At 59.2% G+C, this 60,948-nt stretch overlaps 3 protein-coding genes across 3 annotated transcripts; 2 read left to right on the top strand and 1 right to left on the bottom strand.

Annotated features, from left to right (window-relative positions):
• Positions 1-847: 847 nt before the first annotated feature.
• BRI3BP (BRI3 binding protein) lies at positions 848-12,053 on the bottom strand. Its single transcript, XM_079763158.1, has 3 exons — positions 11,760-12,053; positions 6,251-6,353; positions 848-1,640 (listed from the first exon to the last, which is right to left on the bottom strand). The coding sequence occupies exons 1-3, from the start codon at positions 11,964-11,966 to the stop codon at positions 1,207-1,209; spliced, it is 744 nt and encodes a 247-aa protein (XP_079619284.1). The 5' UTR covers positions 11,967-12,053; the 3' UTR covers positions 848-1,206.
• A 3,162-nt stretch (positions 12,054-15,215) lies between these two features.
• Positions 15,216-30,458, top strand: DHX37 (DEAH-box helicase 37). Its single transcript, XM_079762633.1, has 26 exons — positions 15,216-15,410; positions 17,380-17,546; positions 18,855-18,967; positions 19,053-19,386; positions 19,961-20,109; positions 20,366-20,458; positions 21,245-21,341; positions 21,434-21,547; positions 21,892-21,993; positions 22,158-22,272; positions 22,866-22,961; positions 23,069-23,151; positions 23,725-23,869; positions 24,286-24,362; positions 24,582-24,814; positions 25,057-25,305; positions 25,393-25,581; positions 26,549-26,673; positions 26,759-26,875; positions 27,468-27,640; positions 28,265-28,379; positions 28,686-28,823; positions 28,965-29,059; positions 29,129-29,202; positions 29,552-29,649; positions 29,791-30,458. The coding sequence occupies exons 1-26, from the start codon at positions 15,305-15,307 to the stop codon at positions 29,874-29,876; spliced, it is 3,483 nt and encodes a 1,160-aa protein (XP_079618759.1). The 5' UTR covers positions 15,216-15,304; the 3' UTR covers positions 29,877-30,458.
• A 14,735-nt stretch (positions 30,459-45,193) lies between these two features.
• Positions 45,194-48,475, top strand: UBC (ubiquitin C). The gene is made up of 2 exons (XM_079762752.1): positions 45,194-45,319; positions 46,346-48,475. Exon 2 carries the CDS (start codon positions 46,349-46,351, stop codon positions 48,404-48,406), a length of 2,058 nt encoding a protein of 685 aa, XP_079618878.1. The 5' UTR covers positions 45,194-45,319; positions 46,346-46,348; the 3' UTR covers positions 48,407-48,475.
• Positions 48,476-60,948: the final 12,473 nt, after the last annotated feature.

Below are 60,948 nucleotides of genomic sequence, written 5' to 3'. Positions count from 1 at the left end.
GGTATGAGATACGGTACAAAAATACATTTTCCCACGTACAAAAGAGAGGACAAAGGAAGAGATGGGGGTGGGGTGGCGGGAGGCAGCGGAGGGGGGGGGGGGGGCGGGAAGGACAAATACCCTACAAGCGTCCATGGAATGCAGACAGAAAGAAAAAACTCCCACGCTCCCTGGGGTTAAGAAGAGGCCCAAACAGAAGCCAGGTCTCTGCCCGGGCCCTGGTCGGGGCGCGTGCAGGAGGCAACCCATCGGTGTGTTTCTCTCACATGGATGCTTCTCTCTGTCTCTCCCTCTCCTCTCTCTTCCACCCTCTCTCAAAATCAACGGAAAAACACCCTCGGATTAACAAAGCAACCCACAAACCGAAAACCCCCAGAGTGTATTTTTCCTACGAAGGCCCGGCTGGCCCGGGGCGAGGCCGGGGCCGCCAGGAGTTCCGGCGGCGTGAGCCCGGCCGCCTGCCCAGGGCCCTCCTGGCATCCGGCCCCAAAACGTTTCTCTGCCCGGTCCTGGGTGTTTTGTATTTTTTTTTCCTTTACAAAATGTGGAGCCTAAGATACATCCAAGGACAGAAGGGGGGGGGGAATACACTCCTCACGTAGAGCTTGGCTGGGGGCGTGGCTGGGCCCCTCAGGGCCCAGGAGACGTGTCCTCCGCCTCGAGCCCCACCGTCCACATGGGGAGGCGACGACGTGGACCGATTCGGCCAGCATCCACCCAAAACAACGTCAGCCGGAGCTCGGCTCCCGGGACCGCGGAACCCGCGCCCAGGGCACGCCCGCCATCCGTCCCGTCTCTGACACGTCGAATGAGCGTCTTCTTCCCCCTCCACGTGAGGTGTGAAGACCCGGGACCCGGATCGGCCTTTATTTTAAAAAAAACAACCTTACAAAAGATGTTCTCTAAGTGCTTGGGGGGGGGGGGCGGGGGGGAAACAGCCACGGGGCGCTTTACCGGATACACGTCGGTGACTGTGCCGCCGGCAGGGTCTCTCGTCGGAAAAAGGCCCCTCTCCCCCGCGGACCACCCCCGGCGGGCGCCCCGAGAGTCTGCCGCGGCCGAAACACCCTCACCGAGCACCCCCTGGCTCAGGCACCTTTATTGAGACAGTCTGGGGTTGGCCCGCCGCCTCCTCCTCCTCTGCTGCCTGCGGAGCGAGGGCGCAGGGGGTGCGGGCGCGGCGGGCCCCGGCCGGGCGGCTGGTTGTCACTTGCTGGCGGCGCCGTCCAGGCTCTCGAGCACGCGGTTGAGGCGGATGTTGAGCAGCCGCACCTGGGCGTCCAGCTGCTCCAGCTTCTCCTCCACGCCGCCGGGGCCGCCGCCGCCAACGGGGGGGCCGCGCCAGCAGGCGCCCATGGGCCCCGTCATGAAGTAGACGGCCACCACGAAGCAGAGGGGCAGTGCGGCGCCCTCGGGCTCGCCCTCGTGCTTGTGCAGGATGTACACGCAGGACAGCGAGAACAGCACCACGCGCACCGCCCAGAAGAAGCGGCCGAACAGCAGGTGCAGGACGCTGAAGGTGAAGCCCAGCGTCAGCGACAGGAACCAGTAGGCCAGCATCAGGAGGCCGACCAGGACCAGGGCGCGGGCGGGGCTGCTGGCCACCGCGGCGGGGCTCAGGTACTGCGACATGTTGGACACTGCGGGACAGAGCGAGAGGGCGACAGCGGCCGGTTACAGGCGGTCGGGGGCGGGCGTTTCGGGCACGGGCCGGGCGAGGGCAGCTCAGCGCACCCGCCGGGCCGTGGCCGCCGCCCGAGGAGGCGTGAAGCTGCCTCGGGAACCTTCCCGCTGAGCCCTGGGGGGCGTCTGCTGGCCTCCCCTCGGTTCCTCCCTCCTCGTCTCTTTTCTGTTGTTGCTGCTCATCCTCACTGGAGGACATGTTCCCACGGATTTTTAGGGAGAGTGGGAGGGAGAGGGAGAGACAGAGAGAGACATCGACGGGAGAGAGACACATCGATGGGTTGCCTCCTGCACGAGCCCCGACCAGGGCCTGAGCCGGGGAGGAGCCTGCAACCGAGGATACCTGCCCTTGACCGGAATCGAACCCGGGACCCTTGGGTCCGCAGGCCGACGCTCTATCCTCGGAGCCACACCGGCCAGGGCCCTTAGCATCTCTTGCAGCAACCAATGCCCGGTTGCAGGCTGGACACACGGCTGCCTGGGACCAAGGCATTTCCCAGTCTCCCTCTTAAAGCTACGCAACCAAAGCGTTGGCCAGGGAAGCAGAAATGCTCTGTGGTGGCTTTAAGGGTGTGTGTGTGTGTGTGTGTGTTCTCCTAAAAGTACCTGCAAGGCGCCCTTTACCTCCTGTTCCTCTGCCTGCCGGGACTTGGATGCGATAGTAGGACTGGGAGCAGCTGTCTCGGGCCATGAGGGGAGGAAAGAAGTCACCGACTGGGGAGCAAAAAGATGGCAGGGGCCTGGGTCCCGCGGACCTGGCACTGCCGTCACCTACCTGCCTGCCCACCTACCTGCGACCTTCCCCGTAAGAGAAATACGCTCCCGCCTCGATGAGGCTGCTGCTAGGCGGGGGCTCCTGACTCCCAGCCAACCCTACGCGTGGCCGGCACCCCCACACGAAGGGCCCTCGTGAGCGTGGAGGACACGCGGCCGCTGCGTCTTCTGCGTGCCGGCTCGGGGAGACGTTCAGACAGAAAAGGGGAGACGGCGGTGAGGTGGACGCGTCTGCCGGCACCCGCTCACGCTCGCTCGCTCCCCCTCGGCCGTGTTTGGCTTCATCGCTCCGGCCACACGCCTGTTTTTACCGAACCCTTGGGAACACGCACACGTCCTACTCCAGCATGCTTCTCCCCGCCGCTAGTTGAGATAGAAATGGCACCCACACCCTATAAGCTTAAGGCGTACATCATCATGACACACGTATGCGGGGACGTGAGCGCCACAATAAGCTTAGTTCACATCCGTCATGTCAGACGGATACAAAAAAGGAAAAAATTTTTTTTACTTGTCCTAAGAACTCTTAGGATCTAGATATCTCTCTCTCTCTCTCTCTCTTTTAAAATATATTTTGTTGATTTTTTTTACAGAGAGGAAGGGAGAGGGATAGAGAGTTAGAAACATCGATCAGCTGCCTCCTGCACACCCCCCACTGGGGATGTGCCCGCAACCAAGGTACATGCCCTTGACCAGAATCGAACCCGGGACCCTTCAGTCCCCAGGTCAACGCTCTATCCACTGAGCCACACCGGACAGGGCTCTCTCTCTCTTTTTTTTAAATATATATATATATATATTATGATTTCAGAGAGGACTGGAGAAGGAGAAAGGGATAGAAACATCCATGATGAGAGAGAATCGTTGATGGGCTGCCTCCTGCACCATGTGCCCTGATCAGGAATCCAACCGTGACCTCCTGGTTCCTAAGTCGTCGCTCAACCCCTGAGCCCCGCCGGCGGGACCCAGCACTCTCTTCCCAACCCCCCTACACATCCTCCAGCAGCGTTAGCGACAGCCATCCTGTCGACCTTCACATCCCTCGGACGTGTGTATCGAGAGCTGGAAGTGGCACCTCTGACCACCTCCATCCCACCCCCTTTCTCCCACCTGCCTCTGGTCACCACCAATCCGATCTCTTTCCCCGTGGGTTGGGGTTGCTGGTAGAGTCCACGCATAAGGGAGATCATAGAGGACTTGTCTTCCTCTGTCGGGCTCATCTCAGCTCCATCCCCTCGAGGTCCATCCGTATTTGCCGACAATGGCAGAATGTCCTTCCTTTCCGTGGCCGGATAACGCTCCGTCGCCTGCGTGCTCACCTGCCTCATCCACGCACCAACGACGAACACTGAGGCTGTCTCCGTGACTGGGCTACGGAAGATCATGCTGCTAGGGACGTGGGGAGCAGGTGTCTCTTATCCGCCGTGTTTTCATTTCCATTAGCTATAGTCCCAGAAGTGGGGTCGCCGCTGGGTCGGATGGCAGTTCTATTTTTAAGTTTTTCAAATACTGATGTATTGAATTTTTTTTTTTAAGAGACAGAGGAAGGGGGAGAGAGAAGGGAAAGAGAGAAACATCCATGATGAGGGAGAACCATGGATCGGCTGCCTCCTGCACCCCCACACTGGGGATCAAGCCCGCAAGCCGGGCCTGTGCCCTGACCGGGAATCGAACCCTGACCTCCTGGTTCATGGGTCAATCAATGCTCAACCACGGAGCCACACCAGCCAGGCAACTTTTTTTCCAATCTACAATTACACCTCATCACTCATTTTCCTTGTTGATAACACGCTGAGCGGACGATATTTTGGGTCTATCAGGGAACATGAAATGCTGGCTTTTCCTTCCTTCCTTCCTTCCTTCCTTCCTTCCTTCCTTCCTTCCTTCCTTCCTTCCTTCCTTCCTCCCTCTTTCTTCCTTTCTTCCTGGTTTTGTTTAATCCTCACCCGAGGATATATTTCCCATGGATTCTTAGTGAGAGTGAAAGGGAGGGGGGAGAGACAGAGAGAGAAACATCGATGTGAGAGCGATACACCGATTGGTTGCCTCCTGCAGGTGCCCCAGCCAGGGCCTGGGTTCGAGCCTGCAGCTGAGATATGTGCCCCTGACCGGAACCCAAACCGGGACCCCTCAGTCCGTCGGCCAGCGCTCTCTCCCCTGAGCCTGCCCGGCCAGGGCTGGCTTTCCGTGTCCGCGGGACGGCTCTGGCTAAGACGGGTCCGTGTGCAGCCACCCGGGGACATGCGGCGGGAGGCGATCGGAGGACGGTGCTCACGGCAAGACTCTGTCCCAGAGCATCCGCCGTGTCGGCCTTTGACACACGCGTGCTTCGGAGCGAGGGATGCGGACTGCGGGGGCCTCCGGGGCTCTGACGCCTGTGCACTGAGCCAAAGGGGGAACCGTGAGCATCGACCGCCTCGCGGTGGCACTGCGGCCCGCTCCGATCCCGGTCCCGGTCCCGTCCGTACGCCGAGGGCTGTCTCCACTCGGGATCGCTCCCCCGGCTGCGGGCCACTTCCTGCCATCAGGGGTGCCCGCCGGGGCTCGCGGGCCAGGCCTGGAAACAGCCCGGGCAGGTGGAGAACACGGGTCCCGAGCGGACTGCGCGCCGTTGCTGTATCCGGGTCACGCGTGGGCTCCGTGGGCGGCCTCGGGGGCTGCGAGCTGCCCAGCATCCGCTTGAGGGCCCACGGCCGCCTCCGATTCGTTGCCTGGACAGCGAGGTGCCCGCGGCGGCCTGAGGCCCCCTCAGAGGGTTCCAGCTTGGATACGGTCCCGAGCGGCCCCCACCAACACCTGGGTGCTTGTCTCCAAGGAGTGTCCCGGGCAGACGCCACACGCACACGTGTTATCCCAGCTCCGTGCTGGGGAACTGAGCGTGTCCCGTGTGCCTGCCCCGGAGAAGGCGCTGGAAGCTGGAAGCTGGAGCCCGGTCTCCTCGGGACTTCATCTCCCGCCCCCGTCCCCTTGGCGGATCTGGCTTCACGTCCTTTCGCCCGGATACGCCGCAGCCTTGACCGCGACGCCGAACTGGGTCCTGGGAGTCTTCCTCAAGCGTCCCAGAGCCTGGGTGGTCCCGGGACCCCGACACGGAGGCGGCGGCCCGGCCCCGGGCGGGGTCCTGCTGTCCCGTCCCGGCGGCGGCCTCCCCGTTCGCAGGGCAGGACAGGAGGGCCGTGTGCGGGGTCACGGTCCCTTCCCGGGTGACTCCGTGAGCCCCCCACTCTCTGAATTAAGCCCCTTTCTGATGCGGTGACCGGAGCAGTTTTTGTTTTCTTTTTGCTTTGTTTCCATCCTCACCCGAGGACACTTTCCGGTGATTTTTAGGGAGAGTGGAAGAGAGAGGGAGCGACAGAGGGAAGCATCGACGGAGGGCCCGGGCCGGGGAGGAGCCTGCAGCCGAGCTACGTGCCCCTGACCGGCAGGCCCTTGGGTCCGCAGGCCGGCACTCTATCCACTGAGCCACACTGGCCAGGGCGGGAGCCGTCTGACACGGATCCCAGGGAACGCACGCCTGCTCCGCTCAGCGGGCCCGGGGCAGACACGCGGGCACGGCCCCTCCCCGGCACCGAACCCTACACGGCACCGGAACCTCGGCTCTGAGGGACCATTCGTGGAAGCTACTCTCACAACCGGTGCTCATCCCCATCCTTGCTGCCCTCTCCCCCCTCCCCCGCCCCCGAACCCCGCAAGGGGCGCCCCATCCCGCCCACGGGGGGGGGACCCGTTACTCCGGGAGACCCACCGGGACAGAACAGGCAGGACAGCGCCTCGCGGGCACACCCCCACCTACCGTCCAGTCCGAGGACATCCAGGATCTCGATCCACACCTTCCACAGCGTCTCCAGAAACACGTCCACGCCGTGCACGAACTTCTCCGTCAGCCTGGTCAGCAGCTGCGGAGACAGAGAAGGTCGTGACCGCCCCGGCCGGGCCCAGCGAGCTCACCGTGTACCGTCAGCGGGAACAGAGCCATCGGTCACCACGGTCACCAGCGGCCCAGGGGACTGGCGAGCGGGGACCCACTGTCGTGGGCCACGAACTGAACGAAATGGAGCGTCACCTCCCTTCTGCACAGCCCGCGGAGCCCCACCCGCACCGCAGGGCCGCCTGCCCTGTCCGACCGACGGCCCGGAGCCCTCTGTGCTCGCCCTTGGCCAAGGGTCTGCTATCCTCGGCCTGATGTCTATCTCTTTTTTTTTTTTTTCTTAAATATATTTTTATTGATTTTTTACAGAGAGGAAGGGAGAGGGATAGAGAGTTAGAAACATCGATGAGAGAGAAACATCGATCAGCTGCCTCCTGCACACCCCCCACTGGGGATGTGCCCGCAACCAAGGTACATGCCCTTGACCAGAATCGAACCCGGGACCCTTCAGTCCGCAGGCCGACGCTCTATCCACTGAGCCAAATCAGCTTCGGCCTGATGTCTCTTTCTTATGAGTTTGTTGTTGTTAGTCTTCACCTGAGGACATTTTCCATTGACTTTTACAGAGAGTGGGAGGGAGGGAAGGGGAGAGAGAGAGAGAGAGAGAGAGAGAGAGAGAGAGAGAGAGAGAGACATCAACATGAGAGAGACACAGCCACAGGCTGCCTCCTGCAGGCACACCAGCCAGGGCCAGGAGGGAACCTGCAACCCACGCCCGTGCCCCCGACAGGAATCGAACCCGGGACCCTTTGGCGTGAGGGCTAGTGGGAGAGAGACAGAAACATCCATGGGAGATGGATGGGCTGCCTCCCGCATTGGGGATCGAGCCTGCAACCTGAGCACCCCGACAGGGAACTGAATCAGTGACCTCCTGGCTCATGGGCGGACGCTCATCCACGGAGCCACGCCGGCCGGGCCGCCTCCTTGTCTTGAGGTCTGTCGTGCACACCCGCGGTCTCGCCAACGCCCTGCCGATGGGCACCGAGGCTGTCCCCGGTCTGTGCTGTTCCGGGCAACGGGACCCTGCACATGTGCCCGTTGGCTCAGGATAAATGCCTCCCAGGAACTGGCTGAGCATTTGAAACTGGCTCTCCTGGCCAAAACCGGTTTGGCTCAGTGGATGGAGCGTCGGCCTGCGGACTGAGGGGTCCTGGGTTCAATTCCGGTCAAGGGCATGTACCTCGGTTGCGGGCACATCCCCAGTGGGGGGGTGTGCAGGAGGCAGCTGATGTTTCCATCTCATCGATGTTTCTGACTTTCTGTCCCTCTCCCTTCCTCTCTGTAAAAAAATCAATAAAATATTTCTTTAAAAAAATAAATAAATAAAATAAATAAAAAAATAAAAAAGAAACTGGCTCTCCTGGCCAGCCGGTGTGGCTCAGCGGTCGAGCATCGACCTATGAACCAAGGGGGGACAGTTGGATTCCCGGTCAAGGTGCGTACGAGAGGCAACCGATCGATGGTTCTCCCTCCCATCCATGTTTCTCTCTCTCTCCCTTTTCCTTCCTCTCTCTCTAAAATCAATAAAAAACCTATTTTTTAAAAATGGGAAGGAGAAATAAAAGGGAGAGAATTGATTAAAAAGAAAACACCCCCAACCAAAGAAACTGCGAACAGAGTACACAGCAGACACCCAGCTTCTGAATGTGCGTCCTCAGAGGTCAGCAGAGTGGTGATCACGTGGGGTGTGCCGGCGGGGGGGGGGGGGTGCGGGGGGGGGCGCAATTCACATGCTTACCCTGCAGGAAAGGGCACCGGTTATAATTCAAGTACAAATTTAAAAATGCACAGACCAGACCCTTTGACTCAGCAATTCTATTTCTAACAATGGACAGGTGAATTTGTCTAAGTGCCTACACACACACCAAAAAGAAAAAGAAAACCCCACCTTTGAAGGCCTTTCCTGTGGCCTTGCTTAAGTGGCAAAGACAGGAAACCGATAACGCAGCCACCATTAGGGGTGGGCGAAATGATGGGATACCCTTAACGTAATTTGCTCTAGGTACTGAGAAGGTCCGATCTCCAAATTTTAATGGGAAAAGAAGGTGCAGAACCGCGTACGTACACAGTGCAAAACACACCGAAAACCATCGAGGGGGATCTCTATGGCTATAAGGGAATGCAGGCTCTTTAAAAATAAAAACAGCCCTGGCCAGTGTGGCTCAGTGGATAGAGCGTCGGCCTGCGGACTGAAGGATCCCAGGTTCGATTCCGGTCAAGGGCATGTACCTTGGTTTGCGGGCACATCCCCAGTGGGGGGTGTGCAGGAGGCAGCTGATCGATGTTTCTCTCTCATTGATGTTTCTAACTCTCTATCCCTCTCTCTTCCTCTCTGTAAAAAAATCAATAAACTACATTTTAAAATAAATAAATAAATAAAAATAAAAGCAGCCCTGGCCAGTGTGGCTCAGTGGATGGAGCGTCGGCCTGCAGACCCAAGGGCCCCGGGTTCGATTCTGGTCAAGGGCACAAACCTTGGTTGCGGGCTCCTCCCCGGCCCAGGCCCTGGTCGGGGCTCGGGCAGGAGGCAACCAGTCAATGTGTCTCTCTCACATCGATGTTTCTCTCTGCCTCTCCCTCTCTCTCCCACTCTCCCTAAAAATCAAAGGAAAAATATCCTCAGGTGAGGAGAGAGAGAGAGAGAGAGAGAGAGAGAGAGAGAGAGCAGAACAGCATACACAAGACCAGCAGAACACCAATGAGGGTGATCTCTACACCTATAAGTGCATGCAGGCCTTTTAAAAATAAAACAGGAATAAACTGAAAAGACCACCACCAGCTCTCAGCCTCGCTGCTCCCACCACAGTCAGATGTTCCCGCCACTCGGGTGCAGCTGGATTCCCCCCCCCCGCCGCCCCGTGCTCCCCAAGACCCAGACCTCTGCGGCGCCGCCTGGGAACCATGCCGCCAACCCTGTCCCGGAACTTCCCTTCCCCGCCACCCCACCTGCACAGACCCAACACGTGCCCCCTCCTCCAGGCAGGGACACCACACTTTCCCCTATCCCCTGGGCACGAAGGAGACCCGGACAGGCCCCGGGGCGCAGAGCTGTGCGCAGCAGGGCTGGGGGTCCAGGCCACGTTCTGGGGGGTCGGCAGGGCCCCTGAACCAAACCAGGCTGTGGGTTTATTTTAGACGAGTCCTCGGTTAGGAAACCGGGGTGTCTCTCTAAACACCCGCAAACGTCGCCAACCACCGCGCGGCTCTGGCTCTAAGTCGTAAGCCCAGGCGCCCGGAAACCTTCAGCGGCGGCAGCCAAACGCAACCCGTCTTCCCTTCGTGGCGGCTAACACGCCCGTCTCCCCCCAGCCCAAGCCTGGCGCGTCCGCGCTCCACTCCGCAGGAAACCAACGAAAGTCAGGTCCGCCACATTCTAGAAACGTCCCAGATTGGAGGAAGCGGGAACGCTCATGGGGCAGGAGAGTGGCCTCCAGGCCCACGCGGCCAGGGTTCAAGTCCCGGTGCAGCCCCTCGGCCTCACCTAAAGCCAGTCGCTTCAGCACCCTGTCCTCAGTTTCCCCACCTGGCCATCTGTAAAATGGGAGCAGAACCCGCCTCATAGGACTGCCCTAAGGCGGGGGCAGGGGGGGTGATGGGGAGAGCCTTCTTTCTGCCAAGGGCCATGTGGATATTTGGAACATCGTCCTCGGGCCACACTAAAGCACCCACTGAAACGTTAACCTGGCCCGGCCGGTGTGGCTCGGTGGTTGAGCATCGACCTATGAACCGGGAGGTCAGGGTTCCGTTCCCAGACAGGGCACAGGCCCAGGTTGCACCTCGATCCATGATTCTCTCTCACCCCTGATGTTTCTGTCTCTCCCTCTCCCTTCCTCCCTGAAATCCATAAAAAGATATTTTGTAAAAAATTAGCCTGCTGCCCTGGCCGGTGTGGCTCAGTGGATAGAGCGTCGGCCTGCGGACTCAAGGGTCCCAGGTCTGATTCCGGCCGAGGGCATGTACCTTGGATGCGGGCACATCCCCAGTGGGGGATGTGCAGGAGGCAGCTGATCGATGTTTCTCTCTCATCGATGTTTCTGACTCTATCCCTCTCCCTTCCTCTCTGTAAAAAAAATCAATACAATATATTTTTTTAAAACTTAGCCTGCTGTATTGGGGTTTTAATATTCTTCTCCCCCTCCCCCTCCATCTCAAGCACCAGAAAACTTGCTTTAACCCTGCAGGTCCTTCCAGCCCAGCTCAGCAACGCTGACCGGTGCCCTGGCCGCCGGGTGCCCTGGCTGATGGGTGCCCTGGCCGCCGGGTGCCCTGGCCGCCGGGTGCCCTGGCCGCCGGGTGCCTTGGCCGGCGGGTGCCCTGGCTGATGGGTGCCCTGGCCGCCGGGTGCCCTGGCCGGGAGAGGACTAACAGTGGCCGATAGGAAGGCAGCCGTGACTCTGGGCGGGGAAGCACCGGCCCCTCACCGTCACCAGCTCACACGGCGGCACTGTCCCCATTTGACAGGATGAAGGGACTGAGCCCCAGGCCCGCCAGTCTGGGGGCGGTGGAGCCCCAAAACTCCGCCGGGTTCCCAAAGCCCAGAACCAGCGCAGCCAGAGGGATGCGAGGCCGTGCTCAGGGAGCCCCATCACCACGTGCCACTTCCTCCTTCTGGGGAGTCGCGGGTGAACTTTTGCCCCAATGGCGGCCCGTCCCACCCAGCCCCGAGGGCCCAGCAGGGAGCGGGGCGCCTCTCCGAGCTCCCCCCGGGCGCTCCACACCCTCCCCGGGGCTGCAGGCCCCTGGACCCCTCCAAAGGGATGAACCCAACGCCCCACGCGCGAGGCCCGCCGCGGGTCACAGTTGCCGGAGCAACAGGACAGCCGCATCGCTCCCTTTCTCTTCTAGTAAAGTAAAAGTTTTGTTTTTTAAATAAATGTCTTCACATCAGACAGAGGAGGGCCCCGGGGGAAGTGGGTGCGAGGCTAGAGGAAGTGTGGGGTGGCCGGGGCGAGGACCCGGGGGCAGGGCGCCCCGGGGCAGCCCGCACGGTGCCTGGGTCACAGTGGGCGCTCATTCAAACGCGGAGAATGAATGAATGGGTGAGCGCGGCCGCGTCAGCGCTGCCCGGAGGCCTGGCCGCGGCGCCCCGGGGGGCAAGGTCCAAGGAGAAGCGGGGCGCGGAGGAGAAGGCGCCCCGAGGCCCTGCGCTCACACGCGCCGCCGGGCCTGAGGCTGGCCGGGCAGGGTGGGCGTGGGCGAAGCACCCCCCCACCCCGGGCACCCCCGTTCCCGGTGCCCCCCATCCCCGGCACCCCCGTTCCCGGTGCCCCCATCCCCGGCACCCGTCTCCCCTCGCCCCGGAGGCCGCGCACGGCCCCGGCGCCAGGTGCGCGCGGCCGGGCAAGGTGACTGCGGGCAGCGGCCCAGCGCCCACCTTCTGAGCGGCGCGCACGTTGTCCTCGCCGAGCAGGCTGGCCACGCTCTGCCAGAAGGTGTTGGCGGTGCGGCGGTAGCTGTTCTTCTCGGCGCCGCCGCGGCCCCGCGCCCCCTGCGCGCCCGGGGCCAGCAGCGCGAGCAGCAGCGGCAGCAGGAGCAGCAGCCCGGCCCGGGCCCGGGGCCAGCCCGAGGCGCGCGCGCCCATCCCGGGGCCGGAGGGATGCGGGGTCGGGGGGGGAGGGCCGCACCGAGGGACGCGGCGACTCCGGAGGGGACCGCGTAGGCGCGCAGGGGGGGACCGCGCGCCGCCTGTGCCCGCCGCCGCCGCCGCCGCGCTGCGCCACCTGCCCCGCCCCGCGCGCAAAGGCGCCACGGCCCCGCCCACGCCTGGCCCCGCCCCCCGCCCCCTCCAACCTGGCGGGAGCCGGCGGGACAGGTTTGAGGTCCCCTCCCCCACCCCCTGGAAGCCCTCCCTGACCAGCTAGGGTTTCAACCTTCTTTTTAAGAAAATACATTTTTATGGATTTCAGAGAGGAAGGGAGAGGGAGAGATGGAGATAGAAACACCCATGATGAGAGGGAATCATGGACCGGCTGCCTCCTGCACGCCCCCCACTGGGGATCGAGCCCGCAACCCGGGCCTGTGCCCTGGACCGGGAATCGAACCCGGGACTCTTCAGTCCGCAGGTCGTCGCTCTCTCCACTGAGCCAAACCAGTTAGGGCGGATTTTTTATTTTTTAAAATAATTTTAAACTCCTCTGTAAAAAGAGACCCATGCCTGGAAAACTTAAAACAGCCTCAGCAAGGATAAATGACTGCCGCTTCCTGGTTGGAAAACAAGGAATGTACCTATTCTATTCCTCCACCGAGGGCCGCGCTTGCCCGGGCCAGGGCGCCGCTCTTTCGTTCATTCTGAACTATTTCTTTTTAATATTTTTTTTATTGATGTCAGAGAGGAAGGGAGAGATAGAAACATCCATGGTGAGAGAGAATCATGGATCCGCTGCCTTCTGCACGCCCCCTACTGGGGATCGAGCCCAGCACCCAGGCCTGTGCCCTGACCGGAATCGAACCCGGGACCCTTCAGTCCACAGGCCTGTGCTCTATCCACTGAGCCACACCGGCCAGGGCCGTTCTGCACTATTTAAAGAAAGGGGAGCATCTGGCGCCCCTCTAGCTGGGCCTGAGCGAACTGCATCTCAGAGCCCCACATGGAGGAAGAAAAGTGCTTTTTAGGAAAGTCCAGCCAGGACGTGAGGAAGGAGCGAGAGAAAGAGGCCGTCATCGAGCAGCCCTGGGGTGAAAGGACCCAGGCCGCCGTCATCCGGAGAGGAACCCCCAGATGTTGGCGTGGGAACCGGAAAATGAAAGAAAGGCCCCCAAGGCGCCTGGACCGGGACCCGCCGAACTTGGTGGCAGGAAGGACCAGCGCCACCTACCGGTAGGGGTAACGGCGTCTTGCCCAGACACGTGGACACCGGAGAAGAGACCTTCATGGCTGACAACCCAGGGAGGGAAAAGCCGCATCTCATTCCGAGCTTACCTTTTTCTGGGTCCCTGGGGAGGTGTTCCTGTATTCACTGGCCGTAGAGTTGGCCTTTGTTTTTAAATACACGTGTTCATTGAAGCAGACCCACAGGCAACCAGCACGCATCTGGAGCAACGGGACATCGGCCGCTTCCCCGGAGGGCGCCTGTGGTCCTTTGCCATTGGCTGTGACACCCTCCAAAAACGTAGGCAGGGCTCCTCACACTTTTTAAACAGGGGGCCAGTTCACTGTCCCTCGGACCGGTGGAGGGCCGGACTATAGTTTTAAAAAAAAAAACCTATGAACAAATTCCCATGCACACTGCACATACCTTATTTTGAAGTAAAAAAACAAAACGGCAAAAACACCCGCATGTGGCCCGCGGGCCGTAGTTGGAGGACGCCTGACGTAGGGGGTTGCCCTGGTTTGGCTCAGTGGATAGAGCGTCGGCCTGCGGACTGAAGGGTCCCAGGTTCGATTCCGGTCAAGGGCATGTACTTTGGTTGCGGGCACATCCCCAGTAGGGGGTGTGCAGGAGGCAGCTGATCTCTCCATCCCTCTCTCTTCCTCTCTGTAAAAAAATCAATAAAGTATATTTTAAAAATATATATAGGGGGTTCATTTGGCCTGTTGTTGAACTTGATGTAAATGGGGTCCCAGCATAGGCTCTTTCCTGACGGGCCTCCTTGGTTCAGCGTTACGTTTATGAGATTCACCCCTTCTTGCTTTACAGAATGTTCTTGAACTCTCCGGAAGGTAACCTTTGGGTGTACAATATTTTAGGGGAATGTGCTATTGCCTACTTCCTAATTTTTACGTGGACACTTTTTATTTAAGGAAATATACGTATTTAAAGAAACTCCGGACCTGACTGGTTTGGCTCAGTGGATAGAGTGTCAGCCTGCGGACTGAAGGGTCCCAGGTTTGATTCCGGTCAAGGGCATGGGCCTTGGTTGCGGGCTCATCCCCAGTAGGAGGTGTGCAGGAGGCAGCTGATTGATTTTTCTCTCTCATCAATGTTTCTAACTCTCTACCCTCTCCCTCTCTGTAAAAAATCAACAAAATATATATTTTTAAAAAAGAAACTGGGTTGCTACAATCTACACTATGAAAACATAGATTTCATATGCTAGTTATGTTTTTTTCAAAAATCCATTTAAAGTCATATATAACTTCTTAAAATGTTCCTGTGTCCCCAAATCCTCCTGCATCACTTGTGCGTTTGTGGGGGTCTGTTCTGGTCTTGGGGGCGGGGGTGGGAGAAGGGAAGTTGATCCAAATCTAGTCACACTCTTCATTCATTCATTCCTATATTCAACAACTATTCATTCCTACATTCAACAACTATTTATTGCTCACGTACTCTGCATTCTAGAATCTTCAAATGTTCTTCCTGGGACAGTCTTAAAAAATACTATAACTTTATCCTTACCCTCGCTGTCAAGGGCACCTACCTCAGTTGCAGGCTCAATCCTCCATAGGGACCATGCAGGAGGCAGTCCATTGAAGATGTTCCTCTCTCATCAATGTTTCTGTCTCTCTATCCCTCTCCCTCCCTCTTGCTCTAAAAAAAAAATCAATAAAAAATATTCTTAAAAAATAACTATCTTTTTTAAATAACTCCTGGTGTCTTCACCTTTTTTTTAAATTATATAATTTCAATGTTTGCCTTTAATGGGTTAACGCTTTTAACAAAAAAAAGGCGACACGATAGTACCGTTCTGTTTGCAAGATAATTACAGAATTTGGAAAAAGTATTATTTCCGAGTGCGCTGCGCAATGGGTTTAAACTGGACCTCCTCGACATCGGCCCCGCCCAGGCTCCAGCCAGGCCCCGCCCTCCCCCTTTAGCCCCGCCTCCGGCCCCGCCCCTCGGCGGTCCTGTTAGTCCCAGTTCTCGCGAGAACACAGCCCGGAAGTTTTCCGTCGGGAGCGGTAGTGCGGGAACCCACGTGGGCTGGGCTCGGGGCTGCGCTGCCGGCGTCCGCGCCGGGGCTGAGCGGGGTCGGGGCGCCATGGGGAAGCTGCGCCGGCGGTACAACGTCAAGGGGCGCCAGCAGGCGGCCCCCGGCCCCTCGAAGGGCCCTCCGGAGCCGCCGCCGGTGCTGCTGGAACTGGAGGGTAAGGGGTCCGGGGGGCTGGGTTTGGGGGGAAGGGGCCCAGGCCTGGGGGGGTCAGGGCAGGCCAATGGGAGCCCCAGGGCTCTGGACGACGCCCTGCCCTCGCCACCCTGGGGCGGGGGCGGGGTCAGAGAGCTCCCCTCTAAGGTGATCCAAAGAAGGGGGCACAGTGACAGTCTAAGTTTTTATATGTTTTATTGATTTCAGAGAGGATGGGAGGGAGAGAGAGATGGAAACATCAATGATGAGAATCAGGGACCGGCTGCCCCCTGCACGCCCCCTACTGGGAATGGAGCCAGCAACCCGGGCCTGTGCCCTGATGGGGATCGAACTGGTGACCTCCCGGTTCGTTGGTCCACGCTCAACCACTGAGCCACACCGGCTGGGTGACAGGCTGATTTAACTGGATTTGGGACAAATACCTGGGTTTCTCTCCCCTGATATCACAGCGTAGGGGAATTTGGGCAAGAAAGTAAGTTCATTTGTCCTGATGGCTCCGTTTATGTAAGCTCCTTGCCCTCGATTTGTATTTTGAGCCCAGACCCTCCTGCTCAGCTCCAGGCTGCTTGGCACTCCTTTTAATAGGAGCGCCTACCAAGTGCCAGGAACCCCTAGACCAGCGGTTCTCAAGGTTCTGTGGGTCGTGACCCCTTTGGGGGTCGAACGACCCTTTCACAGGGGTCGCCTAAGACCATCGGAAAACACAGATATTTACATGACGATTCATAACAGTGGCAAAATGACAGTTATGAAGTAGCAACGAAAATAATTTTGTGGTTGGGGGTCACCACAACATGAGGAACTGTATTAAAGGGTCGCGGCATTAGGAAGGTTGAGAACCACTGCCCTAGACGCTGGAGAGGAGACAAAAAAAAAAAGAGGCTTAAGAAAAACTAAATATCCCTGCCTTAGTGAGGTTAGCGGCTCCTGGGAGGAGACAGCAAAGACAAACAGGTAAAACATACAGAACGTGGTGTGGACACAAGTACGAAGGAGACAGAGCAGAGAGGTGATGGGTGAGCTGTGATGTTGCAGAGGGTGGATGGGGAAGGCTTACTGAGAGAGAGAGCATTGAGTCAAGACCTGAAGGTGGCCAGTATGGCTGAGTGGAGATGAAATTTAAAAATGGGGACAGGGCCCCGGCTGGAGTGGCTCAGTGGTTGAGCATTGACCTGTGAACCAGGAGGTCATAGTTTGATTCCCAGTTAGGGCAAGTGCCCGGGTTGAGAGGTTGGTCCCTGGTGGGGGCGTGCAGGAGGCAGCCGATCAATGATTCTCGCTCATCATTGATGTTTCTCTTTCCCTCTCTTTCCTCTCAGAAATCAATTAAAAATATATTTAAATAAAAATAAATAAGTAGATATGTCACAAGCTTGGTGCCTCATAATATTATTATAAGAATAGTTTTGAGCCCTAACTGGTTTGGCTCAGTGGATAGAGCGTCAGCCTGCGGACTGAAGGGTCCCAGGTTCGGTTCCGGTCAAGGGCATGTACCTTGGTTGTGGGCACATCCCCAGTAGGGGGCGTGCAGGAGGCAGCTGATCGATGTTTCTCTCTCATCGATGTTTCTAACTCTCTATCCCTCTCCCTTCCTCTCTGTAAAAAAATCAATAAAATAAAAAATAAAATAAAAGAATAGTTTTGATCTCACAGACCCGCTGAGAACAGGCCCCAGTTCCAAGGGACACACTGGTACTCACCCCGTTTCCTCGCCCCCCACTCACACTGGGATGGGGCGCCCTGGCTCACAGCAGAGCCGGACCCATGGCACGTGCTGGGTTGGATGAGTTGAGTGGACGCAGGACCGGCTGGGCCCGCACCCCTGGTCCTGTGTGAGCGTTCAGGGGGCTCACAGGCGGGGTTAGGGAGGGTCCCCAGAGGAAACCAGCATTAATAGGGAACCCTGGGTACTGCCAGCATCTGAACTCCCTGGCTCTGGGGCCGTGGGTCACACAAACGCGTCGTTTCAGATCGGGACACGTTGAAAGGCGTCGATGCCAGCAACGCCCTGGTCCTGCCGGGGAGGAGGAAGCGGAAGACCAAGGCCCCGCCGCTGCCGAAGGCCAAGAGGCCGCTGACCAAGAAGGAGCGGAAAGCGCTGCAGAGAGTCTTGGAACAGAAGGAGAAAAAGAGCGAGGTACGCCCGCTCCGTGGGGTCTGAACCCGGCTCTCCAGCCTGCAGAGAGATGGGGGGTTGGGGGGGGGGGGTCTCAGTCTGAAATGCCGGGTACGGGGAGAGACTGAGAAACCCCGATCTCGAGGCCCTGCCGAGTCACGGTTGACTCTCTGTGAAGGTCACCACAAGGGCACTGTGTCTCCCTCCAGCAGCGGCCACACGGGCCTTCCCTTAGCGGCACTGACACGCATTCCCCAGAGCACGCGTCCCTGTAAAACCCTGCGTGGAACCCCCCCTTCCCCCCGCTGTTCTGTACCTCGTTTTTCTCTCTTATCGATGGTGAAAGGTACGTACAGGCACATAGGAAGTACGTATAATTTCAAGAACGGTAAAGCAAAACCTCACGAGTTGCTCACCGGGAGGAAGGAACCAGTGGTCTGCTTGCTGCCGTGACGGTGGTGCGGAGAGTCTTGTGGGCCCAGCCCCAGACTCCGCGGGGGGGACACGGCACACGCATCTGTTGGCTTAAGAACCTAACAGTGCAGCTGCCATTTGAAAAGGCTGTGGGGGGTGAGGGGTCGGAGGGGAAGAGGTTAATCAAAGAACCCATGGGCACAGACAATAGCGTGCGGAGAGCCAGGTGCGGGCGGAGGGGGGCCAGGAGGGTTAAAAGGGGGACATCCATAATACTTCAACAATAAAGATAAATCTTTAAAAATATGAAAGTCGCCCGGCCGGCGTGGCTCAGGGGTTGAGCATCGACCTATGAACCAGGAGGTCACAGTTCGATTCCTGGTCAGGGCGCCTGGGTTGCTGGCTGCATCCCCAGTGTGGGGCGTGCAGGAGGCAGCCGGTCCATGATTCTCTCATCATTGTTTCTATCTCTCTCTCTCCCCCTCTCCCTCTGGGAAATCAATGACATCATATTTTAAATAAATAAATAAGTAAAAATCGCCCGGCCGGTGTGGCTCAGTGGTTGGGTGTCAACCTGTGAACCAAGAGGTCGCCAGTCGGATTCCCGTCAGGGCACGTGCTGGGATTGTGGGGTGGATCCTCAGTGGGGGGCGTGCCGGAGGCAGCCGATCGATGTTCCATCGCTGTTTCTGTCTCCTTTCCTCTCTTTTTTTTCCCCCTTTCTCTCTCTCTAAAATCAATAAAAAACACGTTAAAAAGTACCTACGTGCATATAAATAAACGGTGCCGGCATGCGGAGCTCCTACGGGGAGGGCCACCTACGGGGAAGAGGCTGATGCTTCCATGGCTGACGCCCCCGTGGCTGACGCCCCCGTGGCTGACGCTCCCGTGGCTGACACGCGTGTCCGCCCGCAGCGCGCCCAGATGCTGCAGAAGCTGAGCGAGGTGCAGGTGTCGGCGGCGGAGCTGCGGCTCTACTTCACCACGTCCCGGCTGGGCACCGGGGACCGCCTGTACCACACCAGGGGGTGAGTCGGCCGGCCCCGCGGCAGCCCGCCCGCCCGCCCAGGTGGTGGGTCCTGCCGGGCGGCTGACTCCCGGCTCTCCTGGCAGGAAGGCCGCCGAGGCCGCAGCCCCGCGTCCGGAGAAGGTCAGCAGCCTGAGCGGGGCCCACCGCAAGCGCCGGCTGCAGGAGGCGGAGTCCGAGTCCGAGTCCTCGGTGGAGTCGGAGTCGGAGCCGGAGCTGGACGAGGCCCCGGACGCCGAGCCGGTGGAGGCGGGTGCCGGGATGGCGGCCCTGCCCCTGCCGCCTGCCCCGCCAGGGGACGCGGGGGAGGGCCCGGAGCCCAGCGCTCCCCCAGCTCCTCCGGCTGCGGCCACCTCCCTGCCCAGGCCCCCCGCGAAGCCTGCCGTCTTCATCCCCGTCCACCGCTCCCCGGAAATGCAGGTTCGTGCCCCGGTGCCTGTGATGAGGCCGCGCGGTGAGGGCTCCAGCGTTCGGACAGGGCGCCCCTGGGACGGGCAGGCCGCCTCACGCCTGTGCCCACTGCCCGCTCCCACCAGTGACAGCTGCGCTCCGTCCCGGGGCTGCCTGCTCCGGCCAGGCTGTCCCCGAGGACACGGATCTCGCCTTCTGCAGGTCCCTGCTCGCCTCTCTGTCCCCTCCCCCCGGCGGTCCAGGCTTCCACTCACCCACAGACATGCATGGTCTCCGAGTCTGAACACCGCCCACTTTTTTTTAAAAAATTGATTAGGGAGAGGAAGAAAGAGAGAGAAACATCAATGATGAGAATCATTGATCGGCTGCCTCCTGCACGCCCCACACTGGGGATGGAGCCCAAAACTTGGGGGCATGTGCCCTGACCGGGAATCGAACCATGGCTTCCTGGTTCCTAGGTCGACGCTCAGCCACTGAGCCACAGCGGCCGGGCCCCCCACCTTTAGAGAGACCACGTTGCCCTACGTAGTCTTTGTCCCCTCTGCCGTCTGCAGGGCTCCCCCGCTGACCTCTCCCTCTGCAGGAGGAGCGCCTGAGGCTCCCGATTCTCTCCGAAGAGCAAGTGATCATGGAGGCGGTGGCCGAGCACCCCATCGTCATCGTGTGCGGGGAGACGGGCAGCGGGAAGACCACGCAGGTGCCCCAGTTCCTCTACGAGGCCGGATACAGCAGGTGGGGCCCGGGGGTGGTAGAGACATCGTCCCCGAAAGTCCCCAGGGGCCTGGTCTCCCAGGGACCGGTCTTGGCCCTGCCAGTCACCGCTGTGTGGCTCTGGGTGGGCTGTCGGCCATCTCTGGGCCTCCGTCTCCCTGGCTGTGAGAGGGGGCTGTCCATGCACCCCGTTCCCACGGTTGTCACATCCGTGAGGTGACTGACTTGGAGTGAAGCGCTGAGATCAGTCCCCGGCTCTGTGTCCTCCCTCCCCCAGCGATGGCTGCATCATCGGCGTCACGGAGCCCCGCCGAGTGGCCGCCGTGGCCATGTCCCAGCGAGTGGCCAAGGAGATGAACCTGTCGCCACGGTGAGGGTCGGGCCTCCGGGGGGCGGGGGGTCCCCTGGCCTTGCCCGGGTCAGCCGTGCAGGAGGCTCTGAGCAGCGTTGCGGGCCTGCGGGCCCTCGTCCATCCTGAGGGCGCTGGGCGGGGGCGTCACTTCTGTGTCTGAGCACAGGGTCTCCTTATGTGGGAGGGAAGGGTTTCTCACGGCGGGTGGTGGGACCCTCCTGGGCAGGCCTGCGGGCTCAGGTACACGCCGTGTCCCGAGGGGCAGATGGAGCCTGTTGAGCCACGGCCGATGTGGCTCAGTTGATAAAGCGTCAGCCCATGGACTGAAGGGTCCCAGGTTCGATGCCAGTCAAGGGCATGTACCTCATCCCTGCCCCGCCCTGGTCGGGCAACCAATTGATGTGTCTCTAAAAGTTAACGGAAAATATCCTCACGTGAGGTTAACAAACAGACAAACAAAATATTGGATTCTTACTGTCTGCTTTGAATAAAACTTAAATAAGTAAAGAAGCTGCCCGCTGGGGAAATTATGGGCCTCACCGGCCTGTGTGGCTCAGGGGTGGAGCATCCGCCCGTGAACCAGGAGGTCACAGTTCGATTCCGTCAGGGCACATGGCCGGGCTGCGGGCTCCATCCCCGTGGGGCGAGCAGGAGGCCGCCGATGGGTGTCTGGATCTTGCTGAGGGCCCTGCCCTCGCCGCCTGCCCTCTGGGGCCAGGCCTCCCCGCCGCCCGCCTTGGCGTGGCCCCGAGGCTGCGCCCCCGCCCGCGGGACCTCGGGGGACACTCCTGCTTGTCCCCGCAGGGTCGTCTCCTATCAGATCCGCTACGAAGGGAACGTGACGGAAGAGACCAAAATCAAGTTCATGACGGACGGCGTGCTGCTCAAGGAAATCCAGAAGGTCGGTCGCTCCTCTGACCTCCCAAAAGGGGCCCGGAGGGGCTGGGGGCAGGGGGCGCGGTTCGGTGCCGCCTCACGCCGGCCTCCCCTCAGGACTTCCTGCTGCGCAAGTACAAGGTGCTGATCATCGACGAGGCCCACGAGCGCAGCGTGTACACGGACATCCTCATCGGCCTCCTGTCCCGCATCGTCTCTCTCCGGGCCAAGGTGGGCGGGAGGGCGTGCGGGAGCCCCCTCGTCCCAGGGACAGGCCCCCCGCGCGGTGGGGCTGGGGCTCCATCTGCACCCCGCTCCTGCGGCCCGGCTGTGACCACACACCCCCACCCCCGCTGGACCATGGGTCTGGGTGTCACAGCCCCTGGGGGCGCCCCCTGAAACCCGGGTCCGGCCTCGGGCAGTTAAGGACCCCCTTTCACGAGCCCCCGCCTGGGAGGGCGGGTCCTGCTGTCGGCTCCCGTCTCCCCCTTTGGCTGGGTCTTCGGCCACCAGAACGGGCCGAGGCCGCGGTGTCCTCGCCCGGTGCCCTGGGTCACCCAGCCTGTCGCTCGCAGAGGCTCCTGCCGCTGAAGCTGCTCATCATGTCGGCCACGCTGCGGGTGGAGGACTTCACGCAGAACCGGCGGCTCTTCCCCGTGCCGCCCCCGGTCGTCAAGGTGCCGCCGGCCGGGGTCTCTGGTGGCGGGGGCGGGCCCGTCCTCGTGGCAGCGAGTGTCCCGGAGGTTCCCTGCCCCGGAGACCTGGCGGGTGGGGGCGCCCAGGAGCGGCGGGCGAGCCGGGCTGAAGCGGGGCCCACGGGCGTCCGTCACGCCCGCCGCAGGTGGAGTCCCGGCAGTTCCCGGTGACGGTGCACTTCAACAAGCGGACGCCGCTCGAGGACTACAGCGGCGAGTGCTTCCGGAAGGTGTGCAAGATCCACCGCATGCTGCCCGCAGGTGAGCCCCCCACAGGAGAGGCCCCCGGTGCAGGCCAGTCCCCCCTCCAGGCCTGAGGGCTCGCCCTCCCCGAGGGGCTCGGGTACTTACTTGCTCCTGTCGTGCCTCAGTTTCCTCACTGGCTCCAGAGTGCTCACAGCCCCTGCCCTGCCCAGTCCCCCAAAAGCATGACGGGGCTCCTGTCCACGTCTGATAAGCAGGGGCCCGGGCAGGTGTCCGTCCGTTGGCACCGGTGCCCCAGACAGGACAGGAGGCGGTGTGTCCCGCTGAGCGTCACCCTGGACCCCAGGTCCCGGGGCGCTGGTTCGGTTCTTCCCCTGATGCGGGTACTTCCTGTGGCCTGCCTGCCCTGGCTCTGGGTTCACCTGTTCTGGGCATCTCACGTGACTTTCGTGGGCGGCGGATGGGACAGTGACTGAGGAATCCCAGTCCCCGTGCCCTCGGCCTGGGGGTGGCTGCCGGGCGCCCGTCGGTGAGTCCCGGTTTGACCAGCTCCCACCTGCGCCCGGCTCGCTCGGAGCAGGGCTGGGCCGCCGGTCGGGGCGACGTCACTGTTGGCCGTGGAGCAGCGGTCACGGGCCTCCTCCCTGCAGGCGGCATCCTGGTGTTCCTGACGGGGCAGGCCGAGGTGCACGCGCTGTGTCGCAGGCTGCGGAGGGCCTTCCCGCACGTCCGGCGCAGGCCGCCAGGTAACCAGCCGGCGGGGTCTCGGAGCCCGCTCCCCGGGCGGGGCTGCTGCTTTCCCGCCTCCCGGCCCGGCCACGGGACGCCCTCCCTCACCTCCCGCCTCTTCCAGAGAACGAAGACCCGGGAGACTCCGTGGAAGAAACGAGGAGGTTTAAGAAGTCGCGGGCGCGGGCGAGGAAGGCCCAGGCGGCGGTAGGTGGAGGCGGCCGTGGCTCTGACGTGCCCGTGGGCCTGGTGCCGCCACGTCCCCCCCACGGCTGTGAGGAGGGAAATTCCGTGGAAGAGGCAGAAGCCTCGCTGCCCATCGCATGAGGCCCGTTCCGGGCTCCGTCGTGCCTGCGGCTGCTGGGCACCCCCGACGGCCCGGAGCCCCGGACACTGCCCAGCGGGGCCTCTCTCGGGAGGGGCGGCTGCAGGCGGCTGGGACTGGAAGGTCAAGGGGCCCCGGGCTGTGTTCCCCGGAGAAGCTTCCAGAAGGCCGGCCCTGAGCGCCTGGGCAGTAGGGTCCTTACTGAGTCACCACTAACCGCCTGCTGCACGTATGACATGCCAGGCAGGGCCCCGTGCTTCCGTGTGTCAGCCCGCGGTCCGGCGAGCCTCTCAGGTTCTAGAGGGGAAATGGGCCCGGGAGGGCGGCCGGCTGGGCCTCGTGCTTGTTTTTCTTGCTCACGACACACGCCTGTACACGCCACACGCCTGCTCACAGCACACGCCTGCACACGGCACCTGCGTGCGGCCGGGGTCCTGAGCTCTCGTTTCCCGCAGGCGTTGCCGCAGATCAGCCTGGACAGCTACTCGGTGCTGCCGGCGGGCGAAGGGGACGAGGACAGGGAGGCGGAGATGGACGAGGAGGAGGCGGCGCTGGGCTCCGACCTGGACCTGGATCTGGGGGACGGTGAGGCAGATGGAGGTACGGCCCCCCCTTCCCTCGGGGGCTCGGGCCGGGACCTTGGGTTTCCACTCCTGACGAACACGGGGCCCCAAGCCCCGAGCTCCTAAAACTGCCCGGCCTCGGTGCCAGCTGGGAGGCGTGTGCAACTCCAGAGCGTGCTTTCTGGACCTCTATGTGCCTGGCGCCCTCCCGCCCAAGCCTCTCCCAGGCTCTCCAGGGGAGCAGGTCCTACAGTGTGCAGGTGGCCCCTGATCTGGGGTGGGCAGGGGCCAGGGGGAGGCCCGGGGCCTCCCTGCTCGCTGTGCTGGTCCCAGGGCTGAGCCCCGCCCAGCGGCGTGGCTGCCACAGGGGCCTCGGGCAGAGCAGGCCAGGGCACCGGGCAGGGAGGCCGGCTCCTGCCTGGGCGCTGGTGCCAGCGGCCTCTGCCTCTGCAGGTGAGCAGCCGGACGCCTCGCTGCCCCTGCACGTGCTCCCGCTCTACTCGCTGCTGTCCCCGGAGAAGCAGGCGCAGGTGAGCAGCGGGGCTGGGTGATGCCTGGGGTGGGGCAGGTGGGGCAGAGCGGGCGGCTCAGCCGATGGGCGCAGGAGCCTCCTGGCGGGGGTGAGGGGCGCCCGTGCACCTCATCTGCCTGAACAGCCGGGGCCTCGCCAGGAGGGAGACATCGCCCGGCCCTGCCCACCCCCAACCCCTTCCTGATTCGGGGTTTGTCTGCCGCCCCTGCCGCCCCAGGTCTTCCAGCCGCCCCCCGAGGGGACCCGGCTGTGTGTGGTGGCCACCAACGTGGCCGAGACGTCCCTCACCATCCCGGGCGTCAAGTACGTGGTGGACTGCGGGAAGGTCAAGAAGCGGCATTACGACCGCGTGACCGGCGTGTCCTCCTTCCGCGTCACCTGGGTCTCCCAGGCCTCCGCCGACCAGCGGGCAGGCCGAGCCGGCCGGACGGAGCCGGGGCACTGCTACAGGTGCGGCCACGCCCGCACCCGCCCGGGGCAGGGGAAGGGCCACGTCCCGTTCCCTCCTTTCCTCTCGCTCTCGCTGTGACCAACCAGCCAGCAAACCTCCCCTCCGGGGAAGCAGCTGTCACCGCTGAGTGAAGGAGGCAGGAGCAGGGCGGACCCTGTGGGGAGGCGGGGTTCCGGGCGGGGTTCCGGCGCCGGGCGTCTCCTCATCGTCTTGCGTCTGAGCGGCGGGGCCTGTCTCCCAGGCTCTACTCCTCCGCGGTGTTCAGCGACTTCGAGCCATTCCCGCCGCCGGAGATCACGCGGCGGCCCGTGGAGGACCTGGTCCTGCAGATGAAGGCGCTCGAGGACCTGGTCCTGCAGATGAAGGCGCTCGGCATCGAGAGGGTCGTCAACTTCCCCTTCCCCACGCCGCCCTCCGTGGAGGCCCTGCTGGCCGCCGAGGAGCTGCTGGTCGCGCTGGGGGCCCTGCAGGCGCCCCCGAAAGCAGAGAGGTAGCGGGGAGCCGGGAGCCCCACCCCGCGCGTGCTCAGCCCTCCCCCCTCCCCCGAGCTGACCCGTGGGGGGCCCTGCGTCCCCAGGATGAAGCAGCTGCAGAGGTCCCGCCTGAGCTGCCCCATCACCGCGCTGGGCCGGACCATGGCCACCTTCCCCGTGGCGCCCCGCTACGCCAAGATGCTGGCGCTGAGCCAGCCCGACGGCTGCCTGCCCTACGCCATCACCATCGTGGCCGCCATGACCGTCCGGGAGCTGTTCGAGGAGCTGGACAGGTGGGCGGGGCCGGGCGGAGGGGGTCTCCTGGGACTGACGGGGCGCCCGGAGCCCGGCCCCAGGGGAACAGCTGGCAGTCGGGTGGCCTCGTCCAGGAGCCTCCCCTCTGGGCCCACCAGCGTGCTGGCCCCGGGGACCCCTGTTAGTGACACCCCTCGGGAGGCCGGGGCAGGGCTCCGGGCACCGTAAGGGTGAGGAGCCCAGACATGGCCCGACCCCCGGGGTCCAGGCGCCCTCGGCCACTTCCAGGCTGTGTGGCCCCGGGGCGGGCGGGGGGGGGTGACTTCGCCTCCCTGTGCCTCATCGTGCCCTCGACCCACGGGGCGCGGTGTGAACAGTGATTGCGTTGTCGTGAGGGGGGTCAGTTACCAGGCGCAAAGGACCTCGCGCCCTGCCTGACCGTCCCGCGTGGGGGCTGCTCCCGGGCGTGGGACCCTGAGAGCAGTCCCTGCGTCCAGGCGCCCGCGGACAGGCCAGAGCCGGCAGGTGTTCCCTCTGCTGATTGTTTCTCTCTTTTCAAAGAGCAGTGTGCTGGTTGTGGTTTTTTTCTTAGAGGGGGAGGGAGAGGGAGAGAGAAACATCCATGTGAGAATGAAACAGACCGGCTGCCTCCTGCAGGCCCGCCACTGGGGATTGAGCCCGCAGCCCGGGCCTGTGCCCTGACCGGGAATCGAACCCGTGACCTTTCAGTGCCCAGGACCAGCCCAGCCCAGCGAGCCCCCGGCCAGGGCGGGGTTGTCTACGCTGACCTCTAGGCGTGCGGCTGCTGGGCTGGGAGCAGGCCTGTTGTTTATCTCGGCTGCCAGGGGTGCATTTGGGGTCCTTTGAGCAGGAGGCCTAAGACTTCATCGTGTCAGCGCCCCCCCCTCCCCGGGCATTGTCCCCCTCTCCCCTCCCCCCCCGGGGCATTGTCCCTGTCCCCACGGCCCTGGGCCAGGGCAGTACCCGGGCTGCGCTGTGTTGCAGGCCGGCCGCCAGCGACGACGAGCTCGCCACACTGAAAGGCAAGCGGGCCCGCGTGGCGCAGATGAAGAGGGCGTGGGCCGGGCACGGGGCTTCCCTGAAGCTCGGAGACCTCATGGTGCTGCTGGGTGAGTGCCCACGTGGGGGGAGGGGAGGGGAGGGGAGGAAGGGGACAGCCAGCGGGGACAGCTAGTGAGCATCCCTCTTCCCCAGGCGCCGTGGGGGCCTGCGAGTACGCGGGCTGCTCGCCCCAGTTCTGCGAGGCCCATGGGCTGCGGTACAAGGCCATGCTGGAGATCCGGCGTCTGCGGGGCCAGCTGACCACCGCAGGTACCACCCCCCCGCCCCCCGGCTCCCGGGTCCCCGTCCACGCTCCGTCCCGGCAGAGAGCGCGCCCCTTTGTTTAAAGTCGTCCTGAGCGACATTATCCACGTACAGTCGCTCCTCGGCGATCCACCGACTCCGCATTTGCACTCACCTGCTCGCCAGCATAGTTCGTGACCCCAGAGCCAGTCCTGGGCGCCCCTGGGGCCTTGAGGACACGGCCCTCTGCCCGCAGGGCCTCATCGCCCTTTCCTGGTGGCATCCCTCTCGGCACCCTTGGTCCCTGCCTCTGGCCTGGACCAGCCACTCCCGTGGCCCATGCTCGGCGCCCCCTTGTGGGCAAGCAGGCAGTTGGCGTGGATCCCACTGCTTTCCAGGCGGAGGAACGTTCCAGAAAGTTCAGTTCAGCGGGGCAGGACCATGTCTGGGCCGCTCTGCCCCCACAGAGGGCGGGGTTTGTCCTGAGGGGACAGCGGTGGGTGGGCGGCCGGTGTGGAGGGGCTGTGGTCGGCAGGTGCAGAGCTGGGAGCTGCCCGGTGAGTTGAGTGCGTGGGGCGACGCCACCCCAGGCCCACGTCCTCACACCCGATCCCCCCAGTCAACTCCGTGTGCCCCGACGCCGGGCTCTTCGTGGACCCCAAGATGCAGCCGCCCTCCGAGAGCCAGGTGACCTGCCTGCGGCAGATCGTGGCGGCCGGCCTGGGCGACCACCTGGCCCGCAGGGTGCAGAGCGAGGACCTGCTGGACGACACGTGGAGGAACGCCTACAAGGTGGGCAGCCGCTGGGGGGGCGGACCCCCAACACCCGGCAGCTGTGGCCAGGCCTCCTCCCTCAGCCCCTCCCTCAGCCCCTCCCACCAGCCTGGCCTGTGGGCGTGGACAGGACACGGGGCGGGCCCGTGGGCTCTGGGTGGGCCTGTCCTCGGTCACGGCCCGACACGGATCAGGGTGGCGTGTCCAGTGGGGTCTCATCTTCCTTTGGGCGTTGGCTTCACCCCGACTTCATTTCCGTGACCCCCTCGTTCAGTGTAACGTGTGCAGTTCGGTCGTTTCCGGAAGATTCTGGGAGCCGTGCAGCCGTCACCACCGTCGTTTTAGGGCCTTGTCGTTGCCCCACAACGAACCCTGCGCCCGCTCAGCCACTCCCTCCTCCTCCTCTTGCACCGGCTCCGCCTCTGTCTGGGTTGTTACTCCTCGTAGCTCCTGCGAGAGGGTCCCACGACACGCCGCCGTTCCTGGGGCCTCTCTGGGCCGCGCGTGTCCGAGGCCGGGCTGCGGCGTGTCCGTGCGCGGCAGCGGCCTCTCACGGCCGAGCCCTGGTCCCTCGGACGGGTGCGCCCGGGTTCCCCCACCGGCGCCGGGTGTCTCCTGGGCTCACCACGCCCCTCTCCGCAGACGCCGCTCCTGGACGACCCCGTCTTCATCCACCCCAGCTCCGTCCTCTTCAGGGAGCTGCCCGACTTCGTGGTCTACCAGGAGGTCGTGGAGACGACCAAGATGTACATGAAAGGTAGCGGCCCAGCGGTGCGCCCAGCGGGCTGCAGGGTCCCGGGTTCGATGCCGGTCAAGGGCACAAGCCTGGGTTGCAGGCTTGGTCCCCAATAGGGGGCGTGCAGGGGGCAGCCAGTCCAGATTCTCTCTCATCATTGATGCTTCTCTCTCTCCGTCCCTTCCTCTCTGAAATGAATAAAATAAATTTTAAAAAAGAAAGAAAGGAGGCAGATCTGTGGCTGGCCCCGGCCTAGCCCCCTGTGGCTCTGATCCGTGCCCCGGCCCTTGGCGGGGAGATCGCTCCAGCCCCTCCCCCCTCCCGCAGGCGTCTCGGCCGTGGAGATCCAGTGGATCCCGGCGCTGCTGCCCTCCTACTGCCAGTTCAACAAGCCGCTGGAGGAGCCGCCGCCCGCCTACTGCCCTGAGAAGGGGCGGGTGCTCTGTCACCGCGACAGCGTGTTCTGTGAGTGACTCCCTGCGGCCTCACCCCCTGTGTCTGGGGGGGGGTCGCCCCAGGCTGCCTGTCCCTCCTAGGGGCGGGGCCCGGGCTGGGGGGGACTAGGGAGGCCGTGGGCTCCACCGGCCCCTCACGCCTGCCCTCCAGATCGCGTGGGCTGGCCACTGCCCGCGGTGCAGGTGGACTTTCCCGAGGGCCTGGACCGCTACAAGCACTTCGCCCGGTTCCTGCTGGAAGGGCAGGTAGGCCGCGCTCCTCCTGTCGTGGGCGGGCGGGGAGCCGGGCCCCCGCTGACCCTGTGGTCTCCCCAGGTCTTCCCCAGGCTGGCCTCCTTCCAGGCCTGCCTGCTGTCCAGCCCCAGCACCATGCTGAAGACGTGGGCCAGGTACGGCCTTGCCGGGGCACCCGGGGCCGGTGGTGGCGGGAACTGGTGCGGCTTAAATCCTCAGAAATCTCTTCTTGTGGTTCTGGAGGCCACAAGTCACAACCTCAGGGCTGGCCCCTCCAAAGGCTCCGGGGGAGGCCTCCTGCCGCGACAGGCACCTGGTGGCCCCAGCATTCCTTGGCTCGCGGCCCCATCACTGCGTCTCTGCCTTCAGTGGCTGCCCTGCTGTCAGAGGCAGCCAGGGCGCAGTGGTGGGCGGTGGGGCGGAGCAGGGATGAGGTGTGGGCCCTCCTGGACAGGGCTTGGCCTGTGGCCGCGTGACGCCCCACACCCCACGTCCCGCCCGCAGGCTGCAGCCCCGGACAGAGAGTCTCCTTAGAGCCCTGGTTGCCGAGAAAGCCGACAACCGAGACGCCCTGCTGGCTGCCTGGAGGAAAAGCCCCAGATGTGAGAGCAGGGCAGGCGCCCGGCCAAGGGGGTGGGAGGGGACGGGACGGGATGGGGTGGCCAGGGGGCCAGGGTTGGAGAGGCTCTGCCTGGAGCCCTCTGACCCCGCCCTCCCCTCTGACCCCATCCCCCGCCCCGCAGACCTGCTGGCTGAGTACTGCGAGTGGCTCCCGCAGGCCGTGCACGCCGACGTGGAGAAGGCCTGGCCCCCGACCTCCGACGGCTGACCCGACGGCTGGCCGCAAGACTGAGGACTGGTCTGGGGACCAGGGGGACGGCAGCCCCCGTCAGACACGGTCCCTCTGGCCTGGACGTGGCCTGTAGCCGCCCGGCAGGCTGTCCCGGGGCGACTGTTACTATTCATTACGGGGCGGGCGATGGGTCATCTCGCGCTGACCTGACCCCCTTGGTAAAGGTGCTCCTGGGCCACATTAGTGCCTGTGGAGCCGCCGGGCTGGAGGGCGGAGCCACTGGGAGTGGGGCGGCTGCAGGTCCTTCCTCCTTGGGGTGTCGATGGTGGGGGGCCCCCCAGGCTCAGGCTCCCACCCTCTCCTGCAGAGGGGGCACCAGGAGGGGCGTCCCCGAAGGCCAGCCCCATCAGGGCCTTCTGTAATAAATCTTGGCGTGGCCCAGCCGGCCTGGCTCCTGGTTGAGCATGGAGCTGTAAACCTGCAGGTCACGGTTCGATTCCCGGTCAAAGCACATGGCACAGGCCCGGGTTGCAGGCTCTATCCCCAGTAGGGGGTGTGCAGGAGGCAGCTGACCGATGGTTCTTTATTATCATTGATGTCTCTCTCCCTCCCCCTTCCTCTCTGAAATCAATAAAAATATATATTTTTAAAAAACGTTGGCGTGGAAGTCCAATAGTCCTAGTGCATCTCTGAATGTGGGTGGTCTGGGGGAGCCCCTCCCCCCACACCTGCTGCTCACCTGCATGTCAGGGAGGTCAGGCGGGGAGGAGGGTGCCAGGCTCCGCCCACCTTTACCCGGTGCTTTTCCTAAGTCAGTTTGTGCGGATGCCGCAGTATAAAGGCCAGCGTTCCGGAGTGTAAGTACATCAAGGAGACCACACAACACGGACATGTTCAATATTCCAAACTTCACTGCCCCGCTGCCTGGCCGCTGTCCCCAGTGCGCCCCCAACTAGGTCTCCCCGGGCCTCCCCCACACACACCCATGCCGTTTGCAAGTCCTGTCCCCGCCCCTCCAGAATCTGTGCGGAGCCCCTCACTCCCCAGGGCCACTCCCGCACCCTCCCCGCCGCCTCCTGCGGGGCCCTGTCTGGTGGGGTCCAGCCTGTGGGCCCATCGCTGGTTCCCCACGTGGTCGCCAGGGGGGGCCCTCAACGCCCAGATTCCATCCTGTTCCCGCGCGTCGCCCTCCCGCGTCTGGGGAGACTGAACCCCCTGCTGCCTTCCTGCCGTGAGCTCCGCGCACAGGGCTCCCTCTGTCCCTGCAGCACCGAGCGCACCCCCTCTCCGCCTCAGGGGTGAGCAGCGGCCGCTTCCTCTGTTTCTGCAGACAGGCAGGCACCCCGAGGGATCTCTAGCAGCCCCCCCACACCACCTTCCTCCGCCAGCCCCGTCCCAGCGTTAGTCTCCCTAAAACGCAGCACCGCCTGCTTATTGTCAGCCTCCGGAACGCCAGCTTCCAGGGCGGGAGGGCTGAGAAGCTGCCTGGTCGTGGGCGATCGGAGGCTCCCCGGACGCGGCCCGGGCACACAGTAGGTGCGCAGTGCGTGCACACTGCCTGGCATCGGGCACTCGAGGGTCACCGAACGGATGGCCAGTTGCAAAACCCTCCCTAGAAACGCCCACTGTTTTCCTAACTGCCTGACACGAATAACCGGGAGTGTCTGTTTCAAAGCGCAGCTTACTCCCTCCTCCCCCGCCCCCCCAACTACTGCAGCCCCCCGCCCGAGCGGAGGGATCCGGGCATCTGTGATTAGGCCCCAGGGAGCTTCCTTATAGGTCTGCCGATGGGGGGAGCCGGGGTCCCCGTCTCTGCTCGCCTTCCCACCCCGTCACTGATTTACACGGTTAAAAAGGCAAAATAAAATAATTTTAAAAAATAAAGTACAGTGGAGATGCCGGGGATTGAACCCGGGGCCTCATACATGCAAAGCATGCGCTCTACCACTGAGCTACATCCCCTGGGCCTGGCGGCTGCAGGGCGATAGGAAGACCCAGAATCCTTCCGCCCGCTCCGCTCCGGCCTGAGTGCTCGGCGGCTCCGGTGCAGGCGGGTCCTCCCCCGCCGCGTGGAAGCCCCCGGACCAGGCACTGCACCGGGGAGGCCGGCCTGGAGCAGGCGGTTGAGAGGAAGAGAACCCACGTCCATATGGGCCTCCGCGGAGGGAGGCCAGCCAGAGCCCGTCCTCGTTAGTATAGTGGTGAGTATCCCCGCCTGTCACGCGGGAGACCGGGGTTCGATTCCCCGACGGGGAGGCTACGCAATACTTTTTAAGTCCCTTGTGACACACGCACCCGACGCCACGGGCCTCGCGGTTGTCCCCGCAAACCTGGCAATTGGGGTGCGTGGCAGTGGGCCTAACGGGTCCCCCCTTATATGCGTGGTCTGTAATGGACAGAGCTCGGGTGGTTTTGCATTTTTGTCCCTGGTCACCAGCTAGCGGTTATGCATCATGTGCCCGGCAGTGCTCGGCGCTGAGCAGGTGCTCGGCGCTGTGCAGGTCTGCCCTCGGTTGGTCTCCGCAGCAACCTCACGGGTGGGTGCTACTTCATCCCATTAGACAGATGGTGCAACTGAGGCCTGGGGAATGGCTGTGTGACCTGCCCACGGTCACCGCATCCCCACCTGCTCCAGGCGTGGGGCCCCTCTGTGTAGAAGGCCCGGCAGAAGGCGGGAGCGGCTCCTTGACTCCGTTCTCCACCTTTCTGGACTCTTCCATCTTCTTTTTCTTTCTCTTTCCCCCCTTTCCCCTTCCCCGTGTTCCTCCCTCCCTCCCTCCCTCCCTCCCTCCCTCCATTTTTACCAGGAGGCTACCCCTAATGCTTTTCAGAGGCCTGCTGTGCATGGAGCGCAGGGGGCGTCCGCGCGGTGCCCTCGCTCCTGAAGGGGTTCGGGGCGTGCCACTCGGTGTACGGATGATTCTGAGCCTCCGTTGTCACACATCCCCTTCCCGGGTGGGTGACCTGTTGTGACACCCAGATGAACTCTGTCACCATCCGTCAGACCTCCCACCTGCCACCAGAAGACAATGCACGCGCTTCTCCGTGCGGCCTGGCCAGCTCTGGGCTCCCCGCCTCTCTGGCCTCGCCAGGCGCCCTCTCCCCCATCACCCTCTTCCCCTCTCCCACGCCGGCTCCCTGCTCCTCCAGTGAGCCCCTCCTCCCTGCCTCAGGGCCTGTGCACCTTCGGTCCCCTCCGTCCATCACCCTCTCCTCCATCACCCTCTTCCCCTCTCCCACACCTGCTCGCTGCTGCTGCCTAGCACCTGTGGTCCCCTCCGTCCATCACCCTCTCCCACATTACCCTCTTCCCCTCTCCCACGCCGGCTCCCTGCTGCTCCTCCAGTGAGCCCCTCCTCCCTGCCTCAGGGCCTTTGCACCTGCGGTCCCGTCCATGCAAGGGCCGCTTCCTCAGGTCCTAGCACCGTGGGCTCGCCATGCTGCAGGTCGTCTCCGCTCCCTGCTCCTCTCGCTGCCGTACCCCCAAATGCCACCCCATCGCTGCGGTTTATTTTGCTTCTTAGCACAACTCTTATCCCTGAGCCATCTGGTTCCTGGATTCGTGGAGGAGCCACAGGGTCACCAGGTGTCTGGCACACACTTGCCAAATGACCTCACGTCATGGACAGTCTCCCCACCGATGGGTCCCCCCACCCCCCCGGCAGCCCTTCCCACCCACCCGGTTCCCAAAGGGGAGAGTCAGGCCGCTCCTGGGTGCCGACCTGCTGGCTTCCTCACGCCTGGGGGCTGCGCGGGCGCCCAGGTGTGGAGGCCGGATCTGGGCCACTCGCTGTCCCGAGGAGAGCCACACCCAGGCCCGAGCGTCACCCCGCAGGCCCGGGGTGGTCAGCACCCCTGCACCTGGGCGCTGCCGGGGGCGCGGCACCCACGGGTGACCTTGTGCTTTTGCACAGAGAAGGGAGCGTGGGAAAGCTGAGGTCCGAGCCAGGCAGGGTCCGTCCATCCATCCCTCCCTCCCTCCCTCCCTCCATCCATCCATCCCTCCCTCCCTCCCTCCCTCCCTCCCTCCCTCCCTCCATCCATCCGTCCGTCCGTCCATCCATCCATCCATCCGCTTATGAACTCACAGCTGTCTGTGGAGCGCAGGTTATGTTCCAGGCACGGCCTAGCAGCGGGGACCCAGACAGAGGGCTTTCCTGCTCTTGGGGGGTTGAGGGGGAGCGGGGGGGACAATGCCTAAGCGAACAATCCGCAATAGGGGGCTGCGGTCCTGTTGGGAGGCGAGATCAGGGAAAGCTTCCTGGAGGCGGTGGCCTTGAAGGACGGGAAGGGGCATTGCCGGCAGGTGGGGCGGGCCCAGCAGGGGGGTGAGTGCTCCAGAACAGACTGGTACTCCACTCCATACTATTTTCCTATGGGGAAAGGGGGGAAAGAGAAGGAAAAAGAAGATGGTTTTCGGCTCCCCGCCCCGGACCCGAGGGCGGAGGGCGATGACGCAGCGCCGTGAGGAACAGCATGGGGAGGGACCAGGAGGCTGTGCGGCTACAGCGGCCGAAATAGCTCAGTTGGGAGAGCGTTAGACTGAAGATCTAAAGGTCCCTGGTTCGATCCCGGGTTTCGGCAGCTCTCCTTTTCTATTTTATTTTTTTCCCCTTTCCTCCGGAGCGCGGTGGAAATGCACGCGTGGGGAAGGATGAAGGGGGGAATTTACTTTCTTTGTTGAAAGCAGCTCCGCGTTTTCCGCCGGGAGCCCGGGCGGCTGGAAACTTCTCGATGCGCCCCTCCTGGGGAAACCCAGCAACAGCCAGCTTTTCCTCGGCCCCATTTATTTTATTGCGGAAAAGCGGAGGAAGCTGCCACGCGTTTGTCGGCGGCTGTTCATTTCCCGCAGCGGCATCCGGCACGCCGTGTTGCGGGAAGAGACAAAGCGGGCGAACCTGCGGGGCACGTTCACCGCTGAACACCTGGAAGGAGAGACTTTCCCATAAAAAGCCGAAAAAAGAAACTGGAGATGCCGGGGATCGAACCCGGGGCCTCATACATGCAAAGCATGCGCTCTACCACTGAGCTACATCCCCCCGCCCTCTGGGCCCCGCGGACACAGGAAGTGGCGGCTTTCCTCCGCCTGCGTGTGTTTCCTGCTTTCGGGGCGCTCAGCGCCTCCAGGGACCGGAGCAGGTCCCTCCGCGCCGGGGAGAAGCCCGCAGCCCCCGCCGCTTAGCGGGGGGACCGCAGGGGGTGAAGCACGCGGCAGCCGGAAGAGCGCTGTGTCTATAGGAACCAGTGCGGAGGCGCCCTGGCATGGCTCGTCCTCGTTAGTATAGTGGTGAGTATCCCCGCCTGTCACGCGGGAGACCGGGGTTCGATTCCCCGACGGGGAGGCTGTGCGCACTTTTTTACTGTTTTGTTTTGTTTTCTAGGAGCAACATTGAAGAACAGTCTGTTTGCCTTGTATGTAGACACGCATAACTCATGGACGCAGACAGGGGGGTGGTGAGGGCCTGGGACAGGGTGCGGGGTTGGCCGGAGGGGGTTTGATTCGGGGAAAGGGGGGGCCTAGGTAATCCTTTCAACAATAATGATGACGTAAATAAACAAGTAAACACACAAACAAAATACATGCAAACAGATCCTTGGGGGAGGATCCAAAGGAAGATAGTATGGAGTGGAGTACCCGTCTGTTCTGCTTTTGTGAAACAAAAAAAACAAACATACGAAGAACAGGTCTGTTTGCAACGGGATGGTGTCAACTGGGAAGAGGTGGCTGGAGGGGTCGGAGGTGTGGTGACCCAAGGGGACCCCGCCTTCTGCTGGTGAGCACCCCGTGGAGTAGACAGAAGTTTACATCCTGTTAGGAACCGGTGTTCCCCTGTAGATTTCATTCTTATTTAAATCCATCCCCGCACCTCCACCAAAAACAAACAAAAATAGGGTAGGCCTCCTCCCTTTTGCTCCTGGTTCCAGGACCGGCTAGAACTCCGGCTGTGAGGTTACGAAAAACAGGCCTCTTTGGGAGAAAGAAACATCGATTTGTTGTTCCCCTGATTGTGTTTTTTAAAACTTATCTTTCTTGCTTAAAATATTACAGACGTCCCCCTCCCCCCTTTTTTTTCTCATTGACCCCCTCCCCCCTGCCCCTGCCCGCCCCCCCTCTACCCCCAGGCCTTCACCACACTATTGTCTGTGCCCACGGGTTACGCATAGATGCATACAAGATCTTTGGTTAATCTCTCCCACCCACGCCTTCTCTCTGAGATTCGTCCACCTGTCCCCTGCTTCTGTGTCTCTGGATCTGCTTTTATTCACCGGTTTATATTCATGCGTTCACTGGTTGTTTCTTGTGTGTGCCCTGCCCGCGGATTGAACCTGCAACCTTGGTGTATAAAATTTATTTATAAAAAAAGGGGCACTGCACATTTAACTGTATAAAATCTATTTAGGAAAACAGATTTTAAGATTAGAGTCTAGCAGAGAATTCCAGGAAGTGGCACCACGGGGCTGGGGGATGTAGCTCAGTGGTAGAGCGCATGCTTTGCATGTATGAGGCCCCGGGTTCGATCCCCGGCATCTCCACTGTGTTTTTTCTCTTTCTTCTTTTCCGCCTGTTCATCCTTAAAGCACCTACTGGGATGCGGTGGGGTTTTGGGATGCGGATGCGGATAACAGGTGGGGTTTTCCCCACAGTCACGATCGGCCTGGAATGTTCCAAATGCGCTTTTGCTGGAGGAGGCGAACGGGAACAACTCACAGGAAAACGTGAAGGAGGCAGAAGGGAGGTGATGCTGGGAACCACAGCCACCCAGAATGACCCATCGGGCAGGGACAGCGCCTGCGCCCCCAGGCCTGCAGGGCGGGGACTCACTCCGGCCGCCAGGGGGTGATGTGTAAGCCAGAGGTCAGCGGTCTGTGCCGGCCTTGCCCTTCGCCCTCTGTGGGGTCAGGAACAACCTTTTCCAGAGGGAGCTGCCCCAAAGGAGACCGGCATTCCCAGCAGGGGGCTGGCTCCCTGCTTCCTCAGTAACAGGACCAGAATGAATGAATGTAAGAATGAATGAACGAATGAGGTGCATGAACTCTTTATGCGTGTACACTGTCTTTCATCACTAAAAATGAGAGCTATTTTTCTTTTTTTTTAATTACTTTATTGATTAAGGTATCACATATTTGTCATCAACCCCCTCCCCCCGTTCCCTTCCCAAACCCCCCCACATGCAAGCCCTCCTCCCCCTGTTGTCCGTGATCACTGGTTAGGCTCATATGCAAGCACACAACTTTTTTTTTTCCTTTCTAAATATATTTTATTGATTTTTTTTTTTTACAGAGAGGAAGGGAGAGGGATAGAGAGTTAGAAACATCGATCAGCTGCCTCCTGCACACCCCCTGCTGGGGATGTGCCCGCAACCAAGGTACATACCCTTGACCAGAATCGAACCTGAGACCCTTGAGTCCGCAGGCTGACGCTCTACCCACTGAGCCAAACCGGCTAGGGCTTGTGGGTTTTTTTAAAAAATATATTTTTATTGATGTCAGAGGGGAAGGAAGAGGGAGAGAGGTAGAAACATCGATGATCAGAGAGAATCGTTGATCAGCTGCCCCTGCACGCCCCCGCACTGGGGATTGAGCCCGAGATCCGGGCATGTGCCCTGACCGGGAATGGAACGGTGACCTCCTGGTTCATAGGTAAGACACTCAACTACTGAGCCACGCCGGCCTCACATTTTAAAACAACCCACCCACCCTCCAAAGAATTAAAAACATCCACCTTAGATGAAACTGAAGTTCCTGAAGTGACTCAGCCTTGGGCGGTGGCTGGTGGCGTCTGGGTGGCCGCTCCTGTTTCTAAACAAACAAACAAAGGTTGAAGTTTGATGTGTGAGGCCAACACGAAACTAACGATACGCTTCTGTCTTACTGTGTGGCTGACCATTACGTACTTCTCATGGCGTCACCGGGAAACCCCCGGGTGGGCTCGGCTGCCTGTCGCTGTGTCCAATCACGAAGGCAGGTTGAATCCTATGAGGCGTTTATTTATTTATTTTTTTAATATATTTTATTGATTTTTTACAGAGAGGGAGGGAGAGGGACAGAGAGTTAGAAACATCGATGAGAGAGAAACATCGATCAGCTGCCTCCTGCACACCCCCCATTGGGGATGTGCCCGCAACCAAGGTACATGCCCTTGACCGGAATCGAACCTGGGACCCTTCAGTCCGCAGGCCGATGCTCTATCCACTGAGCCACACTGGTCAGGGCCTATGAGGCGTTGATTGAGAAGGCCAGCCCACCAAGAAGACAGGGCACTTACAAGCATCGAATCCTGCCTTCCAGCTGAAACCGGTTTGGCTCAGTGGATAGAGCGTCAGCCTGTGGAATCAAGGGTCCCAGGTTCGATTATGGTCAAGGGCATGTGCCTTGGCTGCGGGCACATCCCCAGTGGGGGGGGGTGCAAGAGGCAGCTGATTGATGTTTCTCTCTCATCAATGTTTCTAACTCTCTGTAAAAAATCAATGAAATGTATTTTTTTTTTTTAAATCCTGCCTTCCAGTAGGTGCAGGGGACAGGACTATAAGGGGAAGGGGCTGGGTGAGGCAGCCCTGGGGGTCTGCAGACGTCAACTATTGTCTGGCCACAAGAGGATGTGGATGGGATGATGGTGAGGAGGTGATATGGATGAGATGATGGTGAGGAGGTGATGGTGAGGAGGTGATATGGATGGGATGATGGTGAGGAGAGGATGTGGATGGGATGATGGTGAGGAGGTGATATGGATGGGATGATGGTGAGGAGGTGATGGTGAGGAGGTGATATGGATGGGATGATGGTGAGGAGAGGATGTGGATGGGATGATGGTGAGGAGGTGATATGGATGGGATGATGGTGAGGAGGTGATGTGGATGGGATGATGTTGAGGAGGTGATGTGGATGGGATGATGGTGAGGAGGTGATAGTGAGGAGGTGAGGAGGTGATATGGATGGGATGATGGTGAGGAGAGGATGTGGATGGGATGATGGTGAGGAGGTGATATGGATGGGATGATGGTGAGGAGAGGATGTGGATGGGATGATGGTGAGGAGGTGATATGGATGGGATGATGGTGAGGAGAGGATGTGGATGGGATGATGGTGAGGAGGTGATATGGATGGGATGATGGTGAGGAGAGGATGTGGATGGGATGATGGTGAGGAGGTGATATGGATGGGATGATGGTGAGGAGGTGATGTGGATGGGATGATGGTGAGGAGGTGATGTTTTGACTCCTGGTGGGTCAGTCTGACCCTGTGTATCCATTCTGCTTCCTGGGTTCACAGCGGGGTCACCTCCTCAATCGCTTCCCACGGGCCTTGAAAGGGAAACTTAAGAAAAACGTCACCCCCTCTTCACGTAGGAGAAACGTACCCCCCTGTCCATGTAAGTATATGTGTGCTGAGATTTAAAATAATAGGATCGTTTTCAAATTAATTCAGGTGCTCTATCAGATTATAGGTTCCCCCTATCAATACACGATGACAAGGGGGCGGGGGGGAAATACCCTAAAGAAACAAAAAATCCCATCAGGCTTGTGTTGGGAGATGGAGCCTCCTAGGAAAGTTGTCCTGAATCTTCGGGAAGAAAATCGTGTTTAACAACAACATTTTGTTTCACAGTAAAAAACAACAACACAGAGCCCCTTAGATGAGGTCCCTGGAGAAGTCCACTTGACGGAGACGGAAAGTGGGGTGTCGGCTGCCCTGGGCCGGGAGGATGGGGCAACCGAGAGGTGGTTAATGGGTCAGAGTTCAGTTTTGCAAGATGAAAACAGGTGTGGAGGTGGTTGCCTAACAGGGTGAATGTGGAAGGTAAACATGCCACTTTGCTGTTGTTTTTAATGCTTTATTGATTTGAGAGGGAGAGGAGGGGACAGGGAGAGAGAGAGAGAGAAACATCGATGTCAGAGAGAAACAGGGGTCAAACTCACACAACCCGGGCCTGTGCCCTGACCGACCACCGGGAATCCAACCAGAGACTTTTTAATGCCTGGGGCGGCTCAACCCACTGAACCACCCCGGCCAGGGCGGAAAGAAGCCACTTGGATATAACGTTGAGCCGAAGGCCCTTGAAAAACGGCAAACGCGGGGAGAGTCTTTCCCCCAACCCCCTTAGCGGCCTGACCGTCTCCCCAAGGAACTGAGAGGCCCGGGGTCCCCTCCGGGGGTGCCGCCCACCAGCGAACCCTTGTCACAGGAATGAGGCTAAGGAGAGGACACCCCACTTTGTCACAAGCGATCCTGTCCCCCCCCCCCCCATCCCCTTCCCCATGTGTCTTTCCTACAAATTACTGGCTCTCTCCTAAGAGGCCTCCTCCCTCTCCTCTTCTCCCTGTGTGTTTAGGCTCCAAGCTAAACTGGCTTCTATGAGGGACTCCTGGTCCCCAGGGTGTCTCCCACGGAGACAGTATTGAAGGAATGAAACCCGGCTTTCTCTCCTCCTGTGACTCTCCCCCCAATACCGGGGTCTCTAAGCCCTCCCCTGCAGCACACCGGACACTTAGCACAGGGGAGGCCAGGCCAGCGTCGCTCAGCGGCTGGGCACCGGCCTCTGAACCCGGGGGTCGCGGTTCCATTGCGGTCAGGGCAGTGTGGGGCGGGCAGGAGGTGTCCGGTCGGTGATTCTCTCTCACCGTTGCTATTTCTGTCTCTCCCCCTCTTCCTCTCTGAAATCAATAAAAATACATTTTTAAAAATGGTTCATGAAGCCCTAACCGGTGTGGCTCAGTGGATGGAGCGTCGGCCTGCGGACTGAAGGGTCCCAGGTTTGATTCCGGTCAAGGGCATGTACCTTGGTTGCGGGCACATCCCCTGTGGGGGGTGTGCAGGAGGCAGCTGATGGATGTTTCTCTCTCGTCGATGTTTCTAACTCTCAATCCCTCTCCCTTCCTCTCTGTAAAAAAATCAATAAAATACATATTTTTAAAAAATGGTTCGTGAAGATGGTTCCGTTGGGTTACGTCTGTGCTGCCACGATTATTTTTAAGAGCGCCAGGAAGCTAGGGGGTGGGGCTGGTTATTTTGAGCTGGAGCGTGGTGTGCTGCTGGTGATGCGAATGTTCAAACGCCAACGGGAAGAAGAGCGAGCAGGGCCCCCGGCCGCCGTGTTCCGTGCAGGGGGGGTGTTTTTTTCAGGGTGTTTTTCCCATTTTCGGGGTGTTTTTCCCCCTCAGCAGCTGGTTCCCTGCCTCCCTTTTACGGTGGCATCACCGATGAGCGAGGACAGAACAAGGCCAGCCTTTCCCACCCAGCCCTCCGGGGAACAGGCCCGCCGGCCACCGTGTCCTCGGCCATTCCCTGGACGCTGAGTGGCGAGGGCGCTTCAAGGTTGTCGCCTTCGTGGCAGCTGAATCCCCTGCGGGGAGAGGAAGCACAGCAGACACGCAGGCACCGGGCCCATCTCTGCCCCCCCCCACCCCGCCCCCAGCCCCCACCCCTGCAGCCCAGCACCCAGGCCTTTGTGAGCTCAGGACATCATGTGCCCGGGGGTGGGGTGTTGGGGGGGGAGAGGGGGGGGACTCGCCAATCCGGCCCTGTTGCTGGGCCTCTGTCACGCTGCCATTGGTGGCCGCTCTGACGCCGCCGCCGCCTCTGGGCCGCCAGCAAAGGACGGATCTGAGTCAGGGAGGAGCTGGAAAAGGATCCGTGACTCACCCTGCCTCGGGCACATTCTAGCACCCTGCATTCTAGGTCAGGGGACGGGGGCGGGGGGGGGGGGGGTTGTTTGGGAGCAGCGTGACCTGAGCCCCGGTTCCCGAGACCCAGTGGGACATGCAGGCTTTCTAGGGACCCCCCCCAAAAAAAGCCTCTGGAGACCGGGGGCCCTGAACCTGGGCATTGTTGACGTGGGGGCCAGGTGGCTGTGTTTGGGGGGGGGCTGTTCACTGTAGGGTGTTCAGCAGCATCCCTGGCCGCCCCCCAGTTGTGACGACCCAAGTAGTGTCTCCCCACGGTGCCAGGTGCCCACGGAGGGACCCAGCCCCTCCTGGTTGAGAATGGCCGTTCCAGAAAAACAGCAGCCACTTGTTCTTTTGAAGGTCATTCTCTCTTCTTCTTCTTTTTTTTTTTTAATTTATTTTATTGATTTTTTTTACAGAGAGGAAGGGAGAGGGACAGGGAGTTAGAAACATGGATGAGAGAGAAACATCCATCAGCCTCTTCTTTTTTTAATGTAATCTCTTTGTTGTCTAATGTATTACATAAATCTCCTTTCCCCCCCACTGACCTCCCCCCTCCCCCCGGCTGGACTTCAGTTCGGGCCGGCAGGGCGTCTCAGAACCTGTTTTTTCCCGCTGGAGACGGCCCGGGCGTTCTCCCCAGCTCACCCTGGGCCCACGCCCCGGCCTCTGAGCCTGTCTCCTTCCCTTCTCCCCTCTCCCCGGCCCCTGCACACCTTTGGACTCTGCGAAAAGCTGTCACGACCACGAAACTCCTGACTCAGCCGTGTGACACATCCTCCATCACCGGGCTCCCTCCCGGCTGAACAACACCCGGCACAACACCGACAGCACACGGGGTGTGGCGGGGAGCCAGGCCCGGCCGGCCGCCTCTCGGGGAGCCGCCCCTGTGTGCTCCCCTGAAAACCTCCAACCTCCGGCCTGAAATCCAGGGAGAAAGGACCCCGCACAGAGCCTCCGTGTTTGTTCCTTTGGAACCTCTTCCCAGAAATAGAAGCCATCTTTTATTATTATTATTTATTTACCTACATGAGTATTCTTTTTTTCTTTTTAAATTTAAATTCTTTATTGCTTAAAGTATTACATGATCCCCCTTTCCCCCTCATTGACCTCTTTCTCCGGCTGCTCCCACCCCCCAGTACCTGCCCTCACCCCCCTACGGTCTGTGTCCATTGGTTAAGAAATGACCTTGACATCCCTGGCTGGTGTGGCTCAGTGGATAGAGCGTCGGCCTGCGGACTGAAGGGTCCCGGGTTTGATTCCAGCCAGGGGCACCTGCCCAGGTTGCGGGCTCGATTCCCAGTGGGGGGGTGGCAGGAGGCAGCCGATCAATGATTCTCTTTCATCATTGATGATTCTCTCTCTCTCTCCCCTCTCCCATCCTCTCTGAAATCAATAAATACATTTAAAAAAAGAAAAAAGACATGACCTTGAGAGAAGTCTGTATTGGAAATCCCCGGGACCGCCCTGCTACCCTGGAAAACGACATTTTATTCGTCTCCATTCCCTGGTCATGAGATCATTCTCTTGGGAAAAGGTTAAAAAATAACAGAGGGTGAAATCCATTGTGAACTGCTCAGACCTTCTTCCTGAACTCAGCCACTGGGAGGGTGTTTCCTAACGGCACTTTTTTACTTTATTTTTTAGTCGCTATTCAGGCCCAGGGGAATGGGCCCGAGGTTAGTCGGATTTTTGTTGTTGTTACCTCTAATTTCTTTTTCTTCTTGAAGGCCTTACAGGGTAGATATTCAAGTCTCCCCTCCCGTCCCCATTTTTAGGAACTGCTCATTTTCCTAGAAGCGTCCAGAAGGAACAGTGACTAAGAAAATGACTCGGGGGGGGGGGGGGAGTTTTTACTGTAAACTTCTAAAAAAAAAAAAACCCCACCAAAACCTGTTGTAAATGTTCACCAGGGTCATCTACATAAAAACACTTTAAAAAAAGGCTGAGGACATGAGGCAGAGATCACAACACAGGTCCCCGTCAACACCAGCAAGGCCCAGCGGGTGACCTTTTCTCCCCGCTTGTCCCCAGTGGGATTCGCCTGTGGAATCACACCTCCTGTTTGGGGTATTGAATATTAAACAGGTGTCCTCCCCCTCGGACACACACAGGGCCGAGAGCCCATGCGTGTCCTTTTAAACTCTCAGGCTCACATGGGTTCGATTCCTGAGGTCAACGGGATACCAGCCCAGCGGGGCCTTGGTCTAGGCCAGGGGTCCTCACACTGTTTAAACCGGGGGGGCCTGTTCACTGTCCCTCAGACCGCTGGAGGGCCGGACTGTAGTTTAAAAAAACTATGAACAGCCCTGACCGGTTTGGCTCAGTAGATGGAGCATCGACCTGAGGAATCAAGGGTCCCGGGTTCGATCCCGGTCAAGGGCATGTACCTTGGTTGCGGGCACATCCCCGGTGGGGGGTGTGCAGGAGGCAGCTGATCGATGTTTCTCTCCCATCGATGTTTCTGACTCTCCCTCTCCCTTCCTCTCTGTAAAAAAATCAATAAAATATATATTTAAAACAAAAAAAACTATGAACAAATTCCTATGCTCACTGCACATATCTTATTTTGAAGTTAAAAAAAAAAACCAAAACGGCAAAAACACCCGCATGTGGCCCGCGGGGCCGTAGTTTGAGGACGCCTGGTCTGGACTCAAGGACCACCGTGCCCACCCCGCCCACCAAACAGGAAGGGGAAAGAACATTCTAGAACCATCTAGAAAGTTCCAGTCCTGTCCAGCTTTCAGGTCCAGCTCCCATCGTGGTGTGTGTGTGTGTGTGTGTGTGTGTGTGTGTGTGTGTGTCTTTTAAAGCATTTATTGGGGGCAAATCGTTTATTTTTTTTCTTTTTAAAAAAGTATGCTGCATGTCCACCTCTCTTTCCAGAACCCAGTACGGACACACCACGGCCGGGTCTCCCCCGCAAACTCTGCTTTTCGCCCCTTTTGCCCGGAGAACCCAGCCCCTGCGTGTCCTGAGCGGCCCCCGGGCCTCGGCCCGCGTCCAGGCCCCGCGGAGATCTGCCGAGTCATCCGCCCTGTCCCGGCGCCCGCCCGGGGGATGGGCCGCCGCCCGCCGCGGTGGGGGTGGGGTGGGGGCTGCGGTCCCGGAAGCCCTCGCGACGCGCCTGGGGGGCGGGGGGCGGGGTGGAGAGAACTTTAGGGTAACACAAACCCTATCAAGATCTTCACTGTGACCCCAAAATAAAGACCCCTCCTATGTGCGGGGGGAGGGGAGTGGGACCCCGACTCCGCACGAGGCGCTGGGCCGGACCCCTGTCGGCCAACGGTGGGTCCCGAGAACCGCGGGGGCCGGTTGGGGCTGAAGGAAGGGGGCGTCGGGGTCGGGAAGCGGGATTGCGGGGGGACGCGGGCTCCCCCACCCGCTCCGAGCGCCCGCCGACTCCGTGCCGGGTTTTCGCTCCCGCCGCGGGCACCCCTCCCCCTCCCAGTCCGTCCTGCCGAGTCCAGCGCCGGCCGCGTCCGCGGACGTAGCGCGCAGCAAACGCGCTGATCCCTCCGCCCGGGCCCTCAGGAGAGCCGCCCCCCGCCCCACCCGGTTCCGCCCAGAGTTCCAGCCTTCGCCATAGAACATTCTAGAAGAGGAGTTAGAGGACACGGAGGCACTCGTGACCCCCGCGGAGGGCGGAAGGGCGGGGAAAAGTAGTCCCTCCGCCTCGTTTCCGCGGAGGGATCCGCGGGCGCGGCGCTTGCGTGGCTATATAAGGCGGCGCCGGGCGTGGCGCACGCAGTTCGCGGTCGCTCGAAGCGCAGTTGCAGTTCTTCTCGTCGCCCGCAGCTTCCCTCATCGCCCTCGGTGAGCGGGGGCTGCCGCGGCCGCGCCGGCCGGGGGGCTCGGGGCCGCGTCCCGCTCCGTGGGGAGCGGCGGGGGCGGCAGGCGGAGTGTCCGCCGCGGACGGAGGGCAGCTGAGGAGGCCTTTAGTCGTGCGGGTGCCGCCAGCCGGGGGCCCTGAGGGGAGAGGGCCGCCGCGAAATGGCGGCCTGTGAGGCGGCGGCGGGGCTGGCGGGCCGGCTGAGGGGGAGTGTGGCGGGGAGACGCGGCGGGCGCTGCGGTCGGGGCGGGGAGAGCGCGGCTTTGGGTTTGGGTTTGGGTTTGGGTTGGGCAGGACGGGGCTGGGCCGCGCGTGTGGGCCCGCCGTGGAGTCTGGGTCACGGCCTAACGGACCGGAAGTCCCCGCGGTGCCCGAGCGCCGTGAGGGGGCCCAGCCCGGCCGGTGCCGCTCGGAAGCGACCTGCACCCACGGCGGGGGTGCGCTCGCGTGACGTCACCCCCTGTGGGCGCACAATGCCGGGTGGGGCCGCCTGCCGGTCGGGCGTTAGGATTCCTTTCTCGGGGGCGGGACACGGGGCTGGGGCCTGGGCCGAGCTGACGGGAGGACAGACGTGCAGGGAGGGCGAGTGCGGAGCCCGGAAGTGTGCTTGGGTCCAGTTTCCCTGCTTTTCCCGTGTAAGTGCCTGGACCTGGGGTTTTGACTTCGCCAAGGAGATTCCGTTTCACTTTCTGAGGTTTCGTAGGCAAGTTTCATTTTTTTTTTTCCCCCTAAATTTATCAGTATGGCACTGGTTAGTAACACTGCAGGTTTTAAGTGTCCGTATCTATGGTACCTGATCTGTGTTGTGTTAGGCAAGTAGTTTTGTTTTTCTGTGTGTGTGTGTGTGTGTGTGTGTGTGTGTGTGTGTTTTGGTTCCTTGCCTTAGGCAAGTGTTTAGTCATTGGGCCAATAAAAAAATGACACTTGGAGCGTTAGGAATGTGTTGACTAGCGAATTGCCTGCTAAACTCTCGGGTTCTTTTTCTGTTTTGTCTCTTTTTGTTCTAACAGACAATGCAGATCTTCGTGAAAACCTTGACCGGCAAGACCATCACCCTCGAGGTCGAGCCCAGTGACACCATCGAGAACGTCAAGGCCAAGATCCAAGACAAAGAGGGCATCCCCCCTGACCAGCAGCGGCTGATCTTCGCCGGCAAGCAGCTGGAAGACGGGCGCACCCTGTCCGACTACAACATCCAGAAGGAGTCCACTCTGCACCTGGTCCTGCGCCTCAGAGGTGGGATGCAGATCTTCGTGAAGACCTTGACCGGCAAGACCATCACCCTCGAGGTCGAGCCCAGCGACACCATCGAGAACGTCAAGGCCAAGATCCAGGACAAAGAGGGCATCCCCCCTGACCAGCAGCGGCTGATCTTCGCCGGCAAGCAGCTGGAAGACGGGCGCACCCTGTCCGACTACAACATCCAGAAGGAGTCCACCCTGCACCTGGTCCTGCGCCTCAGAGGTGGGATGCAGATCTTCGTGAAGACCTTGACCGGCAAGACCATCACCCTCGAGGTCGAGCCCAGTGACACCATCGAGAACGTCAAGGCCAAGATCCAAGACAAAGAGGGCATCCCCCCTGACCAGCAGCGGCTGATCTTCGCCGGCAAGCAGCTGGAAGACGGGCGCACCCTGTCCGACTACAACATCCAGAAGGAGTCCACTCTGCACCTGGTCCTGCGCCTCAGAGGTGGGATGCAGATCTTCGTGAAGACCTTGACCGGCAAGACCATCACCCTCGAGGTCGAGCCCAGCGACACCATCGAGAACGTCAAGGCCAAGATCCAGGACAAAGAGGGCATCCCCCCTGACCAGCAGCGGCTGATCTTCGCCGGCAAGCAGCTGGAAGACGGGCGCACCCTGTCCGACTACAACATCCAGAAGGAGTCCACCCTGCACCTGGTCCTGCGCCTCAGAGGTGGGATGCAGATCTTTGTGAAGACCTTGACCGGCAAGACCATCACCCTCGAGGTCGAGCCCAGCGACACCATCGAGAACGTCAAGGCCAAGATCCAGGACAAAGAGGGCATCCCCCCTGACCAGCAGCGTCTGATCTTCGCCGGCAAGCAGCTGGAAGACGGGCGCACCCTGTCCGACTACAACATCCAGAAGGAGTCCACTCTGCACCTGGTCCTGCGCCTCAGAGGTGGGATGCAGATCTTCGTGAAGACCTTGACCGGCAAGACCATCACCCTCGAGGTCGAGCCCAGCGACACCATCGAGAACGTCAAGGCCAAGATCCAGGACAAAGAGGGCATCCCCCCTGACCAGCAGCGGCTGATCTTCGCCGGCAAGCAGCTGGAAGACGGGCGCACCCTGTCCGACTACAACATCCAGAAGGAGTCCACTCTGCACCTGGTCCTGCGCCTCAGAGGTGGGATGCAGATCTTCGTGAAGACCTTGACCGGCAAGACCATCACCCTCGAGGTCGAGCCCAGCGACACCATCGAGAACGTCAAGGCCAAGATCCAGGACAAAGAGGGCATCCCCCCTGACCAGCAGCGGCTGATCTTCGCCGGCAAGCAGCTGGAAGACGGGCGCACCCTGTCCGACTACAACATCCAGAAGGAGTCCACCCTGCACCTGGTCCTGCGCCTCAGAGGTGGGATGCAGATCTTCGTGAAGACCTTGACCGGCAAGACCATCACCCTCGAGGTCGAGCCCAGCGACACCATCGAGAACGTCAAGGCCAAGATCCAAGACAAAGAGGGCATCCCCCCTGACCAGCAACGTCTGATCTTCGCCGGCAAGCAGCTGGAAGACGGGCGCACCCTGTCCGACTACAACATCCAGAAGGAGTCCACCCTGCACCTGGTCCTGCGCCTCAGAGGTGGGATGCAGATCTTCGTGAAGACCTTGACCGGCAAGACCATCACCCTCGAGGTCGAGCCCAGCGACACCATCGAGAACGTCAAGGCCAAGATCCAGGACAAAGAGGGCATCCCCCCTGACCAGCAGCGGCTGATCTTCGCCGGCAAGCAGCTGGAAGACGGGCGCACCCTGTCCGACTACAACATCCAGAAGGAGTCCACTCTGCACCTGGTCCTGCGCTTAAGAGGAGGTGTCTAAGTTATCCTTTTAAGCTTTCAACCAATTTAAATTGCACTTTTCTTTCAATAAAGTTGTTGCATTCCCAAATAGTGTGATCATTTTTCCTTTATCAGTGCTAAGTAAGGTTATTTTTATTTAGGTGGAGTGTGAGGGATCAAGGTTTTTAGGCTAACATGGTTTTGTGGTAAGGAGGTAATGTTATGTGGCCTAATATAGTTGTGGGTAAGAAAAGTTGGCACAGTAGAGGTTTGCAGTTATAATTTTCCATATGTGCACATAAATGTAGATAGTAAACTACTGACTTCAAAGTACTGAGTTTGGGCATAGTGTTAGGTGCCTGAAAATGAAGAAAGTTTCTGGAATACCAGTAAGGAGATAAAGGGTGGGAGTGGTTGAAGGGAACATACAGTAGAAATCAACTTTAAATTCATAGTAACAGCAGATGCAGAGTTTCTATATAACTGATTGTGGGTGAAGCAATTAGCCCTTGGTCCCAGAAGTCCGGTCTCCAAAGAGCACTAGTCCTCATGGTGTAGAGAGAAATGTGTTTTCTCACTTGCTAATAGTAAAATAACCTGAAGTCAACAGGTGTAAGTCCTAGATTTAGGGGATTATAACCAAGAAAGGCCTTTTGGAAAGTCCAGAAATTGTAGGCAAATCCGTTCTGGTGGGTTTCTCACCATGTTGACATAAGTATGTAATGCACATATCAATGAATTTCTGTGACTGTAAGTCAAGAGCAATGTCACGACCTCAGGAACCCCACCAGCACCTGTAACCACTTCCAGTCACGTTGGGAGTTGTGTAATTTTGATGTTCATTACAGAATGAATGGCCCTAGCTAGTGTGGCTCAGTGGATAGAGCCTTGGCCTGCAGACAAGGGTCCTGGGTTCGATTACGGTCCTGGTTTGCAGGCTCAATCCCCAGTAGGAGGCACCAGATTGATGGTTCTCATCAAGGATGTTTCTATCTCCTCCCTCTGAAATAAAATACATGTATATACATTTAAAATGAATGGTCATAACAGGAAATAACCAGTCGCTTCTTGAAAATGACCACTGCAGGACAGGCATTGCAAAGTTCCTAAGTGTTGGCTACATTTTGAGAGTCCAGGTACAAGTGGGTCGATGGCTAGTAACAGTTGGAAAAATGGGACTGGTCATCTCGTGGCGGCCTGATACCCCTTAAGATAAATGGAGGCGCTGCCTGCCTCCCCCAGAGCTGGGAGGGGTCTTGCCATTGGAGTGTTAGCCCTGGAGCTGTGGGTGTTTCAGGTCTGGGGGTGCTCAAACACTTGGCTCCTTGAAGTACAGCTTCCGGCCAAGTGTGACAGGAATCGCTAATCACAATAGAAAACCAATGCAAACACATTTAACACCAGATGCAGAAAGAGTTGAATTACAAGCTTATTCCCAGGAAAGAACAAGTTAGGAATATATTTGCCTCGTTATTTATAATATATACATATATTTGTGTGTTTTACAAATTCAAAGATAACCCGTCTAAATTCCTAAGGTAGCCATTTTTACTTCTCAGTGATAACTACTTTTAATTAAAGTTGCACTTTTTTGGACTTTCCCCCCTGTGTAGTATATATTACATTATACACACACACACAAATAGGATCATTCACAACAGGTTTTTTTAAAACTATTTTACTGATTTTTTTACAGAGAGGAAGGGAGAGGGAGTTAGAAACATTGATGAGAGAGAAACATCAATCAGCTGCCTCCTGCACACCCCCCACTGGGGATGTGCCCGCAACCAAGGTACATGCCCTTGACAGGAATCGGACCTGGGACCCTTGAATCTGAAGGCCGACGCTCTATTCACTGAGCCAAACAGGTTAGGGCTTCACAACAGTTTTCAGCTTTTTTCAAAATAGTCCATGGAAAGAGTATATTCTCTTCATGTTGTTTCAACTATAAATCAGAAAAATTAAAATTTCCTTAACCATAAAAACTTGCTTTACACATTATTTACATGTCCCCAAAGTCTACAGCCATATCAAACGTCACAAACATCACAGGGTTTGCATGGCACCATCAGCTTTTCTTTAATTCTGGACGTTTTTTTCCATGCCAGCATATCTAGCTCTACCTCCTCCTCGTTCATACTCTTGCTGGTGGCCCACACTGGACGGACGTCTTATGATTTACTTAACCTGTCTACCAACGTTGGTTTCCAGGTTGTGGCTGCTGTGGTGCTGGTGCAAGGGGCATCTGGCGGAAAGGACAGCTGAATGCCAGGTCCCTAGTAAGGGTCTTGGGAACAATGAGAAGTCACTGGTCTCAGTGCTCACTTGGGGGGGGGGGGGCACATACTCTAAAGTGGGGAGATTCAGAGATTAGCATGGCTCCTGCCAAGGGTGACACGAACACTTGTGAAGCGTTCATATTCTAAAATACAAGCCTCAACTTACTTTTGTAACTAAGTAATGGTGACTGTATTTGTCATTGCCTCCTAGTTCCTTTAGTTCTTTGAAAAGGTAATACTTTCACGTGTTTCAGTATTTGTAGGAAGCTTATAAGAACATAATAATGAAAAGACTTCCATGCGCCCAGCATGTCCTTTGCAGAGGTTTTCTGTGCACAAACAGCAACCCCTCACATGGAAGGTAGCATACTGCACCTTGCTTTCTTACTTTACATCTTCAACTAGAGGCCCGGTGCAGGAAATTCGTGCACTCGGAGGGGGGGGGGGTCCCCCAGCCTGGCCTGTGCCCTCTCACAGTGCGGGAGCCCTACCCCAAAGAGGTAGGCCCCACCCACCCACCCGGGGCTGCTCAATGGATTGCCCCAAAGAGGTAGGCCGGAGCCGGGGGTCCCCCAGGCCTCGGGGCATGGAGCCGCAGGCCCCACCTCCGCAGCAAGCACGCAGCGTCAAGCCCCTGCCCACCCACGCGCACACGCAGCCTCCTAGTGATCGCATGAGAACGTCACAGCGTGAGGGCATGACGACCACGTAGGCTTTTATTAATAGGATAGTTTTGACAGTTCTACCCTTCAATTTTGAATAAAAGAAAAAAACCTTGTAATTTTCTCAACAGCAAAGAAAGCCGTCAGGGCAACGCCATCCCTATGAACACGGACAGGGGCCTCCACCAGCCGATAGGAGCCTATCTATCGGGGTGACAGCGACACGGCGATGCGTGGCCAGGGTTTCTGGCGTCCGGGAACCCTCGGTGGAGTCGGCAGCCATGCTAAGGGTGCACGGACGTACATGCAGTGGTGTGCACCCTGAGGGAGCCCGAAGAGGGTGTGTGGCTGTAAGTTCCTGGCAGTGTTTCTATGTTTTGTCTGAGAGTTAGAGGTATCTTGTTTACAGATCGGCTAAGCCTTTTTTTGATCCAAGGGCCGTTTTAGTCTGCAGTGTTCCCTTCTGCCGGGAGAGGGCGCAACTGGGACAGACTGGTTTAGCCAGGAAGCCGGCAGCGCCCCCAAGCGGTTGTAATCAAGTTATTTGTTCCTCCCTATCTTTCCTTACTTTCTCTTTTAAAAAATTTATTTTTATTTTTGTTCATCTTCATCCAAGGATATTTTTCCATTGATTTTTAGAGAGAGAGTGGAAGGGAGGAGGAGAGACCGAGACAAACATTGGTGTGAGAGAGACACATCCATCCAGGCCGGGGATCGGAGCATGTGCCCTCGACTGGGATCAAACCCGGGACCGTTCAGTCCACAAGCCGGAGCTCTGTCCACTGAGCCAAACCGGCCAGCGTCACAGCGGTGTTCTTGATGCCGCAGCGCTACACACCTGCAAAATGGTTAAAATGGGGAAAAAACTCTGTGCCCGGTCACAAGGCCTGGAGAGGTGTCTGGGAGTTGAGGTGGAGAAACAGACGGTCAGAGTCTCCCACTGGGGAGGATGTCTAAGTGTTACCCAGGAGATGAGCCATCCAGCCGTCACCCCGTTTCTGCAGGCTCAGGGGGTGACGGTGCATGGGCGGGGGGAGGGGGAGGGGCAGAGAGGACTCTGGGTAATAGTTACACAACCGAAGTGCAGACTCCATGGCTCCCAACCCGCATCGTCTGCTGGCTACAGGGGCGCCGCCTGCCACCAGTGCTCTCACCAGCCACAAGGGGGCGTGAGGAGGTGGCCTCGCCTCACAGCCTCGCTCTGCCTTCCTACCCCTCAAACACCGCCCCCCTCCTCCAGTTCCTCAGTGTTCAGTCCATACTACTTTTTGGAAACATCCTTCTTGTTTTTAAAAAAAGACTCTGCCCCGGCCAGCTTGGCTCGGTGGATGGAGCAGTGGCCTGCGGACTGAGGGGTCCCGGGTTCGATTCCGGCCAAGGGCATATGCCTTGATCTCCGGTGGGGGGCGTGCAGGAGGCAGCCGATCAGTGATTCTCTCTCATCATTGATGTTTCTATCTCTCTCTCACACTCCCTTCCTCTCTGAAATCAATAAAGAAATATATTTAATAAAAAAATAAAAAATAAATAAAAATTTTAAAAAGACTATGATTTCTGGGGTACAGCTCAGTCTCCAAGCGTGTCCCTCAGACTTCATTCCTTAAAAACAAGCGGAGCCACAGGCCACATGTGCGTGAGGCCAGGATAGGACATGTCCGGAATCGTCAGGTCTGGGAGACAGAAAGCAGACGGGGGCTGCCGGGGGCAGGGGGCCGGGGCGGGATGGCCGGAGTGGAACGGGCACAGGGTCGTGTTTGGGGGGTAGAAATGTTGGGGAACTAGAGGTGGAGGTCGCACATGGTGAGTGTACTGGCTTGTTCAGTTTAAAAGGGTTAAGTTTGTGCCCAGCCGGTGTGGCTCCGTGGCTGAGCGCCGACCTAGGAACCAGGAGGCCATGGTTCTGTTCGGGATGGAGCCCGCAACCCGGGCATGTGCTCTGACTGGGACTCGAACCCTGATCTGGTTCATAGGTTGACGCTCAACCACTGAGCCACACCAGCTGGGTTGTCTCTGCTATTTTTACAAAAAGTGGTTAAAAGCACATAACGTCAAACACACCCTCTTACCCGTTTGGAAGTGTGCCGTTCATTCATTCGCGCCATAAAGCTCGTTCACCAGCAGCTCGGGTGCCTGGAGGGCCGGTCTCGCCTGGAAAGGAGGTTTGTTAAAAGCGAAAGCGTCTGCTCTGAGCGGGGTGCGGGCTGCTTGCTCCCGTGCAGGAATGTCAGAGTTCATGGCTTGTTTCCCTTAAATAAGAATTCGCTTCCTCTTGTCAGCTCTGTGCTGGGTCAAACGCTAATTTCACTTCTTCATTTGTCAGAAATTACTACGTAGAACGTGAAAGGTGGCGACAGGGCGCATATGAGAATCAACCAATGAACACATGAATGAGTGGAATAACAAATCGATGTTTCTCTCTCTCTCAATCATCAATAAGAAAACCAAACCATGCAGGGTTCTTGGGGTCTCCACCCAAACCTTTGAACTTGGCTATAAATACACAATGTTACTTATAATGGAAGCAAAGACCCAGTTTACACTGGAGACCCCGAGGATAAGATGTTTAGCAGTGAGCTTCCCGAGAAATGCACAGAAAAGCAACGTAAAAAGTGTTAAAATTTACTATTCAATACAAAAAGGAGGCTTGGGTGAGCGGCCAGTCTTTGTTCTTAGAGAGGAGGAATCGTCTTGAAAAGATGTCAGAGTTCCCTGAAGTTAGTCAGAAATCAATGAAATACCAATTAAATAACCAGCAGAAAATGTGGGGGGATTTGAGAAAATACTGCTGAAGTACATTTTTTAAAAAAAAGAATATATAAACATTTCCAGGAAAATTCTGAAAATGAAGAATAGGAGGGAAGACTAGCTTTTCCAAATATATATTTTTAAAATAGGTTTTTATTGGCTTGAGAGAAGGAGAGAGAAACATCAATTGGACCAGTGACCGCTCAGTGCCCAGGACAAATGAGCCACGCCAGCCAGGGCTCCAAATACTGTGGTGATAAAAAGGTGGAGTGGCCCTGACCGGTGTGGCTCAGTGGATAGAGCGTCAGCCTGCGGACTGAAGGGTCCCAGGTTCGATTCCGGTCAAGGGCATGTACCTTGGTTGCGGGCACATCCCCAGTAGGAGGTGTGCAGGAGGCAGCTGATCGATGTTTCTCTCATCGATGTTTCTCTCTATTCCTCTCCCTTCCTCTCTGTAAAAAATCAATAAAATATATTTTTAAAAAAAAAGGTGGAGCATAAGGTATAGTGGGCTTTCAAGAAGGAGTGGGTAGACTGAGCGATGTCATAAGAGAGAACAGTCCAGAAAGAGGCCGAAGTATATAGAGAAACGGGTGTGGACGGCGGTCACTTCATTCCGTGGAGAAAGGATCAGAAATACATTAGGTTGGAATCCCTGGATTCTTTTTTTTTTTTTTTTAATAACAAATTTATTGATTTTTTACAGAGCGGAGGGCAGAGGGAGAGAGAGTTAGAAACATCGACCAGCTGCCTCCTGCACACCTCCCACTGGGGATGTGCCCTTGACCGGAATCGAACCTGGGACCTTTCAGTCCGCAGGCCGACGCTCTATCCACTGAGCCACACCGGCCAGGGTCTCCCCGGATTCTTATCCCACAGCTGAAAACAGCATCAACCCCAAGTAGAGCCGAGATTGACAAATACAAACACACGGGGAGACGGGAGAGGGGAAAGATTCCTGCTCGGGGTGGCGTCCCGAATGTGACACAACGCCCAGACGTCACAGGGAAGGCAGACCAGGTCACGAGAAACGTCAAAGTCCATGTTTTTGCAAACGATCACGGAGCCAAAGCCAACGGGGAAACAGATCGGCGAGTCCCACGCCAGGCGCAGAGACCATGTCCTTCCTGTCCAAAGGGGGGCCCGCACACCAGCCCGGGGAGACGGCGTCACAGGAGGCCCACCCCCAGTTCCCAGAGGGAATGCGCGTGGCCAGGCCGCACGGGGGGAAATGGTCAGCCTCCAGGCTGGTGAAGAGGAGGCGGTCTGACACCATCAAGAGCTTGAACCTGAAACCCACATCATGTTTTCAATCAATGTCATCCCAGTACGTTCAACTTGTAAAAAATACACTTTTATTGATTTCAGAGAGGAAGGGAGAGGGAGAGAGAGAGAGAGAGAGAGAAACATCCATGAGGAGAGAGAATCATGGACCGGCTGCCTCCTGCACCCCCCACACTGGGGATGGAGCCCACAACCCGGGCCTGCGCCCTGACAGGGAATCAACCGTGACCTCCTAGGTCGACGCTCAACCACTGAGCTACAATGGCGGGGGCCCATACTGGTTTTTAAAAACAACAGGTTTCGCCCTAACCGGTGTGGCTCAGTGGGTAGAGCGTCAGCCTGCGGACTCAAGGGTCCCAGGTTCGATTCCGGTCAAGGGCATGGACCTTGGTTGCAGGCACATCCCCAGTGGGGGGTGTGCAGGAGGCAGCTGATGGATGTTTCTCTCTCCTCGATGTTTCTAACTCTCTCTCCCTCTCCCTTCCTCTCTGTAAAAAATCAATAAAATATATTTAAAAAAATAAAAAAATAAAAACTACAGGTTTCTAATGAGCTGTTTACATGAAAGACTTACCCTTTTTTTTTTCTAAAGTCTTACTCTTTAAAAAAATCTTTTTAAATTGATTTGTAGGAAGAGAGGAAGACAGAGAGAGAGAGAAACACTGAGGTGAGAGCAAAAGGAGCACTCTTAGCGCTGGGGGGGAGAGGGGGGAGTGTAGTGAATGAATGGCAGGAGCCACTCAAGGGCCTGCTGGTACAAATCAGGAAAGGACGCCGCGGCACGGTGTGGGCTCTGAAGCAGCACCTGCGATAGTGTTTCAGGCCGTGAGTCAGCCTCTCGGGAGCAGGAAACGCCCCGTGAGGGCAGCTCCTCCCCGCCTGCCGCCCTTTCTCCTTCCCCGGGGGGGCAGGGCTGGGGGGGGGGTGACCCCACGCATGGCAGTGGATTTGGGATGGCGCCTGCTCAGGGGACATGTTAGAGCCAAGAGCAAGCGCCAGGTCCCAGGGGCCTGGGGACGAGGGACGCGGGGAGCTCCCGAGGATCAGCCTCCGCGAAAGAATGCGCTGGGAGCAGCCAGGTCCCTCGGACCCAGGCCAGGCTCCTGCGAGAATGTGTCTTCCCTCCCCCTCCCCCCCGCCACCCCCCCCCTCCTCCCCCGTGGCCCAGGGTCTGTCCTCGCTGGGCCCACCCCAGAGCGTGGGATTTGGGTCGGGGGAAAAAGCGATTCTTTTTTTTTTTACTATGTGTCTATTGATTTTAAATATATATATATTTTTATTGACTTTAGAGAGGAAGGGAGAGAGAGAGAGAAACATCCGTGATGAGAGAGACTCATGGACCGGCTGCCTCCTGCACGCCCCCCACTGGGGATCGAGCCCGAAACCTGGGCAGGTGCCCTGACCGGGCATGGAACCCTGACCTCCTGGTTCCTAGGTCGGCGCTCAACCACTGAGCAACACAGGCCGGGCTGGGGTCTGAATTTTGTGCTCGTGAGGGACGCCAGAGGAGGGTGAGGCAGGAGGTAACGCGATCCTGCCCCTGGCCTCGGTGAAGGTGGGGTTCCCCCACCGGAGTCCCTCCCCTGGAAGCAGGATGGGCGCGCCGGCCCTGGAGTAACGTCTTTGTCCCCAGGGGCGTGGGGCCCGCGGGAGGCCCTGGCCCAAAAGCCGTGCTCAGAGAACCCAGGGACACAGCAGCCTGTGGGTGAGCCCCCCCCCACCCCCCACACACACACACCGCCCCTGCCGGCCAGGTCCCGGCTGCTGGGCCGCCCTGCAGTGGGCCCGCGCCGTGCAGTGCTTTCCGGGGTATTTTTAGGATCTGCTGCCGCCTGGGCTGTGCCGCCCCTGCCATCCGCCTCCGCCTGGGGCCAGGACAAACTGGAAGCCTCGGGGAAGAAGTTGGCAGCTTTGCTACAGTTCTGTGGTTGGTTTTTTTTTTTAAAGGAGACAGGGGCCTTTTCTACTGAGAGCATTCTTTTTTACTTTTCAATATATTTTTATTGATGTCAGAGAGGAAGGGGGAGAGAGAGAAACATCCATGATGAGAGAGAATCATGGACCGGCTGCCTCCTGCACGTCCCCCACTGGGGATGGAGCCTGCAACCCGGGCCTGTGCCCTTGACCGGGAATCGAACCTGGGACGCTTCAGCCCACAGGCCGACGCTCTATCCACTGAGCCAACCTGGCTAGGGTGAACGCATTCCTTTAAAAAATTTAAAAGTTTTTTGTTAATCCTCACCCAAGGATATTTTTTCCCCAGTGATTTTTATTATTTTTTCCCCCCCCAGTGATTTTTAGAGGTAGTGGAAGGGAGGGGGAGAGGAGAGAGACAGAAAGAGAGAGAGAGAAAGAGAGAGAGAGAAAGAGAGAGAGAGAGAGAGAGAGGTATTGGCTGCCTCCCACACTAGGATCACACCTGCAACCCAGGCACATGCCCTTGACTGGGAATTGAACCCTTGACCCTTTTGTGCGCAGGCTGACACTCTAACCACTGAGCTACATGGGCCAGGACTCAAGAGCATTCTTTGTACCGACCTTGGCCGGCTGCCCTCCGCGCTAGGCCGTGGCCTGTCCCCAGGCGCTGGCGGCCGGGCCCAGGTGTTGCAGGGGGAGGGGAGGCCGCGGCAGAGGGTGGGGGGAGGGGGGGCGGTGACGGGAGCTGCAGCCTCCTGGGCAGGAAGAACAGCAAAAACAGAGCGGGACCCGCCGCCCGTGGGCTGATCAGGGAGGCCGAGGCACAGAAGCTCCGGTTTTCACGTAAAAGCGCGGCAGGCCCACGCAGGGCGAGGGGAGCGGTTCCTCCTGTTAGGAACCCAGATCTCACCCACCAGCGCTCCTTCACTGCGGGCCTGGGGACAGGAGCCCTCAGAAAAGAAGGAAAAAGAGAGAGAGAGACAGAAAGAGGGAGGAAGGGAGGGAGGGAGGGAGGAGAGGCCCGGGGCTGCGGCCTCTGTGTCGCTGCCAGCATCACGCCGCCCACCGGGCCCACATCCCAGCTCCTGGGACACGCAGTTCCCTCCCACCTCAGGGCCTTTGCACTCGCTGCGCCCTCCCCCGGATGCTTTCCCGGGGCCAGAGAAGACGCACGCTCATCTCACTGGCTTTTTAAAATTAAATATATTTAATTTATATATTAAATATATAGAGGAGGGAGAGAGAGAGATAGAAACACAGATGATGAGAGAGAATCATCGATTGGCTGCCTCCTGCACACCCCCTACTGGGGATCAAGCCCACAACCGGGGCATGTGCCCTGACTGGGGGGTGGGGGGGATGAACTGGGACCTCTTGGTTCATAGGTCGATGCTCAACCACTGAGCCACACTGACCAGGCTCACCATTATTTTGTATTGATTGATTTGAGAGAGAGAGAGAGAGACATTGATTTGTTGTTCCACTTATTGCTGCATTCATTGGTTGATTCTTGTAGGTACCCTGACCAGGGATTCAACCTGCAACCTTGGTGTATGGGGGCGACGCTCTAACCCCCGGGCTGTCCGGCCAGGGCTGAAAGATGCCTTAAAACCTAAATCGGATCGGGGTACCCTTCCGCTGCGAGGCCACCAGGACTGAAATCCGAACTCTCTGATTGTGCAGACACTGAGAGTGAAAGGGATGCTATCAAGAGGCTATTGGGCCATGGCCAGTGTGGCTCAGTGGATAGAGCGTTGGCCTGTGGACGGAAGGGTCCTGGGTTCGATTCCTGGTCAAGGGCACAGGCTCGGGTTGCGGGCTCGATCGCCAGTGGGGGGGCGTGCAGGAGGCAGCCGATCGATGATTCTCTCTCATCATGGATGTTTCCATCTCTCTCTCCCTCTCCCTCTCTGACGTCAATAAAGATACTATATGTTAAAATAAAAAGATGCTGTTGGAACAAGAGGCATCGCCTGGGTGGCCTCGTGTCTGAGGGACCTCACGGTGTGTCCCTGCGCATCTGCTCCGTGAACCAGCTGCCGTCTGGCCCCACGGCCCAGGGCCTTTGCCCCGATTTGTCGCTTTGCCAGGAACGTCCTCCCCCGGCTCGCACCCTCCAGGCCTCGCCCCCGCGTTTCTCTGCGGAGTTACTTCACGCGTTCCTCCCAGGAGCGCTTCCAGCGGCACACGTCCCGGTTTATTTGTGTGTGTGGTTATTGTTTTGTTTCTAAGTCTCTCTCCTCCACTCAAAGAGCAAGGCCAGGCCCGGCCGGGCCAGTGTGGCTCCGTGGTTGAGTGTTGACCTATGAACTAAGAGGTCAGGGTTCGATTCTCGGTCAGGGAACAGGCCCGGGTTGCGGGCTCCATCCCCAGTGGGGGGCGTGCAGGAGGCAGCCGATCCATGATTCTCTCTCATCATGGATGTTTCTCGCTCTCTCTCCCTTCCTCTCTGACATCAGTAAAAATATATTTAAAAAAAGAAAAGAAAAAAGGAAGGCCAGGACCTTGGGAGTCTGTCTGTGCTGCTCACGATGCCATGGCCTGGCCCCAGCACACAGTAGGCCTGGCACAGAGCGGGTGGTAGCAGGTCTCTGCTGCAGGAGTGAGTGAGTGAATGAATGAATGAATGAATGAGTAGGTGCCTCTCCTCTCTGGGAGGTGCCGCGGAGCCGGGTGCCCGCGGGAGCCCGGCCGGTGCCCCCGGCTGCTGCGGGCTGAGGGGCGGACGGCCTGGCTCCCTCCTGACAGAAATGGAGCGGTCACCGCTCACGGCCGTGGGCGAGGCCCCACGCGCCGCACCTTTGTCCTGGAGAGCAGTCGTGTGTTGGTTGGAGGCTTAGCTCTTGACAGAGGCGATGTCTCAAGTCCCGAAAGCTGGGGGCAAAGGTGAGACTCAGCTGCCAGCTCTTAGACAAGAAGAGGCCAGAGACACAGGGGCGGCCGAGATGGCTCCCCGGACCCGGGATTGCAGGGCCGGGCTGGGTCTCCCGGTGGGGGGGGGGGGGGGGCGCGGGGGGGGGCGGGTTGGGCAGCTGTGGAGGCCTCCACCGATGGTCACCAAATGGGAGGGGCATTTTCACCTGCGGACGGAAAGCAGTTGCTCAGAAGCCGTCTGCCTCCGCGGGAGAAACTGGCCCCTTAATGAAAGGCTCGCAGGCCGCTCCTGCCCCAGGGCCTTTGCACGGGCTGTGGAAAGCTCTTCCCGATTTCTGCTGGGCTCCTTCCTGCACTTCCTTTGGGCCCTTTTTGTTGTTGTTGTTAAACCTCATCCGAGGATATTTTTTCCATTGATTTTTTTAGAGGGAGGGACGGGAGAGAGAGAGAGGAAAAAAAAACACTTCGATGTGATTAAACCTGCAACCCAGGTACCTGCCCTTGACCGGGAATCAAACCCTCCACCCTTTGGTGTGAGGGCCGACGCTCTAACCACTGAGCAACAATGGCCAGGGCCTTCAAATGCCGTCTTCTCACAGAGCCCCCCCCCCCAACCACCCCCTTTAAATGGAGTTCTCCTACCCGGCTGGTGTGGCTCAGTGGTTGAGCTTAGACCTATGAACCAGGAGGTCACGGTTAGATTCCGGTCAGGGCACAGGCCTTGGTTGTGGGCTCGATTCCCCAGTGTGGGGCGTGCAGGAGGCAGCCGGTCCATGATTCTCTCTCATCATTGATGTTTCTATTTCTCCCTCCTTCTCCCT

This window comes from Cnephaeus nilssonii (genome assembly GCF_951640355.1).
Source record: "Cnephaeus nilssonii genome assembly, chromosome: 22".
Taxonomy (NCBI): Eukaryota; Metazoa; Chordata; class Mammalia; order Chiroptera; family Vespertilionidae; genus Cnephaeus; species Cnephaeus nilssonii.
This window is presented reverse-complemented; position numbering and strand designations above follow the sequence as displayed.

Bases quoted from the DNA above. Each gene is read 5' to 3' on its own strand.
- UBC (XM_079762752.1), top strand. From the start codon at position 46,349: ATGCAGATCTTCGTGAAAACCTTGACCGGCAAGACCATCACCCTCGAG.
- BRI3BP (XM_079763158.1), bottom strand. From the start codon at position 11,966: ATGGGCGCGCGCGCCTCGGGCTGGCCCCGGGCCCGGGCCGGGCTGCTG. The intron at 6,354-11,759 runs GTGGGCGCTGGG...CTGTCTCCGCAG, and splicing joins ACGTGCGCGCCGCTCAGAAG to CTGCTGACCAGGCTGACGGA. The intron at 1,641-6,250 runs GTAGGTGGGGGT...TCTGTCCCGCAG, and splicing joins GGATGTCCTCGGACTGGACG to TGTCCAACATGTCGCAGTAC.
- DHX37 (XM_079762633.1), top strand. From the start codon at position 15,305: ATGGGGAAGCTGCGCCGGCGGTACAACGTCAAGGGGCGCCAGCAGGCG. The intron at 27,641-28,264 runs GTGGGCAGCCGC...CCCTCTCCGCAG, and splicing joins CGTGGAGGAACGCCTACAAG to ACGCCGCTCCTGGACGACCC. The intron at 29,060-29,128 runs GTAGGCCGCGCT...TGGTCTCCCCAG, and splicing joins GGTTCCTGCTGGAAGGGCAG to GTCTTCCCCAGGCTGGCCTC.